General features: G+C 36.6%; 1 pseudogene; it reads right to left on the minus strand.

Moving 5' to 3' along the window:
* Positions 1-25,332: 25,332 nt before the first annotated feature.
* Positions 25,333-26,549, minus strand: LOC122918108 (annotated as a pseudogene).
* Between the last annotated feature and the right edge of the window lie 45,540 nt (positions 26,550-72,089).

The raw sequence follows: 72,089 nt of genomic DNA on the forward strand, positions 1-72,089 counted from the left end.
GGTCTGAAATCACTAAATGCCCTCTTTTCTCTATACAGTTAATGTCTTTCAAACACTATAAACTTGTGTTCTATTTAGGATGATTATTACTGTTTCAATGGAAACTCATAAAAACAGTATATTTGGAAAATAAATATACTCCAATAAAAAAAAAAAACACTATTAAAACATGTTAAGAGACGTGCTCGCTTCGGCAGCACATATACTAAAATATGTTAAGAGTAACAAATTCTGATCCTAAATTGACAGTATCATATTGAGAAAGCATATTAATTCACTGTCTTAAAAGACACTTTTATGGAAATTTCTAATGAAAAGCAAAACAACTATATTTCATCTTGACTGTGGGAGCTCCATAAATGATAGTTACTTTGTATTTCAATGAACTGGTGTTAAAGGTTAACAACAACAAAGAAATTGTTTGGAAGAAAAAAAATAATAATTTGGTCTGTGGAATAATGTAAGAATCTATTTCTGATATGAAAAGGAAGACCACTCTTATTCAAAAATACATTAAGCTTAATTTTGCACATTTTCTAAGTCAAGACATACTTAACTTTTGCATAATGAAGACACATTTTGTTTGCAGTTATAGTAAACTGTCTTTCTGCCAATGTCACTAATTTTTGAATAAAATATGATTATTTTTCTAATGTCCCATATTTTATAAACACATAATAAATCATTGTTCAAAGTAAAATGCAACTGACAGATTTACTTTATATTCAAAAGGATATATAGTGTTGACTTTTAAAATGTGCAAAAATATGTATATAAATATTCTTTTCTACATATGTTTATTTAATGATAAGAGAATATTTCTCCAGAATGGAATGAACATAACAAACAACTGAAATCTGCGGCAGGATTCCACACTAGCACAATTGGTATGAGGGTTTTGCTTAAAAGGAAAAAAAAATAGTATATTTTAATTTATTTTCTTGAAATGGCATTTGTGGCGTTATAGTAAGAAATATATTTAGTATCCCTCCCATTTCTGGTACAGAGCTAAAACCCCCAAATTTTCTGAAGTGTTGAGAGAAACAAAGGTATCCTTTGTTATGTTAATGACGTAAATTTTTGACCCCACCTAAGGGAGGGGCTGATGGCCAGGAGAACCAATGGGGTGCTTAGAATGTTAGAACTTTTAGTCCCATCCTGCGATTGCCCTGGAGGGGAGAGGGGCTGGAATTTGAATGAATCACCAGTGACCAGCGGTTTCATCAGTTATGCCTACGCAATGAAGTCTCCAGAAAACCCCAAAAAGAGAGGTTTGGAGAGCTTCTGGGCTGGTGACCTTGTGGTAGTTCTGGAGAGTGGTGTACCTGGGAGGGCATGGAAGCGCCTCACCCTATCCCTATACTTTGCTCTATACATCTCTTCTGTCTGGGTGTTCCTGAATTACATCCGTTTATAATAAATTGGTGATCTAGTAAGTGAAATGCTAGTCTCTAAATTCTGTGAACTTCTTTAGCAAATTAATCAAACCTGAGGATAAGGTCATAGAAATTGTAGGGAAGGACAAATTCTTCCTCTGCCCTTCAAAATCTTCTAGCTGGACTAAGAATTAAATTTACATGAGATGGATTAACAGGAGAAAAAACCCAAAATTTTATTACTTACACACGGAGGCCCAATAAAGAAATGGAGACTTACAGAAATGACCAAGGTATCAGTTTCTATACTTTTTAGATGAAGAGGCAATACTGAGGAATTGACAGAATAAAGAAAACAGGTTATTTGGTAAGGAATTGTATGTAGAATTTGGGCAGAGGTAGTGAATTAGGGAAAAAAAGGAGCAAGGTTTGTTTCTATAGCTTTCTCACCTTTAAAATTCTTTATCTCTGGTGGTAAGGATGTCTTAATCCAGGGCGGGTACCTTTATTATGGGAGATTTATTTCCTGCTTTCAGAGGGACCTGTTATTTCTCAAGTAACTTTTATTTCAAATAATCAGTTTGCCAAAGTGGCACATTTTGAGGTGGCCTGCCCTTGGCCCCTGCTGAATCTCTGATTTATAGCCAGTTGGTCAAAAGTACAGGTAACAGTCTGGGCTTTTGACTGGCATCTGAAGTGGGGGGAGTCTCAGAGGACTGAACTCTTGCCCGGGGAATCTGATGCTATCTGTGGTAGGATGGTGACAAGACAACAAAAGCAGAGCTGAGGGCAGAAGGCAAACTGACACTCAACACACCCCACCCCCTCAGGCACTCCTGACTGCCCAAGTACAAAGGAAGGAAAAAGCCAGTGGTCAGCTGATAAAGATCACAGTCACTAAGGACTTGAAACTCCATCAGTTTGTCACTGTCTTAATTATTTACAGGAAAAACATGGTCTTAATAGCCAGACCTCCAGAAACTTACAGACTCCATTTCCTGGAGCCCTAATATCACCCTCCCTTCCATAGGATAGAAAACTTTACATAATCAATCACCCCTCCCACTTACAATGCAGCTTTTTCTGCCTGTGGGTCCTGTTCCTGTGCTTTAGTAAAATCACCTTTTTTTGCACTGAAAACATCTCAAGAATTCTTTCTTGACCTTTGGGATTGGTGATCCCACATTAGATAGTGTCAGAATTATTTGTCGATGTGGGGGGAAACCCTCTCTTCCATGTTGGACATTAGGTCCAAGAACCTAATTTAGCATTGTATTACAGAGTGACTAAATTTAAAAGACTCCTCCTCCTCCTCAAATGTTAGCAATTAAAAAAAAAAAACTGTATAAGAGTGTTGCAATTTTGTAAAGAAACAAAACTTTACTGCCTTAAAGCTCTAGTTCAATACAAAAGACATTTGTTTTCATCCTTTTTTAAAAATTTATTTTTATTTTGGTACTCTTGATACCATTATTACAGGGAATATCAAACTCCCCTTTTTATGGCAATTTTTAGACAGATTCTTCTGAACACCCTGTATGAAAGATCAAAAATTTTCTCAAAATATCTCACTTCCCTCTCAATACCAAACAATTCATGCAAAACCTTTTGCTGGTTGCCATTTAGACTTTAAATACCATATTAAGTCTGCATTTCTTGATAAATCAAATTTTAAGTGTCTTGACCATTCCAGGTAAAGGAAAGTAGTGCTGATGAAGGGTAGCTGGAAGGCAGGCAGGCAGGGGCCAAGCCCCCACCCCCTTCCCAAACTACTTTAAAAGCATTTTATTCTACTCTGGAAGGAGCCCTCCCCCTTTCCCATATTGTAAGGACCTACTCATCAAGAGGCTTTCATTAAAGTTAAACTGTCCCTGCTCCCCTTCCCCCGGGGATTCACTTAAAACAAGTCCCTGAAACCAGCTCCAGGTAACAAAGCCCAGATACAAGGGTGGGTCAGGCCAGGTGGAAACATCCCATCAGTGGGGGGATGCATACTGTCTCTCTGGTTACCAACCAGTAACCCTGGGCCCCTGGGAGCCTTTTGGGTGCCAATCCCAACCAAGGTGATAGGTTGGGTCAAATGTCTACTAGGGTAAATTGTAACTCAGTTGGTCACCTAGCATCACTGTGGAGTTTCCTGTGTGTTACAATCTCATTGGTCACCTGTGCCTGGCCAGGCCTGACCGCATGGCCTTTGCCCTTAAAAGCTAGACTGTGAAATACAGAAGGGTCGCTCTCTCTTGGAGGAGGTGTGTCCCTGAACGTTTGGTTAGATTCTTGATGCTTGGCATGAAATAAAGCTTTGCTTGACCTTCGCTTTATATCAGTCTCGCTCCTTTAATCACAGACCCATTAATTGGGGCATAACAATATGACAGTCGACAAAAACCTGATTGATTGGAGGACAGGTGCAGGGAGGATTAATCAGATTAAAACAGCTCACCAACAAGACCCTAAAAACCCCTAGACTGAGAAACTCTGGTGACAACCCTATTGGGTCCCTTCCCTCCTTGGGAGCTTTGTGCTATCCTTTTACTATCGCTCAGTAAGTATTGCTTTGCTGCCTACCACTCTGTGTGGTCTACCTCTCCATTTGAAGTGGTGTGACCAAGAACCAGGGCCACTGATGGAAAAAAATCCTGCAACAGTGCCTCTCTATAGGTTTTTCCCCACCCATTTCTTCCAGTCTCCTAGTTCTGTCATCTATATATTTTCACCTTAAATTCACAAAGTTTACATTTTTAAAATATTGTCTTCTGTACTATAGCTTATACTTCCGTAATATCTACAGTTTGATCCTATAAATTTAAAAATAAGTATTAATAATGTAACATATTTCTGACAGTAGATAGAGGTAGAATGATTGACCCATAGAGAAAACGTATTCTAATTCATATATTTCTGTGGAACAAAGAATTCTACAGAAAGAAGTGGTCTTTGAATACTGGACACATTTATGCATCATTACAACAAAAGGCAGTCAATCATCACATTGAAGTAGACATTAGACTCTGACCTCAGTCTATGTAACGCACCATTTAATACAACAGAAGATAAATAAAATAGAAACTGAACAAATATTTGTAAGCTAAAATTAAACACTCTGGAAGAAAAGTGTCACAATGATTTGAGAGCCTTTAGGGCATGAAATTTGTGATTCAAGGCAGGATTATTAAAAGAAAAAAAAATGTCCCTTCTATTTACTTTGCATTGCCGTGACTGAGTTACCAGGACAGCAGTCCCCGTTCTGTCACTGGGAGAGACCGTCAAGCTCAGCTACCCAGAGGAGCGGGGATTTCTGCTCATTTTCTAGGGTGGAGCTTCAGTTAGCCATGGACCTCGTGTTGCCAGGCATTGGGCAACTGGCTTTCTCAGACAATTACTGTGAACAGTTACTGACCAAATCCAGTGAGCAACCGGTGCATTCTTTTCAGTCTTAAAAGTTGTTCTTGTGCTGTAGAAAAATAGAGAGTGCTATGGTCTGAATGTTTGTGTCCCCCCAAAACTCACATTTCGGAATCCTAATGTGTTCACCCAAAGTAATGGTGTTAGGAGATGGAGACTTTGGGAGGTTGAAGGGTGGAGACCTCATAAATGGAATTAGGTTTTTGTTTGTTTGTTTGTTTTTTTGTAAGAGTTATTTATTTCTATTTATAGAAAGAATGTGAGCTGGGGGAGGAGCAGAGGGGAAGAATCTCCAATAAACTCCACACTGAGCACAGAGTCCAAAACCGGGCTTGATCTAACCACCCATGGTGAGATCATGACCTGAGCTGAAATCAAGAATCAGAGGCTTCAACAACAGACTGAGCCATGCAGGTGCCCAGGAATTAGTGTTCTTATGCAGGAGAACCCACGGGGCTTCCTGGCCCCTGGCAACCAGAAGAGGTCTCTCACCAGAACCCCATCCTCCTTAATGAGATGTTACCTTTTTGCACAAAGTGAATCATGTTGAAAGTAAGGAGCACTATCAGAGCTCCTCACCCACAGTATAAGGGCCTTACTTTCCTGGGGTACTTACAGACAAATACTTTAATTAATATATTTAATTGATTAAGAATCATTAGCAATGAGTCAGAGAAAGATGAATACTATATAATTTCACACATGTGGGATTTAAGAAACAAAACAACTGTCATGGGGGAAGAAAAAAGAGAATGGCAAACCAAGAAACAGATATTTAACTGTAGAGAACAAGCTGGTGGTTACCAGAGGGGAGGGGGAGGGGAGGGGCATGGGTGAAACAGGTGATAGGAATTAAGGAGGGCACTTGTTGTGATGAGCCCTGGGTGTTGTATGGTAGTGTTGACTTTCTGTATTGTATACCTGAAACTAAATTACACTGTATGCTAACCAGAATTTAAATAAAAACTTAAAAAAAAATAGCACATTCAACTAACCAGGATATATATCTCTCTATACTATACTAATGGGCTTGGTTTGGATACCTGCCATTGTCATTGTGAAATTCATGGTTGTCTTTCACTAACAATCTTAACTTTTAAAATTAGAATTTACTATTTTAATACTGAATATTTTGTATAATGCATAAATGATTAAGAATAAGAAGAAAATATCCACTTATTTACCATTCACCTTAAGAAATAATGCATGATAAAATTCACCTTTCTTCCTGAGAGATAACCCCCATCAAGACACTTGGTGCTTTATTATTATTGTGCATTTCTATGCACAGCAACTATATGAATTTTAACTAAACAATATATAGTATTTTGCATGCTTTGGTAAATAACAGTGCCTTTAACAATCAATAGTTTCCTTTATTTATTTACTTTATTTATTGATATTTTTTAGTCTCTGCCACAATTTGAGATAAGTTTGAAACATGCTATTTCTATTCTCCTTCAAATTTTGTCTATTTCTGTATAGTGCCTTTTCTATGTTCATAGAACTTTCATGACATTTTTCCCATTGGTGGCACCTTTTATTAATAGCCAAATTTATGGAAAATCTGGCAGTTCTTATTTATGATCATATGCTAGCTAGATGAGAAAATGAGGATTTCAGAAGTTCTGTAACTTGCCAAGTCTCACAACTAGTAAATGATGCAACTGGGACTTGTGCTTTGATGTCTCTGCTTAAAATATCTTACACTGCACCGGTGTTCTGCAGCTTCTTAGTATATTATAATTATTTATGTATCACTCTTTTTAGCTTTCTGTGTTTTTTGAGAGGGACTGGGATTTTAGACAACTTTATACAGGTCTGTTGGACGTTGCTTTTCCTTGAATAGAAACTTCATTATTGTTACTTCCTTTCACCTGTTAATCACTTAAATGAATGGCCTTTTCATGCTTTCTTGTTCAAAGGCTAAAGAGACTTAATAGTACTATTAATCAGAATAGGACATTCAAGTCACTCAAGAGTCCAACCTTGCTTGCCTGTGGACATAAATTTGTGTTGTCTGATTTGAGTTGACAGATCCTAAATATGAATCTCAGTATTTGGAATGAGAGAAAAACTGCACAAGTATTTTAAGATCCATTTATAAATTTCAGGTATAAAACGTAAGAATCAGTCTTTAAAAATAATAAGAAAAATTTTATCAACAAGAAAAAAGTAATGAAAATCCATATACAAATAGGTCATACACTGAGTCTTTGTGATTAAAACAGTTCAGAATGTAGGAACACCACATCTAGAATCTGGAGTGAAATTATTCAACCAAAAGTCAGCAAGGAGTAATTTAAAACTCTGTCTTCCAGAGCAGGGCTGATTAAAGAAGGAGGGCATACAAGGAAAGCATTTAGTGTCTTTATGCAGAAAGATAACAGTATAGAAAGAAGTCCAAGTGTCTGAGATGAAAAGATGAAAGAAGCCCAGCCATCTGAGATGAAAAGAAGATGAAAAGGAAAGAATCATGTAAAGCAGATGGGTAGCTAACAGAATACTTATATAAGCAATCCTAACTAATACATAATGTTAAAATATTTATTTTAAGTAGATATAAAATATAATTTCTTTTCTATACTGTATTGAAAAAATAGAAGGGCATCATAAAAATCACTTTAAAGAAATACTCTTTTAAAATAATTGTACTTGGAAAAAGGTTAGAGATTATATAAATTATCCAACTTGACCAACTCTTAAATGGTGGATCTAGGATTTGAACCCTGAGGTTGGACTCATACTCACTAAACAGATTCTTCCTGTGTAGCCATTTCTTTCATGAGGTCAAATACCTAATTTTGCCCTTCTCTAGATAATCACAGTGTACCTAGAGGTGGCTAACTGTCGATATTTTATCAGGCAGTGATTAACTCACCTCACTTGAATCATGTATCCTCAATCTTAATTCAGTGGCAGAAGCCATCACAAGGATGACTGCCTACTGAATTTCCTGTGATATAGTTATGGTACCCAGTAAACCTGCAGTGTATATGGGGGAGTAATCCACTAAACTGGACCCTAACTGAAACTAACAGGTGCAAGCTGCATTTATGAGAGAATCTATGCATCGCTCTTCCTCATGTCTGGTTTGTCAGCAGCAACCGTCATAGCAGTGTAACCATCAAGATGTCTTTACGTGGGTGATAAATTGACTAAACAAGGAAGCCATTGGATAGAGGTGATTCTAATACCTTAGCAGTCTATGTAAGCAAACAAAAAACCTAAGCCTGTAAGCCCTTCAAGGTTAAGAAATCAAAACCTAAGGACAATGAATCAGTCAACTAGGTCTTCTCAAATAAAGCAAATGTTTTAAGCTATGGCCCAGTCATTTCCTTGTTTTGCTTCTGCCTTTTTTCTATAGAAGTCTTTTCCCTAGCTCTGCTTGGTGGAGGGCTAGTAACCACATCCAGTTTGGCTCTGCCCAATTTGAATAGATTTTTGGCCAAAAAACTTTTGAGAATGTAATATGCTTCATATCAGGGAGATCATATGATAATTGTCTTTTGAGAGGCAAGGTGGGGAGTCCTGGCTGGTAGGGAGGGAAAAAATGAGAACAGAAGTGACCTGGGGGCAGGGGGAGGGGGGTGCCCGGGTGGTTCGGTGGGTTAAGGCCTCTGCCTTCAGCTCAGGTCATGATCCCAGGGTTCTGGGATCAAGCCCCACATTGGGCTCTCTGCTCAGCATTGAGCCTGCTTCCCCCTCTCTTTCTCTCTGCCTGCCTCTCTGCCTACTTGCCTACCTCTGTCAAATAAACAAGTAAAATCTTAAAAAAAAAAAATGTTAAAAAAAAAAAAAAAAAGTGACCAGGGAGGGAGACAAACCATAAGAGAATCTTAATTTCAGGAAACAAATTGAGGGTTGCTGGAGGGAAGGAGGATGGGAGGAATAGGGGGGCTGCATGATGGACACTGGGGAGGGGATGTGCTATAGCGAGTGCTGTGAATTGTGTGAGACTAATGATTCACAGACCTGTACCCCTGAAACAGATAATACATTGTATGTTAATTTAAAAAAATAGAAAATGTCAATAACTGATATCAGTTAACACTTAGTACTTTTCAGGCCCTGTTCGTTATCTCAATTAGTCTTTCCAGAAACATATGAAGCAGGTATTTGTATTATCATCGTTTTACAAACTAAGAAACTGGGACTTAATGAAGGAACGGAATTTAATTACAAAGGTGGGGTTCTGACTCAGAGATCTGTATTTCTCAGGATTTACTTATTATTAAATGTATTATCAATAAACTTAAAAAATGTAGTATCTTCAGTTTATCTTTTAACGGGTGTTTTCTGGCCTCTGTAATTAACATGAAATTAGATTGTGGCCAGTACTATAGTGAAAGTACTAGAATCTGGGTGACATACAAGCAGCCATGATTTTAATGACTCTAGATCTTTCCTATTTCCTATAACCAAGAAAACAAGTTATTCTTGGCTCTACTAGATTTTTTCATACTGAGTAAATGTTGCTTTGAGGACGTAAAATCAGAAAGAGGAGTAATCTAAGAGCAAGCACTTCTGACCCTGAGGTGGAACCATGATATTGATACTGACATTCATCCTAACTAAATTTATAAATAAATCCACAGAGAAAACTTTAAACCAAATCCTAAACAAACCTCTAGTATAATTCTATCCCTAAATGCAAAGCTATAAAGGCTTTAGTGTCTGATAGTCCATCTGTCAGATGGCCCTCAACAGTGTTGTAGGATTAGCAATCAAAATAGGTCAGGGGACACTGAAAGACCAATGATTTTAAGATGTGCCTATCAATAACAAAATTTTTATCATGATAAAAAGTAACAACTTTGTGGAATTGTTGAAACACACATACAGTGTTTCACTGAATTAATATTAAACTAATGATTACTACTGAAGGTATCAAAATCACAAATATATGAATTAATGCATGTTGGAATTTTAATAAGTAATTATAGCAATATTATTTAATCTTCTGAGTAATTGGGAAAAAATATCATAGGTCCTTGAGCTGAATTCATTTTGTGAAGTATCTTGACTCTGTGAAGGGAAGGGCATCAATATCTCTGTTAAGAGATAAATAAAGTAAAACAGAAATCCAGTTCATTGACTTGGAGAACAATGGAGGCTATCAAGGTATATTTGCTAGAGAAACAGCATGTGCTATTACATGAAAACCAACATGAACAGTGTGGTTCCCATTCTTTAAGGTGGTCTGTATCAGTGATTCTCAAATCTTAGCATGCATCAGAATCATTCGGAAGGCTTATGAAAACAAAGGAGTCCAGACTGTAATCCCCGAGTTTTTGATTCAGTAGTTTAAGGATGGGAACCTAGAATTTGATGGTTCTAACTTCCCAGAGGATGCTAATGTTTCTCACCCAGGGATTACAATCTTAGTATTACTGGTTTTATTTTTTCTTTTCAAATTGTGGTGAGTGTAAGAATCCTTGTAGATCTTGTTTAACATCCTAACTCTGTGGCATGGTTTCTCCCCTATTCATCCTCATTCATTTGGTTTGCATGTCTCCAGCAACGTGTGTGTGCGCGCGCACGCACACATGAGCATGTGTCTTTTCAAATACCCTAAGTGATTTTTATGATGAAGTAAGATTGTGAAAACACATCCAAATACCAGGGGTGGAGGGGAGGAGAATAAGAGAAAGATTGGTTCTGTTTGCTTTAACTATATATGTGTAGAGCCACCTAAGTGCAGATGGTAACACGTTTATGAGGCTGACTCCTGAATAAACTGAACCCTCCTCGTGTCCCCATAGGACTGCATTTCTGTTGTTATGCCTGAGGTTTCGCATCCGAGAGACCTCCAAGGAGCCAAGCACCGATGCAATCACACGAGGGTTTATTTGACAAGCTTAAGCTTGGGCCCAAGTATACCCGACACAGCAGAGTAGGGACTTGGACCCCAAACCAGATTATAGTCAGAGTTTTTAAAGGCAGACTAGAGGTGGACTCGGCAGTGGGTGAGGACAAAGGGGGTTATGGATGATGTAAGTCTCTAAGGAATTTTGGAAGCAAGTTCTCCAGGACCTTGAAGGGCTAGCTGTTTTCTGAGGAAAAGGTTATTCATTACCAATAATAAAAATCTTCTTATGAGACCCTTTAGATGTGTATCAGTGGGTCATATACTTGGGAATGGTTCTTGACACTGTCTTGGAGGTTTAGAAATAAAGTTTCCTAAAGGAATTGTTAAAGTAGACTTACAGGATTCTGGTCCGACTTGTCGGGGTAAGGGGTCGGTCAGGCTAGGATTGTCCTTAGCAAAATCTCAAGGTGAGGGCAGTTAAGTCCCCAGGGGAGAGCCACTCTGTCTGTTTCAAGGGCTTGTCAATAGGTGAGGAATTTTAATGATTTTCTTCTCCCTCTGTTTCCCACATCAGCTAAACTTGAGGTGGGATGGCTTTACTTTTCTTGGCCTCCACATTACCCCCTGAACAATTTTGACCCTTAAATCTTTAAGATTGTTGAAGGTGGAAGGTCTCATCTTCTGTAACTTCTTCGCGCTGAGTAGGGGCATAGAGTTGTCCCTACCTACTTGGGTCAACATTGATCATTTAATGAATGTGTAGGGGAGATATGAAAGACTGAGGCAGCTGAATCCAGGGGTTAAAATCACTCAATAAAGGAGAGAGAGACTGTTTAAAGTGCTAACCTGAGTAGGTCAGAACCCAAGAAATATTTTGTGATAATCTGGAACATCAAGATGGCTGCACTTATGTCAGGGCTAGACTCGGGGTGGGTACAGCCTTGTTTTTCTTGGCCTCCACACTGTCATGGTAGAACTGTGGCTTATTATTGAAACTGCTTAAATAAAAATGACTTAATTCAGTCCTTGGACACTCAGCAATCAAAACAACGGCTGTAACTCTTACTCATTTTCAAGACAGAAGGTTCCTGTTTAGAAGAGAATGATGGAGTTTGATGTTTTTTAATTAGAAATCTTCAGTTAATAAAGCGGAATTTTTATCAAGAGGAAGCACATATTTTTTTAGAACAATTTCAATTTCAGGAGACTCTTTAGACAACCATGAGCTGCAATTGTTGCCCTTGTTTTCATGATTTACACATCTTTCTTTGATACCAATAAAGTACCTTTGAAAAACATTGTAATACAATTCAGATGCATAGTGTCAGCCTTAAATAATAAGGTTCTTACATGCTTTTCCCTTCTGATTTGGACTGAAATAAGTTTATGGTGAATAAGGGTCATTTTAGAAATAATTCAAAGTTTCAAAATGGAATATGGTACTTACATATTATGTAACGTGAAGGTATATTTTACTTCTTGATTTCTGAGAACTGAATGCCAATTGAGGAAGATATTACTGCCCACCCCCCAAACCCTCAAAAAATATTGCTAGAGGATTTTAAATTTATTTTGGAAGGTGTATGGATGACAAACTGAGAAGAATTATGTTAGTGTCGTTAAATATTTCCTCTATCAAAAAATCTGGAAATACTATATGTTATGTCCACTTCTTAGAGAAAATGCTGAAACCTAATGTTTCCAACAACTAGTATGTAACTCATATTTCTAGTCCTTCCCATACTTCACAACCCACAGTTCCTGAGGCAATATCAAAGTGGACAAATGGTCAGCCTAATACAATAGGACTGTAATACAATGTTGCACAAGGTAAGCTAAGTGTGTTTTCTGTGTAAATGCAATATTCCCATAACTCCTATCGGAATAAGTATCTCTGATATAATACCATTTTCTGTGAAAAAAGTGTTAGTTTCTAAAGGAAATCTTTCATAATTCTCAGAAATGTCATTAAAGGTAGTAAACAACTTCATGTAAGGGTGAATATCTATTTGAAGTATAGCGGACTATAGCAAACTAGGGGGAAAATCTGAACAGCCCATCAATTCAACCGTGTAACCTAGAGCTTTTTAAGTACAAAGAATTTCATAGACATGCATGTCTCAAGTAGTAGAGGTTTATTTACTGATATTTTTAAACTGATAGGAACATGGCTAAATAGCTTATATGTCAAATTAATTAATCTGAGCATGAAAACTCTAATTCCTTAAGAACAAATTAATGCACAAAAGTAAGGGTCTTAAATAGATGCATAAATGTTACTACGCTACTTAGAGATAACCCTTCATTTACTGAATATTTTTATATACATTTATTGGAAAATATAATTTTTAATCACTTAAAACAGTGTAGAGTCAATACTGTTCATACTTTCAAGAATGTTTTATTGTAATTATTGTGTAGAAATGTTGACAACACTTTTAGATATAGTATATAAGACTAGTTCTTGTATAATCTTGGATTAAGTGAAAAATGATTTCAAAGAGTAATTGAATTGACATCTAACAGTGGAGTTACTGGTACCAGAAACTGGAGAAAATACAGTTTTTATTCAAGCACCACAGGACTGCAATTCCTCAGAGAAGAGAAACCCAGAAACTGAGGTTCATCTCATTTAGCTATTGAATCTTAAGGATTGAAGTATAGGAAGTGAAAAATAAAATACACTAATAGATATTTTTAAAGGAATTCAGAAGGCTGATGAATTTCAGAGTGCTTTATGATTATGTAGTTATTACAGCTGGTGTCGAGATAGAGAAGCCAAAAATCAGTAGAGCAACTGTTGTTTAGTCTGAACCACTTATGAGAAAAGTACAAGGGATCTCTAACTCAAAGAAATCAGTTGCATACAATCTGGCACAAATTAGGACCAATATTCCTTTAAAACTGCTTTGTCCACATCTTTTTCTCTTTGAAGCAGGACTCTTACCATGAAAGTTCAAAATATCACATTCTATAAAAGAAATCCCCCTTTGGGAGTTTTTCTCTGAATTTCCATCAAATTTCTCTTATATCTATACTCATTTCCCTCCTGATTTCCTTACTCAAACACATAAAGCTATAAAATTTTAGTGGCAAGAGTAAAATTACTTGGATCTTCTTTGTATTTTGGTCAGTATTACTGGCTTTGTGTATTAAAGATATAGGATGTAGTTTGGGACACATGGAATTGGAACATGAAGAAATAACATAAATTATTAAATAGAATATGTTTAGGCAGACACAGAGCTTGAAATTTGGTGATCAGGCCACCGTGATCCATAATTTGGACTCTGTAGGATTATTGAATATGACTCTGATTCATCCAGTGGGGTAGTCTTTGAAAAGGAAAATACAAAAAGGAGTGCCAACAAACAGTGGGTCAAAAACCTGAACACTGCTGTCAAGTAATTCTAATGAGATGACCTCAGAAGGAAGAATCAAAAGGGAATACCAGAAGAAAAAAAAGAAAAAGGAAAGAGGTGTGATTCCTCCCACATTCTCTGCCTCTTTATGCGGCCCCTTTACAATCTTTTGTCTAGAAAGAGGAGGATTTATTTTGCACTTTTGGCTTTGTCCACTCACGGTTCAGTCCAGGACCTAGTTCCACCATCATGTCAGAAGGGAGGAAAAAGTTGAGAAAAACAGCTGTGAAGTTGGACCGCTTGAGGATCATAATGTTTGGATGGTGGTTTCCTCTGTGACCCACCTGCTGCTGTTAGCTTTTCATCATTCTCTGGTAGTTGTTATTTGGGTTATTACGCTCTGAGCTTTGAGATTGTAATGAACAAGGGAGACGGATTATAAGGATCTCACTCCATCTTGCTTGGAGATGGATTATAAGGATCTCACTCCATCTTGCTTGGCAAGGTTGCCAGCCACAAGAGTAATATACCAACCACAACAGAATTTGCATAGACCAGCAATATAATATAACTAGAATATAAGCACTTCTGGGTTGGATGGCATTTGAGAGACAAAATGGAGAAAAATAAGACCAAATTTCTAGTAAGTGCCTTGCACAAGGGTGAATTCAGATGGAATAAGATGATCTGTAAAACCACAAGTAGTTGGACACTGGGATATCACTGCAGCAGAGGGCTGGAAAACATTTCTATATACATGAAAACCAAAAGGCATAAACTAAAAACCAAAAAATGAATTTGAATACATCAAAATTAAAAATTTCTGTTCACTAAAACAAAGCACATTCAAGTAACACTTTGAGAAAATATTCTTATTGTCTAAAATGAGAAAGGATTAAAATATACAAGAGACCCTTGAAAATCAATTAGGAAAAGACTAGACCCCTGATAGACAGTTTTTAAAGTGGAATCCCAGGAAGCTGAAGGTCATATCAATACCAAAATTCATTTATAACCAGAGGAATATAGAAAAAACTAATGATGGATATTACTTTATGTTGATAAGATTTGAAATATAGAGAAGGAAGTAGCTATATAAGAACCTTCATGCACTACTCCTGAGAATGTATTTTGGAGCAGTCATCATGGAAAGCAATTTAGCAGTATTTACTCAAGTCAAGAATGTGCATGATTTATTCAATTCTTCAATATATATTTCAAATAAATTCTAACACTGGCCCATAAAAGGACACATTAGGGGATATTCAATATCGCATTATGTGTGGCATTTTTGTGACATTGGAAAGTTGAAATCAATCTGTCCATGAGTAGAAGAGTGTATATCAGTTATTTATAGATTTGTGAAAAATGGAGTGATTAGAAAAAGCAGATTCAATGTGCTCAAACAACACAAATGAAGCATAGGAATATATTTGAGTTAAAATATGATATGTGGGGTACCTGGGTGGCTCAGTGGGCTAAAGCCTCTGGCTCTCTGCTCCGCAAGGAGTCTGCTTCCTCCTCTCTCTCTGCCTGCCTCTCTGCCGACTTGTGATCTCTGTCTGTCAAATAAATAAAAATCTTAAAAAAAAAATATGATATGTATATTTAAAAATATATATAAATTTAAAATTTAATATGTCCCAGAAAAAACACATATAAAAAGCAGAATGTTAAAATCATTAGAATTATTACCTTTGGGAACATGGAGGAAACAGGAAAGGTGAATGGAAATGAAGCAGAATAAATGCATAAGATGTTTTATTTTATTTATGTTATTTATTTATTTGAGAGAGAGTGAGAGAGAGCATGAGAGAGGGGAGGGTAGGAGAGAGAAGCAGACTCCTTGCTGAGCGGGGAGCCCAGTACAGGACTCAATCTTGGGACTCTAGGATCATAACCTGAACAAAGGCAGTCACTTAACCAACTGAGCCACCCAGGGTCCCAAGACATATTTTAATAGATAAGAAATTATATAATACTTTTTATAATTTTTCTTGAATTCTGAAGGACAGTTAGCTCAACCCCTAATACTTTGTTTTGTTTGTTTTTAATGAACAAAAAAATAATAAAATGCTCTTGTCATAAGGTTTCAAAATATTTTAGATGAGGCAGTATAACAGCAAGAGATTAAATTTCCTTAGGGAACTCCTGCTAATGTTTCCTGAAGAACTTTTTTTTTTTTTTTTTAAGATTTTATTTATTTATTTGACAGACAGAGATCACAAGTATGCAGAGAAGCAGGTGGAGAGAGAAAGAGAGGAGGAAGCAGGCCCCCTGCTAAGCAGAGAGCCTGATATGGGGCTCTATCCCAGGACCCTGGGATCATGACCTGAGCCAAAGGCAGAGGCTTTAACCCACTGAGCCACCCAGGCACCCCTCCTGAAGAACTTTTGATATGCATCTTGAAAAATAAACAGAAGCTGGCCATCAATGTGAGACAAAACATTCCAGAAATAAGTGTTGGTACTGTACCCTAGCCTTCATCCTATTTTGTAATCTTTCTTTCAGTATAAATGTAATACGACCTGAGTTTTTATAAACACAAGTTTGACCATCTGATTCTTCTACTGCTTTAAAACTCCACAGCTGTCTGATTTCTGCAAATAGATTACAACCCTCCAATTACCATTGGTCCATTTAATTCATGTCTCAGAATTGTAGACTGAAATGTTGGGCTGGGATTGGTATTGGGTCCCATCTCTTAGGGTGTCCCCTGTTAAAGTGAGGTCATTGATTGGGAATGAACAAGATCCTGAAAATTGTAATGAGGGCGTATGTGCTGATAAAGCTGCGGACATTGAACCTCTAAATTTTGCTGGGTCTTTTCTGCCAATAGAAGCAGCCCTTTCACTCCTATCTGAGAAAGTGAACGTTGTTTTGCCTGAAGTATTTGTAATGGTTTCCCCTGAAGTAGTTGTCCCAGAGGACAGATGAGTTTCCTTAGGATCTATTCCCACCACTCTTCTTTGCTTCAAGGCCTGTAACTAGACTCCAGTCCCAGAAGGATCTAAAGGGAGAGGTACAAAGTATAACCCATGAGGAGTTATACTGCAGTCTAAAATAATTGCATGAGGTTTTCTAACTTATATGGACAGAATGCTGGGTAATAAAGTGGGAATGGATACTAATGATATGGGGCAATGATGGGGGAAAAAAAGTTATATCAAGACAAATTTATTGATACACGTCACTAAGTAGAGATTCTCAATTCATTGTAGTCAAGAGATTAGTAACTCTGTTTGTTTTATTAGCTCAAAAAGTGGCCTACACTAAATGAAGCCAAAATCCAGAACTGATCTGTAAGGAAGGTATCCAGATGTTTAGAGAGATTGGAGCTTTGGAAGGGATTTATCATTTAAGACCAGTTTACCCACTCCTCTCACCGTGACTCTAAGAAACACATTTGTGACAGGAGCTCTGGCATTCCCGAAGAGCTCTGTAGTTGCTCTTCTGTACAGGTCATACATTACAGTAGAAACTGTTGCCCTGGATTATGAACAGCCACACTGAGGATAACTGGATATCAGGAGGGGGAGGCTAACAGGCAACCTAATTTGCCAAACATAAGGTCATTACGGTGACTGTAGTGAACAGCAGAGTGAAAACACTACACAGGAGAGTATGACTCACAGAGATTTATGTTGTTGACTAGCTGATCATGGAGTCCCATGAAGGGAATCCCAAATAAAAGGGAATCTCTGAAATTATTGTTTGACTTTACAAGGGGAAGAGTTTTACATCAAGTGAGCAGAAGTCCAACTTGAGTCATGAAAACAGAGTTACAGTCCTTCAGTTCCTAGACTTAAGTCATTCTACTGACACACACTCTGTGAAGGAAGTTGAAACAGATTTCCTTGAGGAAAGACCCCCAACACTACCAAAAATTTCTGCTTTTAACCTTTCTTCCAACCTTCCCCAGCAGAACTGATGGCCTATGCACAGTGAATGTGCATTTAGGGAAAAGGAAATAATCAGATTTTATAGGAGGTAATAGATAATTCCAGGAGATCCAGAAAGTCCCTGTGATATTCGTTGGGATAGGAGCTTATGGAGATCAAATGGTTAATGGGATTTTAGCTCAGGTCCATCTCACAGTGGGTCCAGTGGGGTCTCCAGACCCATCCTTTGGTCATTTCCCTGATTTCAGAATGCATAATTGGAATAGACATACTTGGCAGTTTGCAGAATCGTCATATTGATTCCCTAATTTTGGTTAAAAATAGCAACAACAAAAAGCCAAGTGGGAGCTACTGCCTAGGAAGAGTAAAGGAAGAGCAACACCCTAGTCCTGGAGGGATTGCAGAGACTAGTGCCACCATGCGGCACTTGAATGGTGCAGGGGCAGTGATTCCCATGGAATCCTCATTTAACTTACCTATTTGTCCTGGGCAGAAAATATACAGATTTTGGAGAATAGCAGTGGATTATCACAAATTTAACCAATTAATCCAATTGTAGCTACTCTAGTGGGTGTGTCTTTATTGTTCAGTGCATCCCTGATATTTGGTAAGCAGCCATTAATCTGGCAAATGCTTTTTTCTTTTCTTCCTTTTTTTCCCCCCCTCAGTATCTCTTAATAAAAACCACCAGAAGTGGTTTGTTTTCACCTGTCAAGGCTGAAACATGCTCACTCTCCTATCTCTGTGGCATATCACCTTTCTAGTTCTGTGTCATAATTTAGTAAACTGAGAACTTGATTGCATTTTTCTTCTGTAGGACATCATACTTGTCCATTGCACTAAGATTATGCTAATTGGATCTGGTGAGCAAGATCTAAAAACTAGATTTAACTAGATTAACAACTAGATCTAACAATTCTAGATTTATGGGTATGATATTTGCATGTAAAATAGTGAAAAATATTCTGACAAAAACTCAGAGGCCTTCCACCTTTAGAAAAATGTCTAGTGATACAGTGGTATGGGGCATGTGGAGATACATACTTTTTAGGATGAAGGATAAAATGTTTCTGGCCCCTCTTGTTTTCATTTTTCTCCTTTCTCTTCTTGCTTTTTTGTGAGTTATTTGAACCTTTTGGGGAGTCCATCTGAATTTATTTATTTATCTCTTTGTATACTTTTTTCATGATTGCTTTGTATATTCCATAATATGTATGTATAGTATAATATGTACTTGAAAGAAACAATTGGTAACAACATTTACCCCTTCAAGCAAAATGTGGAAATAGTCCATTTAAGTACCTTTCACACTTTTTCTCTCTCTCTTTTTTTTTTGAGAGAGAGAGGGAGAGAGCATGCACACAAGTTGGGGAAGGGCAGAGGGAGAGAGAATCCCAAGCAGACTCCAGACTTAGCACAGACACCCATGTGGGGCATGTCTCACAACCCCGAGATCATGAACTGAGCCAAAACCAAGAATCCCATGCTCACTGGGCTGAGCCACACAGCCTTTTCCTTTTCCCACTTTTATAGATCATTATCTTAAGTATCTGGTGGTGTTGGCACATTTTTGTTTTAATCATCTAATATTATAAAACTCAAGAGGAAAGGATAGTCTGTTGTATGTACTCATCTTACTATTCTTTCATGATCTCTTTTTCCTTTTTGATGATCTAAGTTAACTTCTTTGTCATATTCCTTTTGTACTTCCTTTAGCCAGTCTTTCCTAGTGACAGATTCTTTTAGTTTTTTCCTTCACCTGAGAATGTGTTTACTCCCCCCTTCATTACTGAAATATAGCTTCATGGTTGCAGAATTTGCCAGTCACCAGTCACATCTTTTTTTTTTTTTTCCTCCTCCAACACTTGAAAAATACTGTGCCATTTTTCTAGCCTCTATGGTCACAGATGAGAAATTTGCTGCCATTTTAATTGGTGCTTTTTAAATAGATAATGTGGTCTTTCAGCTGTTTTAAAATTATTTTGTCTCCAGTATTTAAAAAAAGTATAATTGTAATGTGTCTTGATGTGAATTTCTTTGGTTGATTATGTTCGCAGTTTGCCTATCTTCTTGGGACTATACATTCGTGCCTTTTGCTAAATTTGGGGAGTTTTCTGCTATTCTTCAAATATTCTTTTAGCTCCAGTCTTTTTTTTTTTTTTTTTTTTTCCTTTCCTTTTGGGACACCAGTGTACAAATGTTGGATCTTTTGTTATTTTCCCACTGCACTGGACCTTGAGGCTGTGTTCAGTTTTTTTCCTTTTCAGTCAATTTTCTCTGTTCTTTTTTGTTTGTTTTAAGATGGAATGAAATCTATTTCTCTGTCCTCAGTTCACTGAATTTTATCCTGTTTTATCTTGCTCTAATAAAAATCCCATGAGATTTTAATTTTTGCTTTATATTTTTGTATCTATAATTTCTATTCCTTTTTTTTAATAACTTCTGTGTCTTTGCTGAGTATTTCTATTTTTTTTTTTTCATTTGATTCAAGAGAAAGTGCAAATGAATGTTGAAACACTTTTATGAGGATTGCCTTGAAATTGTGGTCAGGTAATTCCATCTGATTGAACTTTGTATTACTGTTCATTGATTTCCTTTTCTTATTCAAGTTGTGATATTACTGATTATTGGTTTGATGGTTAGTTGTTTATCGTATCCTAGAGTTTTTTGTCTGTTAGGAGGCTCCAGGTCTTATCTAAATCTTCTATTTTAGCTGGCAATCAATGTTTAGAGTTGGTATGTGAGTATTGGCCTACTTTGGTGTGATGTGTTTTTAATGACAGCTTTATTTTTGGAGACTTTTCAGCTATTTGGTTTATCTAGTGCTGCTTTTGTTCCTTTTGGATCCTACAGAGCAGAAACCGGTTGCTTGGCTTCTCTAGGTAGAGGAGGGGCATGGAGGGATCCTGCAGATGTAAATACTCTTGGGCCTTCGAGGACAAAGAGGCTGCCTGGATCATGCTGTTTAAATTATGGTTGAGTCCCCTCTGTCCTTCCTGCTCACTTGTCAGGCATATCTGGGCAGGCCAGGAAATACTTGCGCACATAAGACAAATAGGCTTCTAGGATAAGGCCACTTTGACTGGACCCTTTTTTCTTGTTTCACAGTCTCTCTCCAATATCCTTGAGTGAGGAGGAGAACCTTTGCCTGGAAGGACACAGTTATTGACTGATAGGCTTCCTGTGTGTTGGTACTACCCACATACTCTAGAATCTCTTGGCTGGAAAGTGGAGGCTCAGACCTGGCGGCAAAAAAGAACGCTTCCTCGGCCACTTATTTTTGGGTTCTCAGCAGATTTTCCTTTCCTAGTAGTGTTCAATTCTTCTGAGGTTTTCAGAAGGATTCCCATCTAACCTGACAATGGAATAAGTTTTCCTAGTTGCCTTCTGTTGCTAGGTCAGGAATTGGGATAAGGGAGGTCTGACTGCTCTTTATCTCTTTGTTGAAGGGGTGACAAGTAGCCCTGATGCCATGATGTTTCTTCAGTCCTGAGGTTGCAAACCAGTTGGCCGCCTTCTTGCCACCTTTAGGACTTTCATTTTACTTTTATTTAGTGTCATTTCTGGAGTTTGAAGCCATGATTTAGCAGGATAGAGCAGGGGGAAAACATCATCTTTTTCAGTGTAGACATCTTTGATAATAATTATCATTAAAAACATGTTTATTATTTCTAGTTAATTCTTGAAGGATTTCAGTTGATCTCTGCCCATCATTAAAATTATATATTTGAAAAAAAATTATATATTTGCTTAACATCTTCAGAAATGAATTGTGTTTAGTGACTAGTTTATCTTATTGTCTTATTATTATTTATCTTTTATAATTTATTCCATTTTCATTTTACAGTTGAGGAAAATTTGGATTCAGAAATGTAAATTTTGCCACCAAACAGAAGAGCAAGGATTGAAAGACTAATTAGACTCAGTACTGATACCATTCTCTTTTCTTGGCTTTACATAGCCTTTTTTTTTTTTTTTTTGGTGAGAAAAGCACATATAATTGGGTGTTTCTTTTCTTAACATAGAAGTAATTAAATGTCGTTTATGTGTATGTTTAATAAAGTCTTGGATGACATGACTGGTGTCCATTCCTCACAGATAATGTTAAGCATGACATAAAGTTTGTAGGGCTAGTGTTTTTAGTATTATTAGTATTTTTCCTTATGCCAGCGGTATGCCCATTGTTTTTAGCATGACTGAGCTAGTTCCTGGAGAGACTCTCATGCATATTTTCCAGTGTGTACTTAACAGTACAACCTATCCATAGCCGTTTATATATCTCAATGGATATGTGTTATAAAAATAGGGGATTATTTGCTAATCTAAGAGAATTATACATAATGGTTATATTTTTATGATCTTTCTATTTTAGAGTCATGCTTTTTATTGTTCAAGGAAGCAACATAAAAAGTTATTATTTATTATATATTTTTTTGCTATACCTAAAAAAAAAAATAATGTAGGGCTTATTGTGAACTGTAAAATAAACTTCCAATACTATTAATAAGAAGCATTCTGAGGACTTCTGCTTCCAGCCGAGATAGGGAAATAGGGACCAGATTTATCCTTCTGAATGAAATAATTAAAAAAAAAATAAAAATATATGCCATAATGGTTTTAAAGCCATTGAACATTAGCTAATATAGAAGAGTGATCCTTAACCACAGGAAACACATAAGGTGAGGGGGAAGACTCTCTAGCTTACACCTTGAGATATCTTCCAGGCTGTGGGCAGGGAACAGGGACCAGTGGCAGAGTCTGGCTGCCTCTCTGAGTTGAAGGGATGTAGCTGAGAAGTTAGGGAAGTTGTTGCAGATGAAGTTCACAGGGCAGGAAATGCAAAGGAGAGGGATCCATAGAGACCTCCACATATATACATAAATGCTGAGAATTGAGAAGAATACCAGCGAGCTCACAAATGAAGTAGTGAAGACACAACTTGAGAATGGTAAAAGAGCCACATGAAAGGGTCAAAGGAAATACTACTCAGTATTCCCAGAAGCCACCAAACTGACCTCTTTTCACCATAAATTATGGAGTTGTGGGTATAGAACATAAAAAGCTCTTACCTTAGCAGTGAGAGATACTGAGACTTAGACTAAATCCTGCCCTAGACCTTCCTAACATATCTTATATATTTTAAAAACAAGATACAACTATGGAACAACAGGTCATTGTTCAATGTGTATGATGTTCCAGTTATGCTAGATGAATAGGTTCTAGAGATCTGCTCTACAGCATGATACCTATAGTTAACAATACAGTGGTGTGTACTTCAAAATTCATTAAGAAGGCAGATCTTGTGTTAAGTGTTCTAACACTGAAACACACTAACAAATCCTACCAATGAAAACAACAAAATCAAAGAGATGGAAGGAAATTCTGGTAAGGTTCCTTCTTTTCTGTACTTTTCCCTCTTTTTCTTTTTAAAGATTTATTTATTTGACAGAGAGAGAGAGAGAGAAAGCACAAGCAGGGAGAGCAGCAGGCAGAGGGAAAGGGAGAAGCAGGCTCCCGGCAGAGCAGGGAACACTTTGTGGGGCTTGACCCCAGTACCCTGGGATCATGACCTGCACCAAAGGCAGACGTTTAATAAACTGAGCCACCCAGGTGCTCCTGGTAAGGCTCTTTAACATGGCATTGGTAAAGTGGCATAATATCATTTAGAGATAGCTGGAAAGTAGCTAATGATGTGTACTATAAACTCTAATAAAATAACCACTGAAATAAAATTTGTTAAAAAGTGTTGTTGCTAATAAGCCAACAGAAGAAATAAAACAGAATAATATTTGATTGCTCCAAGGTGAGAGAGAGAGAGGTGTAAATGGAAGAAGACCAGATGGGGCACAGGTAAACAAATAGCAAGATGAGAGATTTATACACAGACATAAGAAAATTGTTAATTATAAATGGCATGGTATGGACATCCAAATTAAAAGCCCAAGATGGTCAATTGCATAAAAAGCCTAGAAACAACTGTATGCTGCCTTTAAGATATCCATTGTAAATACAAAGATGCAGATAGTTCAAGTTCAAAGGGTGGTGGAAACATATATAACTTCCTAGCATTAATCAAAAGAAATGTGAGCTGACTCTTTTTTTAATATCAGATAAGGTAGATTTCACAGCAATGAATAAACCAGTTACTAAAAATATTTTATCACAAACAACGCAATTCATGAAGAGGTCATAACAATACTAACCCTAATATTATTGTACACTTAATAACAGAGATTCAAAATACAAGGAGCAAACAATGATAGATCTCCAGGGAGAAAAAGACAAATCCATAATTATAGTTAAATATTTTTATACCACTCTCAGTATTTGATAGACTAATAGACTAATAGACAGACTAAAAATCACTAAGGGATATAGAAGACTTAACTGCATTTTAATGAATTGAAATTTGTTCCACATTCCACGAACAAGAGAAGACAATTTCTTCTTAAGACCATGCCAAACATTTAATAAGACTTTCCTTCCATATTCTGGACAATAGAACATGTTTAATACAATTTTTAGAGAGTTACGTTGTACAAAGTATATTCTCTGAATATAATAGAATGCAATTTAAAATTGATCTTAAAAAATTCCCAAATATTTGAATTTGAAATAAAACAATTTAAAATAATCCAGACATTGAGGAAGCAATAAAATTAAATTTGGTTTTTAACTGTATAAAAATTAAAACATTTTTTATCTAAATTTGTGAGATTCCACTAAAACAATACTTAGGAAATTATTTATAACACTAAACACCTATATAAGAAATGAAAAAAAGGTTTTAAATGAAGAACCATAGTTTTCATTTAAAACAAACAGGGGCACCCAGAGTGGCTCTGTCCCTTAAGAGTCAACCTTCAGCTCAGATCGTGATCTCAGGTTCCTGGGATTAAGCCCAAATAGAGCCCCAAATTGGGCTCTCTACTCAGCAGGGAGTCTGCTTCCTCTCTCTCTCACTGCCCCTACTCCCTCTTTCTCTGTCAACTAAACAAATAAAATCTTTAAACAGAAATTAGAAATCTTTAAACAAAAACTAGAAAATGAAGAACAGGTGAAACCCAAAGAAGGGAGGAGAAAGACAATAATAAAAATGAGAGGGGAAATCATTAAACAGAAAATAGAAAAGTAATAGGAAAAATCACAGTAACCAAAAGTTTTTTTCTTTTATATTCAATTATTAATTTATTTATTTCACAGAAGGAAATATTTATTTGAGGATTAGCATGAAATCATCTAGATAAGATTTGTATTAACACAAATCCACATAGAGTCATAGCACAGATAGCAAAAGCCAAAGTAAAAACAAAGAAAATTAAGTGGCAGCTATATACAGTTCATGGCAGTTGTGTCTTGTACGTTAGAAAACCTTTTGCAAAATAATCATCTTAGATCAACAGAACACCAGTCTTCAGTCTGGTCCCGGGGGGTTAACTTTAGCAGTCTCCTCCTGTCTTCTCCAGCATCCTCCTCTAGTATGGCTGCTAACTGTTTTGGTGATTGCTACCCCCTCCAGATACCTTCCGTAAGTGCTCTGTTGGCCACTGCAATCTGTATGTCCCTGTCCATATCCATAGTTCCCATAATTATGCCCAGTATAATCACAGCCTCCATAGCCAGACTGCCTACCACCATAGGCTCTATTATAATTTCCATATGCTTGATCAGAGTTAAGTCCTTGGTTCCAGTTTTGGCCCTGACCTCCTGCATAACTCCTAGTACCATCTCGTCTACTAGTTGCAGTATATTTTCCTCCTTGTTCTTGTTGCTATTGCTGCCTATATACCTCTTTGGGTTGTACAATTTTGATTTCACACTTACCAGAACCGATTTGATTATATCCATTTTGTTTTCTCTTTTCGTTTCATTTTTCTTTTGTTTTGTTTTGTTTACTTTTCTTTTCTCTTCTCCTCTTTCTTTCTTTCTTTCTTTTTTTTTTAAGATTTTATATATATATATATATATATATATATATATATATATATATATATTTGAGAGAGAGTGAGCTGGAATAAGCATGAGCAGCGGAGGGGGAAAACAGAGGAAGAGGGAGAAGCAGACTCCCTGCTGAGCAGGGAGACCAATGTGGGGCCCCTGGGGATGCCAGGCCCCTGGGATCAGGACCTGAGCTGAAGGCAGATGCTTAACCAACTGAGCCTCCCAGGAGCCCCAATGATATCTGCTTTCTAACAATTTCCTTATTGGTTCTTCGTCTATATATGTGATAAAACAAAATCCTCTTCTTCATTTGTTTTTGTATCCATGGAGTTCGATATTTTTTAATCTCTTCAAAGTCTCCAAAATATCCTTTAATTTGTTCGTCAGAACTATCTGGGCTAAATCCACCTGCAGAAACCTTTTTGAGGGTTCTTTCCTTTAAAAGCTTTGGCCCTTTTGGGGCTTATCAGTTTGCCATCCAGTCTGTGTTCTTTCAGTTCCACAACTTTATCAACACTAGCATCGTCCTTGAAAAGCTCAAATCCAAATCCTCTAGATCTTCCAGTCACTGGATCTGTTTTAACTGTATAGTCTACAACTTCCCAAATCGAGACAAATATTCAGTTGGAACTTTCTTGCTTGTATCCCATCTCAAGCCTCTAATAAACATTTTACTGTCGTCCTGCTGATTCCTGCTCTCATTGATCTTGGACCCCTCTGCGAATACCTGTTTGCTGTACTCCTTCATATACTCCACAGGGGTGGGGCTGTCCCCTGGGGTGCAGGTATACACTGGGGGCCACAGCATTAGGAGGTAGCAGAGCCTTGTATGGAGCAGGATTGAAAATTGAGGTGGAAGAGAAAAGTTGGTTCTTTCGGAAGATCAAGAACATTGACAGATCTCTAGCAAGACTGATAAGGAGAAAAAGAAAGAACACCCACATGACAAATACCAGAAATGAGATGGTTACATCACTACAGATTTTATAGAGATTAAGATATTAATAAGGGGAAATGTAATAAGAAGAATATAATAAGCCGTTTTATGATAGTAAATTCAGCAACATAGAAAACTGGCAAATTTAGGGGCACCTGGGGGCTCAGTCAGTTGGGTGTCTGATTCTTCGTTTTGGCTGAGGTCATGATCTCAGGGATGTGGGATTGAACCCAGAGTCAGGCTCAGCCCTGCTGGGGAGGCTGCTTGAGATTCTCTCTGTCCTTCTCCCTCTGCCCCTCACCTTGGTTGCAGGCTCGCTCTCTCTCAATAAATAAATCAGTCTTTGGAATAGATAAATCTAAAAGCCATTCCTGATGAAAACTGTCAACAAATGGAAATACCAGGGAACTCCCTCAACTTGACAAAGGGCCTCTGTGAAAAACTTAATGCTAGTATCATGTGAAATGATTAAGACTAAATACTCAGAAAAAAGGAAGAATGTCTGCTTTTATTGCTTCTATTCAATATTGAATTGGAAGGGCTAGCAAATGCAATAAGAAAAAATAAAAATGAAAGCATTCTGGCTAAAAAGGAAGAAGTAAAATAGTCTTTACAGAATACATTTTTGTCCAAGTAGAAAATTCAATAGAATCTAACAAAAAATCTGCAAGAATTTATAGTTGAGAAGAATATGGTTTTTAGATATAAGAACAATAACTTTAGGTTAATATATAGAATATTGTATAGAATATATAGAGAGAGTATATATAAATAAAATTTAAAAGATAACCACATAAAATAGAGGAAAAGTATGGTAAGCTGATTTTAAATTTTATTTAGGAATTTACAGGTTCTAATACAGACAAAATTACTTTGAGAACAAAAATTTTGAAGGGTCACAGTGTCTAATTTTAAGATTTATTATAAAAGTCTATATTTCATGTCAGTGTGAAACTAACAAAGATGGGTATAAAAAGGATTAACATGAATTAAAGAGAATAGACAGTTTAGAGATGTGTGTGGATATAGGTATATACACAAAAAGAGAGACTGAACATAGAGAAATGATGGATAGGGAGAATACATTTTAAAACACAGGATTCAAATTAAAACCACATTGAGATATCACCTTACACCAGTTAGAATGGCCAAAATTAACAAAACAGGAAACAACATGTGTTGGAGAGGATGTGGAGAAAGGGGAACCCTCTTACACTATTGGTGGGAATGTAAGTTGGTGCAGCCACTTTGGAGAACAGTGTGGAGATTCCTCAAGAAATTAAAAATAGAACTTCCCTATGACCCTGCAATTGCACTCCTGGGTATTTACCCCAAAGATACAGATGGCGTGAAAAGAAGGGCCATTTGTACCCCAATGTTTATAGCAGCAATGGCCACGGTCGCCAAACTATGGAAAGAACCAAGATGCCCTTCAATGGATGAATGGATAAGGAAGATGTGGTCCATATACACTATGGAGTATTATTCCCCCATCAGAAAGGATGAATACCCAATTTTTGTAGCAACATGGACGGGACTGGAAGAGATTATGCTGAGTGAAATAAGTCAAGCAGAGAGAGTCAATTATCATATGGTTTCACTTAATTGTGGAGCATAACAAATATCATGGAGGACAAGGGGTGTTAGAGAGAAGAAGGGAGTTGGGGTAAATTGGAAGGGGAGGTGAATCATGAGAGACTAGGGATTCTGAAAAACAGTCTGAGGGGTTTGAAGTGGCGGGGGGGTGGGAGGTTGGGGTACCAGGTGGTGGGTATTATAGAGGACACGGATTGCATGGAGCACTGGGTGTGGTGAAAAAATAATGAATACTGTTTTTACTGAAAATAAATAAATTAATTAAAAAAAAACTTAGATTTTGGGACATTTGTACATCAAAATGCAGAAAAAAAGAAAAAATCTTTAATGTATACATCTTAAATAAAAATTCAAAAAATATCATCAGCATGAAAATAAGCTACACATTTTTAAATTTCTAAAAATAAAAAAAGAGAAAAATCTTTGTGTCCTTTGTGTATGCCAAAGTATGATTTATTTAAAAATATATATTAATTGAGCTTATTAAAAAATAAGAATGTCCCTCAAAAATGTCCCTCAAAAGATATTATTAAGAGAATTAAAAGAAAGACTGGAAAAGAATATTTGAAAATCACATATCTGATGAAAGACTTCTATCCAAAATATATAGAGAATTCTCAAAACTTGATAATGAGAAAGACATATCAATAAAAATTAAGCAACATTTCAGCAGATAACTCTCCAAAGAAAAGGCACAGATGGCAAACAAGTCCATGAAAAGTGTTCAAAATCATTAGTCATTAGGGAAATGTAAATTAAAAGTACAATATGATACTATTACATACACATTAAAGTAGTAAAAATAGACAAAAAACCTGTTCAAACCAAGCATATGTAATGATATGTGGGAACTGAAACTTATATCCTATGAGTAGGAATATAAAATGGTACAAGTTTTTCCATTTAGGAAAAAGTTTAGAAGTTTGAAACAAAATAATGTAAAATATAAGCCTACTATTATCTGTGTATTTCTAGGATTTATCCAAGTTGAATAATAGCATATATCCCAATACAAAGACTTGTGCATGGGTATTCATAGCATCTTTGTAACTGCTAAAACCTGAAAACAACCCAAATTTCCAAAAGGATGAATGGATTAACAAAGTATGGTATAACTATATAATGGAGTACTACTTAGCAGTGAAAATGAATAAATCACTAATACATAACACCACATGGTTGAATCTCAAAATAATTATTATGAAAGAATCATGACAAAAATCTTAGTCTGTGATTGTATTCCTATAAAATTCAGTCAAATATATAACAAGAAATAAAAACAGATTAGTGGTTGCCTGGAAAAGGGTTTGGATGGGGAAAGGCTGGAAGGAGGAATTAAACAGGTAGGAGAAAACTTTCAGGATTGATGGATATGTTTAGTAATGGGTAATGGTTTCATGGGCATACATGCCATAAGTCATAAAGTTGAACACTTTAAATAAGTGCAGTTTAACTTTGCAGGTCATAAAAAAGTATACTGGTTCACTTTCAGAAAAATAGAGAGCCATGCTGTCCCGTATTACATGAACCAACTCAAGGAAGTTAAATATTATTTGTAAAACAATCTCAGTCACATACTTAATCTTACAAAGCTTCACAAATTCTTAATCACAAGCATCTGTGTACAGGTATTTAGGTAGATAATGTAGCTGATGTAATACGTTTATTAAGCCCTATGAGCAATGTTAACAACAATTATACTCCTCAAGCTAATAGAACATTCATGTTTGATGTTTAAATAATTTCATTATCAAGATGAATAATAGGATTGACTTTGACAACTTTCTTAATTACTGATTTTGACAGGAAGCCAACGCTAATTAGAATTTCATTTTTATAAAATGAATACACTGTTTGTAATCAGCCAAACATCCCTCAATTAAATCAGAGCTCTAATAGTGCCCAAGTTGTCATTTTAATTACTACATAATATATGTAGAAAAATAAGTATTTATGTTAATTTTAAAATATTACTTTATAAACAGACTAATTCATATGTGAATTTTTGGTAATCTGCAATTTTTACAACATGTAAAAGAGACATAAAATATGTTTGGCACTTCAGTTAATATTTAAAAACTACAAGTCTCTAAAGATTAACCTTTTTAAATTATTTTGGACATAAAAATATTTTACTCTCCTATGGAAATGGGGACATTACAATAACCAAAACTACATCCAGAAGTTTTCTTTGAAGTTCCTCAAGTTTGATCTGTGGGGCCCAGGTTGATAGTGTGGCCAAAGTGCACCCAGACAACTGGTAGACCATATGGTTCCTAGATCATTGGGAATTATTGATTCTTACCTGTTTTTGGAGAAACTGCCTGAAGGAAGTTATTCCAGTATGGCCTTTTTGTTCACACCAATAGCACGGTGACATTTCCACTCCATGAAATGGCTGGGACTGGATGCAGTTCCACTTGGGGGCCCTAATAATGGTAAATAACCCTTTCTTTCCAGGAGTACTTGTGTGTCATTGGTATTTACTTCTTGTATGGGGAACCAGGTATAATTTCCATCCCTCTGAAAAAATAGTGACTTGCACCTTTGGGTTATTCATGAGTCTTTTAAGTGTTTGAAGGTTGCTGGAGTGGAGGCAAGTGGGAGGGATGGAGTGGCTGGATGATGGACGCTGGGGAGGGCATGTGCTGTGGTGAGCACTGCAAGTTGTATAGGACGGATGAGTCACAGACCTGTACCCCTGAAACAAATAATACCTTCTATGTTGATAAAAAAATTAAATAAAAATAAGGTCATGGAAGGCGTCTAGGTAGGTCAGGCTCAACTGGTTGAAGGGCCTTACTTATAGTCCAAGGTGGAGTTGGGGAATCTTTCATACATCCTGCTCTTTCTGAATTGATGTTTTGGACCGAGTAGAAGGGTGTTACGTGGCTTTCTAAGCTAAATGTTAATGGTTTGTAGGGTTTATTCAGCCGGAGTGTGGGGTATATAGTTGAAGTCAACAGTGCAAGTTGTTATCATTTTGCACTGCGGGTCCTGTTGATAGGAGCTTGGTTAAATACCACAGAAGACATTTCAAACTGAATGGTTCCAGCCCTGTCAGTCAAATCAGAATCAGAGTGGCAGAGAGCATACATATATAGGAAAATTCTGACAGTAGTGATTTGGTATAGAAATGAGAATTAGGGGGCACCTGGGTGTCTCAGTAGGTTAAGCCTCTGCCTTCAGCTCAAGTCATGATCTCAGGGTCCTGGGACTGAGCCCCACATAGGGCTCTCTCTTTGGCAGGGAGCCTGCTTCCTCCCCCGCCCCCCCCCCCCCGCCTGCCTCTCCACCTACTTGGGATCTCTCTCTGTCAAATAAATAAATAAATCTTAAAAAAAAAAAAAAAGAAAGAAAGAAAAGAAATGAGGATTAGGTATTCAAACAAAGATTTTTTTTTTAAAGATTTTATTCATCCATTCGACAGAGAGAGATCACAAGTAGGCAGAGAGGCAGGCAGAGAGAGAGAGGAGGAAGCAGGCTCCCTGCCGAGCAGAGAGCCCAATGTGGGATTCGATCCCAGGACTCTGAGATCATGACCTGAGCCAAAGGCAGTGGCTTAACCCACTGAGCCACCCAGGTGCCCAAGGATTAGGTGTTGTGGGGAGATAGTTCTCCATGAGTCTCTTTCATTTTTGAATGGCTTATATTAAGTTGTATTGTTTGAACTATCTTTTCAAGGATGATTATACAACAAAGTGCTCTGTGAGTAAAAGAAGCCTGGGATTACAAAGTTTTCAAGTGTATGTATACCCCAGTTTCTCAATCCCATGTTTTAGGGTCCTAGTCCTTTTAGATCAGTACCCTTACATTTTCATAGTGGTCTTGCTGGGTTTGAGAATTCAGACTCAGTATTCAGCTCCATTGTTGTCAAGGTGGCTTTGTGATAGAGTGTGCTCGTCTCATGTTAGCCTGGAAGTAGAGAAATGCAGCCTGAAGTGGGGTTAAGGGATGGGAGTGGGAGTTCCATCCATACAGCAGGAACTGGAGGAGGCAGAGTTTGAGTTCACAGCCCCGAGAGAGTTGGCTCTGTAATCAGAGGCTAAGCTCAAATAGAGTTGGTTTTAGCAAATAAACTTGGTTCATCTCCAGAATTTGTAGAAATCAAATTTAGGGAGGTGGGAGGGGAGGTTATTCTATCTAGCCAGTAACTGGAGGAAGAAGGAGAAACTTTGATGTTACTGAGGAGAGCCAGTCAGTCTGTCCAACCCTAAGCAACACATTCTAGTAATTTGTTCTAAAGTGAAGAAAAAGAGCAAGGTAAAACTAGAGCACAGGCCAATTGCCAAATATTGGACTAAGAAGAACAAAGCAGACCCTCTCTTTTCTTTCTGGCTCCATTCTTCTCTTTTTCCTCTATAACCTGCATGTATGGCTTCACTCTTTTCTTCTCTTGTAGCTTTCTGGTCTTGCAGTGCCTTTTGAGGGATAAAACATTTAGCTCACAGGGTACACGAGAATAAAGGAAGGGATAGAGGTATTACGCAGAAACTGTGGCTGAAGCAATATATTGGGCAAGTAAGGGATTACAAACCACTACCTCCGATCCCTACTTTTTTTTTTTTTTAAGATTTTATTTATTTATTTGACACAGAGAGAGAGATTACAAGTAGGCAGGCAGAGAAAGGGGGAAGCAGGCTCCCTGCTGAGCAAAGAGCCTGATGTGGGGCTCGATCCCAGAATCCTGAGATCATGGCCTGAGCTGAAAGCAGGGGCTTTAACCCACTGAGCCATCCACGCACCTCCTATGCTTTTGTAGATGCAAAACTCTTATATCCAGATGACACCTCATTGATCAGGGAAAGAGAGATTGGGCAGCTGGTAATTATTTCTGTACTTAGGAACAGCTGAGTTGGAGGTAAGTGGAGGCAGGCATACTATTAAAACTCTCAGTAGAAGGCAGTGGATACATACCACAGAAGAAAATATATGTGAGAGAAGGCAAGAAACTCTGAAGTGGCAATAACTTAATTTATTGTACATTTGTTAGCCTATTTAAGAAAATTAAATGGAATGAATCCATTATTTCATCAACAATAGGATATTGATAACCATGCTTTAAGATAAAAGAAATATATGTTTAAACAATATTAACAATTAAATAAACAAATGTTCATATAAAGCCAATATAGTTAAAAGTATATTTCCTTTATTCCTTTACTGACTCCCCTCAGGATACAACTAAGAACCATAAAGTCAGTAATTGTACAAACATTTCCTTTTAATGTCATGAGGTCTGTTGAATTCTTAATAGGATTACTTCTCTGAAACATAGGGTATAATATAGTTATAAATGTGATTGTTTTCTTCCTTTCTGAATGTGCATAAACTAACCCCATATCCCTAATTTAGGTGACTGTTCTCACCCAGAGAGTGAATTTCTTATAGAATCCCTACGTATGTATGTATGCTTACATACAGAAACCTTTCTTAATGAAGCAAATACAAATATACAAATCTCTAAAAGGAATTGTTGTTAAGAAGTAATATGATCTTAGTTCAAGAGCAAGGTGCCCATGTGGCTGGAATATGGTCATCTGGGGGAGAACAGTAGAAAAAGATGCCTGAAAACGATGCCCATGGCCAGATCATACAGGGCATTTTGGAACATCGTAAAGATTTCTGATTTTATGTGAAGTGTGAGGCTTGGAGAATTGTAATTAATAAAGAAACACCATCAGATCTGTGTTTTGAAATGATGACTAAGATTGATGAGTGAAGAATAAATTATAAGGGGAATGTGATTTAGATTATAAATAAGAATACCAATATGGAGGCTATTGCAAAGTCGGATAAGTGACAGTGGTGGCTTGGATTAAGATGACAGTGGATTGTTTTTTTTTTTAAAGATTTTATTTATTCATTTGACAGAGAGAGATTACAAGTAGGCAGAGAGCCAGGCAGAGAGAGAAGGAGGAGGAAGCAGGCTCCCCGCTGAGCAGAGAGCCCGATACGGGACTCGATCCCAGGACCCTGAGATCATGACCTGAGCCAAAGGCAGCGGCTTAACCCACTGAACCACCCAGGTGCCCCGACAGTGGATTGTTGATAAATGATTAGACGTGGGATATATTCTGAAAGTAGATGACAAGATATTCTTCTGTTTTTATCTGGAGTATGAGAAAGAGCAGTCAGGATGCTTCTAGGGGTTTTGGCTTGAGCAACTGCATGAGTAGAATTGACATAAAATGAAATAAAGATTTTGGGGATGGATCATTTTGGGTATGAGGCATCAAGATTTCTGTTTTGGACATGTAAACTTAGTGGTAAATCTCTGCCTTGCTTTTCAATCTCTTACCATTTACTGTTTGAAAATTCAGCAACAATTTTGGTAGAACAGCTGCTACAATTTTGAGCTCAGTTCTCCATTTCTATTTCACTAGAATCTTCAGCATTTAGGTCTCTAATTTTTTTTTCTGTTCAGCTCTGTAAAGCTGTCTGCGCTGTGCTCAGCCCACAGGTAGAACCTCAGACTTGCCTGGAATCAGCAGATGTCCTGTAGGACAATATTGGTGTAGTATGATGGCCTTTTTTTAAGAGATTTCTCATGTCTGTATTTTTTTTCCTGCTAAAGTTCTATTGCCTAAACAGTTTGCCAGTATCTTCAGTGTTTCTGCTATATTTTATTTTGTATTTTATGTAGATTTTCTAGTTGAGCTTGGTAGAAGGGTCCATCTCTCAAAAGAGACTCGTTCTCACTATGTGATATGTTCTTAAATATCAAAAACAAGAGAGTAAACTCTATAGATCTTGGTCTGAAGACATGCATGCACACACAAGCATAATTATTAAAATGAGTACTGTTCATCACATATAGTCAATGATACTGTAATAGTGTTGGTGACAGACGGTGGCTACAGTTGTGGTGAACACGGCATACTGTATAGACTTGTCAAATCACTATGTTTTATGCCTAAAACTAATGTAACATTGTGTATTAACTACAATTTAAAAACAATGGGTGCTCTTCAATTTTAATCCATAGTCTCATTTTTAATTTTAATTTTGTTTGTTATTATGTTCCTGTAGTTTCCAAAATTTCTAACAATGAAAATGGAAAACTATCCTTTGCAGAAGTAAACTTAGAGAAGGACTATGTTTTATTAATGAGATATGGATGGGTACTATGGAAATTAGATGGTATAATGTATTTTTTTGGCATTTTTAGATAATTCTTCAATAATGCAATAACAAAAATGTATTTAATGATGCAAAACATTTTGTTTGATCAACTAAAAATGACTTTAAATATTATTATAACAGTTTGGGATAGTGAGAAGTGTCATTTATTCATTTTTCATAAATATAGTTTTTATTATTAACTAGAGGAAGCGTGGCTTTCTAAAGACCATTCTGGTTATCTTTGGTTTTCCTTGGAGGGGAAAAGTACTCTGTGCCTGTGGTATTGTTATCTAATAACTTTTTTAGCTCTGAACAGTTGAATTACTTACAAGATTGCTTTTTAAATAATACATGAGCTTGAACTTTGTGATAACATTTTCAGAAGATAATTATTTGGTAGAGGAGTGTATTAGAGAGCATGTAAGAATCTTGTGAATCCTTGTGTTCTCAATCACTGTAAGTGCCTATCTAAAGGCTTCCAAATTAAATATACATTGCTAGTTTATGTTCACTGGTTCGTGGTTATTTTAACTCACACTGACATTTATATACTGTCTCTGTGTATATATTGTTTATACATGTGCATATATGCATTGTATATATAGAAGTATATACATTGTTTCAGTTTCAGGGATGCAAAGATCAACATCAAGCAATATATATTCAGAATATTTAGTTTATATAAAAGGTAGCGGCAGAAATATGTTGATCATTTTAAAGCTGTTTTGTTTATTTGAGAGAAATTTAAACTGTATTCTGCATTACGGCGTCTTTAGAAGTTTTCAACATTTGATGGAAGAACATATAATTAAATAATATGACTTAGCTTGTTTTAAAGTATTGCATTTATAAATATTGTTACCGAGATGATTTCATTTAAGGAAAACATCCTTTGACTGAGTCAGATTTGGGACATTAAAATTTCAGTTAATAATAATTTATGTGTTTGAAAAACAGAAGTAACCTTTGCTTATTAGGAGGTGCTGATTTATTTATTTACTTACTTATTCAGATGAGAGAGTAGCTTTAATGGATTCCCCAACTGCATAATAGCTAGAGAAGCAAATTGGGTCATGATAAATAAATGAGGAGTCTGGCACACTTCATTTTTAAAAGGTACAAGTAGTTCCTTACCCAGGGAAAAGGTAACCGGGAATGGGTATTTAAGGAAGATGTTACTGCATTATTATCACAAAGACTGAACAGTCTAATGGGTAAGAACCTAATATCAGGGGTGAGATTGCCTTGGCTCATATCTCAGCTGTATGCTTAACTAGCTGCATGGTTTTGAAAAAGTTACCACATCCCCCTTTCTTCATCTTTACAGTTGAGGAAATAAATAATATTCACCAGTAGGGTTAGTGTTGGGATTAAATTACTGCACATGAGATGCTTTGAAAAAGACAATGTAAGCTTTAATATTATCATTGAGATCAAATATTGGAACAGTCTCTGAGAAAAACATAATATATTCACATTCACATTTTATTTGAAAGACATAACAAACTTTCTTCAATGTATTGTTCTTATGACCAAAAATACATTCTGTACTGAAAATGTACTGAAAACAAACATTAGTAATAGTCCACATTATCAGTGTTTGCATTCACTGACTGGTTTGAGGACCAGTCATATGGTTGAGACATTTTCTTTTCCTAATTAATATTTTATATGAGGCAATAAAATATATTTCTTAATATATATTCTTAATATATATTCTATAATAATAATATTATATATAATAATATATATTTCTATCATGGGAGTTAAAGTTTTTAGTGTAGGGTATGGATAGAATAGCTATTTGCTATTTTTACAATGAGAAATTCAAGCAGTTTTCTGTAACCTTTAGTTCTGTTTGCATTAATCTTTGCCATTTTTTTATGTCTTTCATAGGAAGATATTTCAGGATAATTTTACACTTTCACTGCTCCACCCCTGGAATCATCAATTTTCCCAAGAAGCCTTGTTTCCTATAATATTAGAAAACATCTGGGTATTGGTATTTTTGTTGCTGCTGGACTCATTGCTTCTTATAGACATGTGTTTATATCTGTGTTATCTATCTATCCACCCACACACTTACCTACCTGTATATAGGTATTAAAAACCATATATACATATTAAAATCTTCCAATTCCAATCTAATTAGCAGAGGGTCCTTCTAGCATCTCCATATGTGTGTGTGTGTGTGTGTGTGTGTGTGTATGACAAGGAATTGGAAATATATACAATATATATTATATAGGACAAGGAAATCAAGAAGAAAATACATATATATTTACTTTTTATTTTTAACTTCCTTGTCTTTATACATATATCATAAAATACATATATATTTATGTATTTTTATTTTTAACTTCCTTGTCTTTATACATATATCATAAAATACATACATATTTATATATTTTTATTTTTAACTTCCTTGTCTAATAAAAATATGTCTCCCATTTCATATATATAAGGATATATATATCCATATATATATATATATATAATTTGCTTAATGCTCAGATAGAAATGATAATTCAGATTCACTAATCCACATTGCTATGGAACATGAACTTACTGTCAGGAGTTCAGTGTGAGTTTACAGTCCTTTGGTTTTTTTAGATGGAAGCGCAAACACTTTCTAAGTGTCTGTTTGTGTGACACTTGCTGGTGTGTTGGTGAAACCAAGACTTTTCCATGTAAATGGAAAGGGAACCTCCTACAGAGGACCCAGAGGAGAGTGATGGCTGGGGTCACAGTCCATCACAGTGTGTCACTGGACCCAGTGATTCATAACCCTTCACATCCAATGGTTCACTTCTAAGATCTCGAAAGTCTTATCTAATCATGGGATCAGGCTTATAATCCCTAATTTTGTGACCATATCAAGTCTGGATGGAGACGGAGCTCTTCTGATGGACCTCCTCTTCATTCAGCATGCTCTAAAGCAAAAAGACAAAGTTATCCAGCCTGCTTACAGTCTCGAAATGGTTACTCTCTGTGGTCCACAGAATTCTCAGATGCCCGCAAGAGTCCCTCCTCCTGGTAAATTTGCCCTGAATAATTCCCTCTCTTTGAGAAGGGATGGGACCTGTGAATGTGATGGTCTATCTCTCATATGATTAGATTACTAATCACCTCGCTTTCAGTTAATCCAAATGGTAATTACCCTGAATGGAGCTGACCTAAACAGGTGATTTTTTTTTTTTTTTTAAAGAAGGGGAAGCATCAGAAACATGCTTGCTCCTTTTGAGTTAGAAGGAAGCAAACTACCAGTTTGTAAAGAGAACCATGTGGCAGAGAATGAGAAGTATTTTCCAGTAGCTGCTTCAACCTGCAACCACAGAAACTGAATTCTCCCAACAGTGATCTTGAAAGAGTTATTTGAGCCTCAAAAGAAATCATGGGGTCTGGCCTTGCACTGAGCCTGGTGAGACTCTGAGCAGGGAACTAAGTTGCTAGTACCCCGACTTAATCCATACACATTTATTATGAGATAATAAATTTATATTCTGGGCAGTAGTTTATGGTAATTTATTTGACAGATATGGTAATTTATAATGCAGCAGTAGAAAACTAATGTGTGCTCCCATTTAAAACAATAGAGAGGGAGAGCTTTTTCAGAGAAATTGTCAAATACAGGCCCATGTTTCTGGTGTTCCTGTTCCAGAAGCAGGGAATGGTCTCTGATTAGGTCCCAGTTTTCCACTCAGGAGATTCATAGCCCAGCTTGCTCTGCACTCCTTGGCTCTACCCCTGAGATTGCCCTTCCCTTTTCAGAAGAAATTGTCTATGTTCGCAGCAAAGCAACCCTCCTGTAGTTTCTGTTTCAAAAATGGGGCCAAGAGACCTCGTTTAATTTCAAATTTTCCCAGTCCCTGCTTCTCAGTCCAAGCTGGCAGGGTTTTTAATAGTACACTTTTTTAAATAACTTTGTGAGTTTCCTATGACATTTTGGAAGGCTTATTCCTTGTCCCAGAAGTCACATTAATTTCATGACAGACTTATATCTTCCTTAGGGGTGTCAGGCTATTATGTAACAATATTCATATGATTTTTTGAATTCCATATTTTGTCAAGCTGATAAGATCTATTAGGCATAGCTTAAATCTTTCTGAGATCTTTAGAATAAAGACCTACTACAACCTTGCTTTGATCTTTTACCTTGAGGCCACTTACTGCTTCAGAATCTTTGCCAGATCCAGACACTTGAGATGTGAAAGCTTTATTTTCCAAACCAGCTACTCATGACGCCTCCATTTTTTCCTCCAAATTGACCTTGCAACATGAATGATTCATTTTTCTCTCTTCTCTTTGTTCCCATGCCTTATCATACCCAGCTAAAACAAGCCAGAAGATACTTTGCAAATTCTGCTAGAACCCATCCTTAGCCGTCATTAGGCACAGTTACTGTCTTTCCAGGTATTTTCATGTTGGTCAGTTGTTTTGTCCCTCACACGTGTATCATTGATACCCCACCCTGCCCGCAGTTTCATCACCAGGTTTATAGGTAAAGTAGCAATTTGTTTGCAGTTCCTCTAGGCTTGACATGAGGCTTCTCCGTGCTTTTCCTCCCTCCCTGCTGATCACCTGCTGATACTCACAGACACAAAGCAGCATTTTAGGTTTTTGTTGGGGCAGCACTCCATTTCAAGGCACTATTTCTATTTCAGATATAGATCTACAATTGTATACACACACACACACACACACACACACGTGCTCGTGCACCTCTAAAAACGGAGGCTTAAAACCCCAACAATATTTTTTCTCACAATTCTGCAGATCAGCAGTTTGGGCTAGAGTCAACTGGATGTTTCTCGTGTTGTTTTCTACTGGAGGGACTCATGTGGCTGGCCATTCAGTTGAGGCTGGATGGACTCATAGCACATTAGTTGGTTAATGTGAGTTGTCTTCTGGGCTGCATGTCCACACCTATCAGCCCAGGCTTCTTCCCATACTAGAAATATTACAAGAAGCCCCAGTGCAAGAGAGGGTGTGTGTGTGTGTGTGTGTGTGTATGTGTCTACCTGTGTTACCTTCGTTTTTGTCTTATTAGGCTAATCAAGTCATATGACCACACCCAGAATCATTGTGGAGGTGACTACAGAAGACTTATATGCAATAGATACAGAAAGGTTTATTGGGTAGTCATCACTCTGACACCTTTCAATTTGTTAATAGGAATGTTCTGTAATGCAAACGATGAGTTAGAAATTCTGTGACTTCCCCAACCTACAATGACACAATTACTTAAAATTTTTGGTACCATGCCTGGGTTTGCCATGTGTCTTTTTCAACAAGCATTGGACCATCTGGTTACCTTTATGGAGGTCATCTCTGTTAACAAAATTGTTTTTCCTAAGTCTCACCAGGTATGGTCTGAATTTTTTTCCCGTTTTCTTACTAGTCATTGTTGAGGGCCAGCATTTATCTCTCTTGGTTCCATATGAGTTTCCAGAGACACTCTTTGTAGAACATAGACCTCCAGGTCTGCTGTGATAACTTTATTCTGTTCCCCTCAGGTGGAAAGTGCTTTTTTCTCTAAAGAAGAGATACTGTCCTCTTTAAGTTACAGTGATGCCTAGGAATGAGCTCTTTCCTCAAATAAGTCATATTCTAATTAAAAGGGAAGATTTCTGAACAACTTGATCTTACAGTAACCCTAATTTAGCTTACATGGGTATTACTTGGAAGAAGTGAGTTTGAAGGAATCTTCTTTTTCTGCCATAATTTCCTAATAAAAAATTATGAGCCCATAGCATAATTATAAGTTTTTCTTTATATCTGTTCTATCAGTTCATGGCTTCAGTGTATTTTTAACTGACTCAGAATAAAGAAGTCATTTTTTTCTTTGATAGTGTAGACATTAGAGTATGATCCCCAAAATTCCAGTAGCCATCCTCTTCCACACTAAGTGAGGAGGACAATTTGAACAGTGAGGGAATGAAAGGAGAAAAAAAAAAAAAGAAAATTCTAATGCCTTTTGAGTCATTTTTTCTGGTCAGTTCTAAGCATTACTACAGTTTCTTTCTTTACTTTCCTGGATATATTTACTTCTAATTACCTTCCTTTTATAAGTATTTAGGAATATTTTTTCTCTGTCACTGCAACTAACACTGCACTTGATTGATTAATATAAAACCCTAATTAAAACACTGATTTCAGGGGTGCCTGGATGGCTCTGTTAGTTCAGCATCTGCCTTTGGCTTAGGTCATGATCCCGGGGTCCTGAGATTGAACCCCACAAGAGGCTTTCTGCTCTGTTTGGAGTCTGCTTGTCCCTCCCTCCCACTCATGCTCTTTGAAATAAATAAATACAATCTTAAAGAAAAAAAAAATCTTAAAATCTTAAAGAAAAAAAAATTCCAGGGTATAAATAGTTATTCTAGATTATACACAGTAACCTAGATTATTGTGAGGAAAGTTCAATTATAACCACACATTACCAAAAATTAATGACTTTTCTTGTGGATGTAAAAGGTGTATGTTTACATATAGTATGTTCAATCTCAATTTATATTTTTTCTATAAAAGTCAACTACGCTGTCCTCTTTCATACATCTCTGCTTTGTTTGGACTCCCTCACACTAGCCATTCATCCTGCAGATAGACATTTATCATTTACTTTGATCTAGATATGGTGTTTTGTGCTGGGGACCAATCACCAACCAACAAGGTATATTCCATTCACTCAAAGAGTTTTTTTGTCTACTTTAAGAAAAGAGACAGTGAATTGAAGTTCAATATGATGAAAGTTGAAGGAGCTTTCTGGCATGATGGAAATCTATTTTAATTGGGTAATGCAGATGTATGCATTTGTCAGAACTCAGAAATGTACAAACATAATCGATGTTCCAGTTTTATCTTATTTTCATGTTAAATACACCCTATTCTAGTGTGTTTTGCAATTACATTTTTCTTTCTCTGTTTTCCTTTCTCTAGGTGTATTATTGTGGCCCTAATCAAATTCTAGCTATGGGCTTAAATTTGATCACATATTCTCCTAGTGGGTCATGAACATGTTGAAGGTGACATACAATTTTTCTCTGCTAATTACACAATATGCCTCACTATAAGAAAAATTACTGAAAAGCAAAGCTTGAAAAAAATGTAAAATAAGGGAATCACTTTGGAAAATATTGCAGGAGTAGATGGATAAGAGTGCAAAGTTAAATGAGACTGAGGGAATAAGAGCTAGGGAAAAAATTGTGGTTTATAAAACACACACAACTCATTTGTGAATGTTTTGATCTCAGCTTGGGCTTTCTGCAGTTTTGTTTTTATCTGTTTAACTTTAGTTGATCTTTCTTTTAATAAAGGAAACATATAACTCAGAATAAAATAAAATAACTCCAAGTTAGAACTAGAGCAATGTGGCTACCATCTGGAAGAGTGACCTAGTTGATGATCTTCACAGTTCCATTTTTCTGTCCTCCATGCTCTTTGATGTAGAGCTAGAATCTCTCACCAGGAAGTAATTTATATGCAGAAAAATGATATCAACACAGCTCTGGGGGACCATCTTCCTTTATTTAGTCACTGTGCATGTTTCTTTAATGGAAATTTCAATAAAATAGTACCCAGTATTTAAATATTTAGTTTCTAAGTAATTTTTTAGATGCAGATTTCAACTTTTACATTCTTAGCAGGATTTTTTTTTAAGATTGCCAGAACTTAGCTTGTAATTTTAGTTATTAAAACTTTATTGAGATCTTTAACATTATTTAAGGTACTTTATAATGTATTTTGAACATATATTCATTTCTCAGAATATTATTATAAAAAATGCCATTTGTGGGGGATTGTTAGACTTTTTTATATAAGTTTTATGTGAATAGATGTATTTTTTATTTTTTACTGTTTGTTTTTGTTTTGTTTGTTTGTTTTTATGAAAGGCTGCATTGAAGTGGCAAACCCAGATCTTTTTGTTCTAATTTGTCAGTATCATCCTTAGATTTAAGCAGCTGCATGTGCAAGGCTGTCAAAATTTAGAAGAATGAGAAAGATAATTAGTTTGGGTTTTCATTTCACCCTTGATAGCAACTGACTTTGGAAACTTTTATAGATTTAGGTTTATAAGGATAGACTTTGAAAAATGTTTTTCTTTCTCATAAACAATGATTCTGAAATTGAAATTGTCCCAAAGAACTATGTACTTTTAGTATTCCCTTTAGCAGAACATATTTGAATAGTATATAATGCCAATAAAGTTTCAATTCTATATTGATTCTAATAATTCAGAATTTTTTTAAGAGAAATTACAAACATAGGTATGGTGATCTCTTAAGTGTCAACCATTGTTTTTTATATCTTTTAAAATTCAGAATAAAAGAAATATCTTACAGAGAAAGTTGCCATATTTCACAGAAAATAATTTTTTGTTTTTGTTTTTGTTTTTGTTTTGAGCCAGTATATTGCAGAAAAGAACAGTGACCACTATTATGTTCTGAGGTCACTGCCTTGATTTGTTCTAAGGCACCAACAGCACTTCAGAACACTGCATGGTAACATCAGGAGCAATGTTAACAGAATTGTTCTAGGATAAATCAGGAAATTTTTAAAAATGTACTTAAGGTCCTATGATGTCAGTACTTTAGCGTTATTGCTCAGTATACACACACGGAGGCATGTGCGCACGCACACACACACACACACACACACACGCACACCCCTTTAGCAATAATTTGGACCTGAACCTGGAAGGAAGCAAGAAAAATAACAAGTTCCGTCACACTGGGAAATGCATCCACTGATCAGATACTAACTTACTTTTTGCAGTTAAATCTATAATTTAACAAAATCTTTTTTTGGGAGCCCAGTAATTTTTAAGTGTGTAAAGAATCCTAAGAAGTTTGAGAAACACTAATTTAAGACATTTATCAAGGGGCGCCTGGGTGGCTCAGTGGGTTAAAGCCTCTGCCCTCAGCTCAGGTCTTGATCCCAATGTCCTGGGATTGAACCCCACATCGGGCTCTCTGCTCAGCAGGGAGCCTGCTTCACCCCCCTCTCTGCCCTCTTTCTCTCTGCCTGCCTCTCTGCCCACTTGTGATCTCTGTCTGTCAAATAAATAAATAAAATCTTAAAAAAAAAAGACATTTATCAAAAATATAGGAATAGAGTTATCATTATTTCCCTTTTATACACAAGGAAATTAATTCTCGGGTAAGTCAAGAAATTTGTCCATTCCACTCACCTAGAATATGACTTAGATTGATTAGATTAGAGCTTAGATTAGATTAGAGTTTAGATTCTGACCCAGGCTTTGATTTAAGAATGTCTGTGGAAGGTAAAGAAAAATAGGAAGAATAAGGAAAAAGGAAAAAGTGATTAAAAAAAAAACAAAACAGTGCATGGAAGTCTGATCCTGAGGGATAAGAGGGGGTTATGAATTCATGTTATTAGACCCTGTTTTTTGCAGTCTAATATGCTTTCAGTAATTATTTGTACTTTCTCGTACTAATTCTGCTGAAATTGCTACAACATTTTATTGTTTTGGTTTTGAATTTTGGATTTAGAATTCTTTGTTATTTTATGTTATTTTTTGCTTTTGCCTTCAAAGTGTCATTGAGAGAAGTTAGGCTGAGATAAAATAATCATTTGCTTGAAAACTAGTGATACCTTCAGGAAACTGTAAAGGATCTTTTTATTTACTGTTATTCTGTTACTTCTTTATCATCAATTTCTCTTTCCTTTAAGCACTCTTCTTCTTGTCATTCAGGGTTCTAATTTTTTTTTTTTTTGAGGGCTTACTAGAGCAGATGTTTGAGAAATTTCAAATTTCTTCTCCTAACTCCCATTTAACATTATTCTTTTCCTGATGACTTTAAAAATGTGTTTCATTATCTCCATCTTTTTCTCTCTTAGTTTCGTGATTCATAGCTTGCTATTAATGATTTCTAAAGAAAAGCAATGAAATAATGATTTCTGTCTCCCATAGGCATATGCATTTTATTGCATATTTTAGGTGATAAGCACTTCCAAAATGGATATGAATTTTGGGTGACTTTATAATTACAATGAATGGCATCATTTATTCATGGAGGATTCTTTCAATTATACTTTTTTAAAGTTTTTATTAAAGGCTATCTTACTAGAACATGTAGAGACTTCTTATTAATACTGATTAATACTTACTGGTAATACTTATAGAAGTAAAATGGCAGATACGATCTCTATTTTTAAAAAAAATTTTAAAAGATATTCTTTATTTATTTGACACAGAGACAGAGATCACAAGTAGGCAGAAAGGCAGGCAGAAAGGCAGGAGTAGGCTCCCTGCTGAGCAGAGCGCCCGATGCGGGACTATATCCCAGGACCTGGAGATATGACTACATCCCAGGACCCTGAGATCATGATCCAGATCATGACCCAGGCCGAAGGCAAAGGCTTAACCCACTGAGCCATCCAGGCGCCCCTGGTCTCTATTTTCCAAGAGCTTACACTCTGGGAAGCATAGACAAATACAATTAAATTAATTAAAAATTCATTTAAAAAATAGAGTCATTGAGTAGTAATAAGTGTTATTTTGAAAGTAAAACTGGGAAGGAATGTGGGCCAAATGATAGTAAATTGTTCTTTTATAGGCAGGAAAGGAAAGACCTCTAAGGGACTTTAACTGAAAAGTAAACATTAAAGGACAAGTTGAAAGGTAGGAAAATTTTTAGGTAAGAGTGAACCACAATGCAAAGGTCTATGTGTGGAACTAACTTAGGTGCTAACCGGCAGGAAAAAGCGGAGTTTGCCAGATCACAGTGGGAAGAGTGAGGGTTCATCAATAAGCTAGAGGATCACAAGATCATATGGGACTTTGCAAATCAAAATAAGAAATTAGGATTGTATTCTAAGTGCAATAGGAAAACATGGAGGGTTTAAAGAAAGATGGCATGATTTAAAGTGATATAGATTACTCAAGCTACTTTGTGGCTGATAGACTGAGAGGGGAAGGGCAGAAGCAGGAAAATCATTTAGAAGACTATTCCCTTACTCCAGGCAACATCCAATGTTGCGCTGCATGAGGGAGGGTGGTGGACATAGTGAGCACAGTGGTGAAAACCAGGATATTCTTTGGCAGAAGCCACTCACTAAGGTGTGATTCAGGCTGCCACTCAGTGCTTCGGCTCTACTGATTGGGGGTGGGGTGGGGCTGGGAATGGTAGTACCAGAAAGCGAGATTGAAAACTAGAGTTGGAGGCATCAGAAGTGGTATTTGTTGTGGAAACCGTGAAGTCAGACTTGTCTAGAGCAAGTGCATTCAGACTTATCCCCTAGAAACTAATTCACGCTAGTGGGAAAGAAGTAGTTTGATTTCATATATGCTTTACTTGTTTTCATGGGTATGTTTATACAACTTGGAATTGATGATGATCGCTCCCCATCTTGGACATAATCTTTTCTGTTAATTTCTAGTAAAGATATCCAATATTAGCATAATTGAACTCTTTTTTTTTTCTACTATTGTAACAACACTTTTCAAAACTTGTCCTTTAAAGAAATTCTTTCCCTTAAGAAAGAGGAGAATATTTAGAGTTTATAACTGATGATCTCATAACACATATCTTGCAGGATTAAGCTTCAAGATATATTGGATTCTTCAGTAAGCATTTTAAGTGTATTTATCACTTGAAAAAGTTCCACATTTTCTTTTTATTTTTAATGTGGTTACCATGGTAATCATTGCTGTTTCTTGGTGTTTGCCTCAAGAAAGGAGTCATGTCATTTTAGGCAGAAATGATGAGGAATGTAGTTTCCCAACCTACTCTGTATCTTTTTTTCTTTATTGTTAGGATAACATGATGATAATTTTATTTTTTTGTGATGATAATTTTAAAGTTCAGAATATATAAATGTCACTTGCTCAAGGACTTGTGGCATGTGTTAGATCTTTTTGCTTCACGTTGTTAAAATGTAAACACTACACGACTACCTGATTTTACCACTTAAGCAACAGTTGTTCTACTATGATAGTTCTGTGGCATGAAAATTGATTCCCTGTGTGAGTTAGAGACCTTGAATCATGCTGCATAATGAGTGGTTATATGAATTATTGGCAAAGCTTCTAGTAAAGGGGAAGCTGCTGCTAAAATACTCATGTATAAGATTTGAGCTGTGTGATGTGCTGTGTCTGCAAGTCTCAACTTTAAAATCGGGTTCCTCATTGAGATTTTAATTTTATCTGAGTCAACTACCCATCTGAGCTAACTTTATGCTCATCTTTAACCCCTTTTTTAAGAAAACCTGGTATAGGAGAGAGCTGCTATTTGACTGTTTAACATCAATTTTCACCTTGAACTAGTGAAACTTGGTTTTATTTAGGGTGGCAGTGTCCCCGCTTCTTTAGCAGGTAAAGATTCCCATAGAGCTCGATACAAAAAGTATGCTAGTCTGTAGGGTTTCTGTGAAAGCTTTGTAAAGGATTCTCACCTGTGCCATTTGCTGTTGTCCCTTTTTTCTTACATATTTTCTAGAGGATATGGCATATTGCTTCAGGGGCCATATTGGGCCATAATGTACTTTGGGCATAGGAGTTTTGAGTTAACGATGGCCAGGGAGAAAGAGTTAAAATAAGAAATAAGGGAAAGAAGAGAAGAGGAGAGATGAGGGGAGGAGGGGAGAAAAAGAGAGGGGAGGGAAAGAAGAGAAGAGGAAAAAAAAAAAGAGAGAAGAGACAAGACGAGATGAGATGAGACAAGACAAGGCACGACAAGACAACCCCGAGATTCTTACGTTATTCTGGAGCTTCCTGCACTGCCTACTTCTAGATTTCATGTTATATAGAACAAAATGAAACTTTTTACACTGGGTAAGTCACAAAGTTTTCTGTTGTGTGGTACCAGATGTACTACCCTACTCATTAGCCTATGTGACGAAGTCTGTCGTTTCTTGTACATATTTTGGTGTGCAGTACCTGCTACTAATATTGGTAATTCTTTCTGAGGTTTACTGTGTTCCTTCTGTATCAGCTGCTTTGAATCACTCACTCAGCCTTTATAACAGCTCTGTGGGGTAGATTGTTATGTTGTTTGGTGAAAATACTAGGATGGGTAAAGTCTTTTACTGTGGTCACACGGCTTCAGAGAGCTGCTGACTTTTGAATTCACCCCCCCTGACCCAGAGGCACATTCCTCCCTAAGGCCTTTAGTGGCCTTCTAGACTGCTTTAGCTGTGGTTGAAACAGGGCCCCAAAATGGAGTTTGTAGAGGAATAGTTTGCTGCTGAAGGGAGCTTGCTATAAACCTGGTAGTAAGGTGAAAATCCTATGCAGTTTTACACAGAAGCTTATTATTTATCTGGCTAACCAAATATTTCTCCTCATTTGTTTTAAACTTTGTGCTTCAAGGAAAAAAGTTAATAATAAATAAGTAGAAGAATGTTCTTTCTTCTAATAGACTTACCCTGGATAATCTGTGTATTGAAATAGGAAAGTGAAACTGAGTCTCAAGACTATAAATAAAGGAAACAATGATGATACAATACAGAGTCAAAATTCTAGAAAATGCTCTATGGGAATTAATGATATGGGTCCTGTAATTGTGGAGAGATGTCGATTAATTTATTGAGTCAACTGTATCTGCTGGGGTGTGTATGAATCTCAGTACAGAAATTATATTTAATTCAAGCAACAACGTTATACCTAGGATGCAATACATTCCTCATTTCACAGAGAGGTAGAGAACTAAAGAAATACTAGGTAATTTGGCACATTTAAAACACAGAATCCACGAGAATTAGAACAATCTCTTACTTCATGTTGTATTACTTCTATGAAAACAGTACCTGTCCTACAGTAGATACACAATGATACTATCCGAGAATAAAAATAGCACATCTGGGAAAGGACGAAGGTAGTTCTAAGAAACTTTGCCTTGTTTAACTCCACAATGCAACTTTATTTTTTTTAGGATTTTTTTTAAAAGATTTTATTTATTTATTTGACATAGAGAGAAATCACAAGTAAAGAGAAAGGAGGCAGGCAGAGAGAAAGGGGGAAGCAGGCTCCCTGCTGAACAGAGAGCCCGATGCGGGGCTTGATCCCAGGACCCTGAGATCATGACCTGAGCTGAAGGCAGACGCTTAACCCACTGCGCCACCCAGGCACCCTTTTTTTAAAGATTTTATTTATTTGACAGACAGAGATCACAAGTAAGCAGAGAGGCAGGCGAAGAGAGAGGGGGAAGCAGGCTCCCCGCCGAGCAGAAAGCCTGATGTGGGGCTTGATCCCGGAACCCTGGGATCATGACCTGAGGCTATAACCCACTCAGCCCCCCAGAAGCCCCCACAATGCAACTCTAAACCACTATTCAGTATTCTTTAATTTGGAGAAATTGACAATTCTATTCTGAGAACAGAAATCAGAAGAGAGAGTTAAAGGATAAATGGACTCTAGTAAAATAATTATTATGCTTAGATATTATTTCTTGAGGAAAAACCCTTGATAATTAGAAGAAAACCAGGTATTTTAATGCCAAGTTAATATAAAGGAAATTATATTATATATAATTCTAATTATATATTATAAATATATATATGTATATATATTTATTGTTCTTAACTCATTGAACGTGTAAGGATAAAGATTAACTTTTAAACTTGTGTTTCTCCCTTGACTCTAGTTCTTTGCCAGTAGCATCGGCTAATATAAGATCCATTCAGGGATCTCTCATAGCTGTATCTCATTAAGCCTAAACCTCTTACTGAAATAATGATTTAACATAAAGCTTATTGATTTTATTTAAGTATAAAAGCAATAGTAATAATAATAGTTCCTCATTAGTGCACTTACTCTGTGCCTTTTCTAGTTCTCCACACTGACCCCGATGATCTTTTGTGATAGTACCTAAGGAAGCATTGAATCTGACTTGTCCCCTAAATACCATTTTAACTATGTGTATGCATTTGTGTGTGTGAGCTGATGTGGTATTTATCTGTGATTTTATCTGTGATATTTATCTGTCGGTTGAATTAGCCAGAAAATCAGGTAATTGAGTCTTAAGATACTCATCCATGTACTCATGTATTTAATAACTACTGAGCAGTTGTCTGACATTTATAGAAAAAGATTTAATATTTAGAAAAATTAAATACTTATTCTGACTATCTTGCTAAAATTGAAATAAAAGAAATCAGTTCTGCTCAATATTTTTTCCCCTACTGTAGACTATTGTCTACCCTAAGGAGCTTTTTTAGATATTATTTTCGTAATCTCCCTTCCATGAAATTTTAATACGCATATATACTGTATATTTGCTTGCGTACTTGTGTATCTGTGCTTTTAAATACATACATACATATATACTTTTTGCTCCTCCTACAGAGATTAGATTTAGTGGCCTCAGGAGTGAAACTTCTCATGAGAATGCGTGAGATAAATGATCGTTTGTATAGTATCATTAGAAGGACTTCATGACAATAAAAATAAAGGAGCTGATGCACACTCACTGAGACTTACTTCATTATTTGATAGTGTAACTGAACTTTGAAGTGCTTATAAAATGTATGCGCAAAGTTTTTATGGGGTATCTGGATGGCTCAATCAATTAAGCATCAGACGTGTGATTTTGGCTCAGGTCATGGATTTCAGGGTCATGAGACTGAGCCTCGGGTTGGGCTCTGTGCTCAGCGGGGAGTTTGCTTGAGGTTCTTTCTCTCCCTCTTCTTCTGCCCTTCCCTACCTCCCTGTGCTTGCTCTCTCTCTCTCTCTCTCAAAGAAAGAAAGAAAGAAACGAAGAAAGAAATCTTAAAAAAAAAAAAAAAAAAAAAGTTTTGCTATTACTCCCTTCAGGAAGTGGAGCTTAATACTTTTCTCAAGTGTGGGCTGGATTTAGTGACTTATTTCTAACAAATAGAATATGACAGAAGTGACAGTGTGTAACTTATGAGAGTCTGCCATGGAGATTATTGCAGCTTCCTCCTTGTTCTCTGGGATCATTGGCTTTGGGGAAAAATCTGTCATGTTGTAAAAACACTCAAGTTCTATTTTATTTATTCACTTCGATGAGGAATGGATGGTTTTTAATTTTGTTTTTGTTTTTAAGTATAGTATAGTTTCAGGTCTATAATATAGTGATTTGGAAATTCTTTATGGTACAGAATGCTCACCATGACAAGTATAGTTACCATCTATCATCATACAAAATTATTTTGTATACAGTATTATTGACTATATTTGCTATGCTGTACTTTTCACTTCTGTGACTTATTTTATAACTGGAAGTTTATACCTTTTAATCTTTACCTATTTTGCCTATCCTTCTACTCACCTCCCCTCTGGTAACTACCAGTTTTTTCTCTGTATGAGTCTTTTTCTGTTTTTTATTTTTCATTTATGTTGGTATTTTTGGGAGGATCTATATATAAATGATTTCATATAGTATTTATTTTTTTCTGTCTGACTTATTTTATTTAGCATAGTACCCTTTAGGTCATATTTTAAAAATATATATTAAATATATATATTATATTTTGCAATATGTATACATATATATATGTGTGCATGTGTGTGTATACTACATCTTCTTTATCCATTCATCTTTCAATGGACACAGGTTGATTCCATATCTTGGGTATTGTAAATAATGCCACAATAAACATAGGGCTGAATATATCTTTACAAATTAGAATTTGTTTTCTTCAGGTAAGCACCCAGAGCTAGAATCACTGGGTCATATGGTATTTTTATTTTTAACTTTTTTAGGAAACTTCCTACTGTAGTGATCTCACTAATTCACACTCATCAACAGTGCATGAGAATTCCTTTTCCTTCACATCTTTGCCAATGTTTATTATTTCTTACCTTTTTTATTAAATTATTTTTTAAAACTTTAATTCCAGTATACTTAACATACAGTGGTCTGTTAATTTCAGGTTATTTCTTGTCTTTTTGATACTAGCTATTTGGACAGGTATGAGGTGATATGTTATTGTGGTTTTATTTGCATTTCCCTGATGATTAGTGATGTTGAGCATCTTTTCATGTGTCTGTTGGCCATCTGTATGACTTCTTTGAAAAAATGCTTATTTAGGCCCCTTGTTTTTTTTTTTTTTTTTTTTAAACAGATTTTTCTTTTGTGTGTGTGTGTGTGTTCTGCTGTCTAAGTTCTTTATATATTTGGATATTACCCCATATTGGGTATGTCATTTGCAAATACCTTCCACCATTCAGTGGGTAAAATGTCCTTTTCATTTTGTTGCTGGTTTCCTTAACAGTGCAAAAGCGTTTTAGTTTGAGTAGTCCCAATTGCTAACTTTTGTTTTAATTCCCCTTGCCTAAAATGGCAAATCCAGAAAAATACTGCTAAGGCTGATGTCTAAGAGAGTACTATTTTTTTTCTTTGAGGAGTTTTATGGCTTAATCTTAAATTTAGGTCTCTAATCCACATTGAGTTTATTTTTGTGTGTAAGAAAGTGGTCCAATTTTGGAAAGGCTCACGTGGCAAGAGGCTGAGGTCATCGGCAAACAGCCACATGAGTGAACTATTTGGCAGCGGATCCTCAAGTGCCTCTCAAACCTTCAAACTGCTGCAGCCACTGCCAACATCTTGACTGTGCCCTAGTAAGAATCCCATGTCACAAACCCCCAGCTCACGTGGCCACAGCACCACTCAGAATTCTGGCCCACAGAAAATATGAGATTAAAAATTTGTTTTGTGCTGCTAATTTCTGTGGCAATTTTTCATACAGCAATTGATAACTAATACACTGTTTAATGATTTTTTTGTATATTTGCTTTGTTTTGATAAAAGTATTCTCACTGGGAGTAGAATCTGTGGGATTATTCTCATGGGAGTAGAGTCTGTGGGATTATGTTATTGTATTTAAATAGTATCGCCAATTACCTCTTCTCATATCCTAAACTTTTTCTTTGTTCAAGGATCTACAAATACCTTAGATTTTAAAGCTGTGTAATAATAAAATTTAATTTTGTATTTGTCTATTATTTAGAGTTTACAGTCACTTTATCATTACAGTACCATGTTTAAGCCTTAAGTAATGCTGAAAAATACGTTAATCATATGTTCCTACTTTTTTAAGAAAAAGAAAAGGCTCAGAGCTTTTAAATATTATGTTTCCAGAGTCACACAGCAGGTGACTCAGTACCAGACGTTTGATTCAAGAATAGTGCTGTTTCCAAGGCCTCATTTTGCCTATTAATGGTTTCTAATATCTGACATGTGAAGATGAAAGAAATGGATGTAGGCTGACTGGTTTGCCACTAATAAAAAATATCTCTCTGAGACAAATTATATTGGAATGTTAAAATATGTATTTATGGTGTAATCATTTTAGGCAAATTATCAAATAAATAAGTGCATTAAATGAAACATTCTAAAATATAAATGATTAACTTCTTAGAAGTACATTTTTATTTTTAACTAAGGGTTTCATTGTAAGAACAAATGGAGAAGGAATCACAATGTTAGGCTATTGTTATTGATTAGGAATAAGTATTAGTACAGACATAATATGATGAAAAGACACTCTTAAATCTTTATCCATCTGGTCCTTTGAATTTTAGATGCTCTCTTTTCCTTATATATTATTTTTGCATTTTTGTGACATGTTTAGAAACTGGCAAAAGAATCTTACCAATTACCAATATTTTCTTCCCAAGAAAATATTGGTAGTACTTACTGCCTGATAATTAAAAATGTAATTACATAGATTCCCAAAGCTGATTTTTTTGAGCACTACTATTTCTTTGAAAATAACAATACTGAATTTTCTATTGCTCAGTATAATGAATTAATTTTAATCACATCAAAAAGGCACTGCCATGATAGAATTCTTTGGAAACAGAAACAGCATCATATTAGCTTCAAAACAAGTGTATCAAAGTTTTGTAAGAGAATTTTGCATGTATTAAATTTACCATTTGCATATTTTAGGATCATCAGCCTTAAAAATAACATAAGTCATATTAAATGTTATTGACTGATATTTTTCAAGGAGAATCTAGCAGGGTACAATATATAAATGTAACATATTTCCCTAAGATACTAAGACTATCTATATTAAGTAGAAATATAGTGTGGTATCTGAGTGCATGAGTTTAGCTAGCAGACTTAGTGGGCTTGAAACCTAACTGCCATTTACTATATTTGGAATACTGGACAAGTTACTTCAATTCTGTCTTAATTTCCACATGTTCCTGTATCTTTCTTAAGCCACTAAATTTTCTCTTACATATGAACAGTAACAATTTCTAACTGATGAACTTGCTGATATCACGTTTTCTTTGCTTATTTTGTTATTCATTATTTTCTGTTGCTCTTAATAATGTTAAATTAAGTATTCAATAGTATTACACATTCTTATAAACAGCATGAACTATCTATATCGATCTCATACTAATGGTATAATCCATCCATAGTACAATTTCTCCTGAGAATCCTGTTAATGACTTAGTATTTTATTTTTCCAAAGGCTACTCTGGGAATTGTCCTCTTCCTTTAGGACATACGGGCTCAAAATAAAATTATTTTTTCATCTTTCTAATTAGTTAATTTTAAAATACAGTTCTTTTGGGGTGCCTAGGTGGCTTAGTCAGTTGAGCATCCAACTCCTGATTTCAGCTCAATCACGATCTCATGGTTATGAGATCAAGCCCTGCATTTAGGCTGTGCACTCAGCACAGAATCTGCTGGAGATCTCTCTCTTTCCCTCTGCCCCTCCTGCTTATGCTCTCTCTCTCTCTCTCTCTCTAAAAGAAACAAATAAATCCTTAAAAAACAATAAAATACAATTCCTTTTATTGTCAAAAAGAAAGATTTTTTTTCCTGATGTTACATTGTAATGAGGACATTAATTTGTGGTCTTTTTTTTTTTTAATAATCATTTATATATGAGCTTTAGGAAAAAAAAAACAACAGTAATCTTTACATAATGTATTTCTTTAGTCTTCTTATAATGCAAGATGCTTCTTTCCAAATTCTGTTTTCTATTTGTTCCATGAAGGAAAAAGAAAAAAAAAAAATCCTTGGGGAACATACCTTGTGTAAATGGTGTATTATATAAACATCTTAGGTTAGTGGGAAGTGAATCTTCCAACTTGCTACATGTTTTATATTTGCTATGCCTTTCTGCCTTTGAAATCACTCACACATTTGGAGATTGGGAAAATCCTGTATTTATTGGGGAATATAGGGATTTTCATATGGATTTTTTGTTGTTTCAGAACAGAATCCACCTTGTTTTAATAACCATTATCATCTGCGTCAAATCATCTAACATTTCTAAATACCTCTCATGTTTCTGTTTTTCTTTATAGGTTATAAAACATGTGTACCCTTAGATCATAGCACACATGAAACTTTTAAAAATAGTTATTATTTTCATGTCATGGATGACAAATATTATCCTATGTCACCTGTTAGAACCTTGTGGAATCAGTACTTAAAATTGGGTTTTGTTACTGTACACCAGTGATGCTGAGGCTGTATTATATACAGTAAATAAAACTGTTGGTTACAGGCATTCACTCTCCTTTTGCCCACACACATCTGCCACGACTCCCAGATGGATGGAGTGTGCTTCCTTGATACTATAAACCAAGTGACTTGCTTTAATGAATAGGAAGTGAGCAGATGTGATGGCAACAGGAGCTTGAATACACCTGTGTAGTCGTGATGCTTCTCTTGCACTTCCGACACCACCAGAAGCTGCCCATCAGTCAAAGGAGACAGAGAGACAAAGGAAGCAGACCAAGCTCCGTATGACCCAGTCTGACTCAACACCTTTCAACTGTCTGACCCACAGGCACATGAGCAAGTTTTCTGTTGTTTTGTTATGTGGCATTATTGTGGCAGTACCGGATTAATACGTGGTGTTCTACGGATGAATCAATTATGTAAAAAACAGACAATGGAGATATGAGGAATATATGATCTTAATACTTGAGTTGTTTAAAATACTTTGAATAAAAACATGCTAAAGTAAATATTTTTTTCCATTATAACAGCAGAATGATGTTGGTGCTGTGTATGTAATCACGGGGTCAAAGTTTAGCTTCCACTATCACATCAGCTCTACCATTCCCAATAGACAATTTTTTCTCAGAATGCAACTTAGAAACTTAGCTACAAAAAAGAGGTCCGCTTGTATGATGGTCTCAGCCTCCTGCTAGTGGTGCTTTCACCTAGGAATGCCTGCAGTGCTCACCTGGTACTTCTTGGGCTGAGTCCCTACAGACATTGCCCCAATCAGAGACAAAGCCTTTTTCCAGACGGGCCCTTATCTTTTTTTTTTTTTTTTCCCTAAGATTTTATTTATTTATTTGACAGACAGAGATCACAAGTAGGTAGAGAGAAGAAGGGAAGCAGGCTCCCTGCTGAGCAAAAAGCCCAATGCAGGACTCATTCCCAGGACCCTGGGATCATGACCTGAGCCAAAGGCAGAGGCTTTAACCCACTGAGCCACCCAGGCGCCCCACCCTTATCATTCATATTATGAAGGCAAGTTGTACCTCAGCAGCCACCATCAGATGACTTTGGAAAAAACAACAAACAATGTTTATTACTCACAGTTCCTGGAGGCTACGTGATAGGCCTGATGACACAGGGAGGCTGCAGAGGAGCAGGGAGAGTGCGGACCTGGGGTTAAGTCTTCACTGGGTGTCAAGAGTGGGGTTCCTAGGGCTTGGTGGGTTCATATTGGTGAATTAAAAACATGAACATAAGTTAGTGTGAGGCAAGGGAAGAGTGGGGTCATTGAAGCCATGGGTTATTTAGGCCCCCCGGGCTTTCTAAAGAGGGAATGTTATAGGTAAAAGGCCTGATTCCTTATCTGGTTGTTTTGCTGGTAGCCTGTCCTAATGTGGCAGTATGTTTATTCAGCTTGGATGTCTTTGAAATGGAAGCCTCAGCACTCAAAAGCTTAATGTTGGGCACTTTAAATCAAAAAGACTTAACTGTCAGGCACTTATACCACATATTCATATATGAAAAATATAAGAGGTATTCTCCTATAAACTCCTTTTTTATTTACTTTTCCAAAAATGATGTATCTCTTAAAATGCCTTGGTCATAAAATGCAATGGAAAACAGGAATATTCTGAACCTTCTCCCAGTAAATATATAGATCTATGTGCATATGTATATGTGTATATGTGTGTATATATTTATATGCACATATAGTCATACATGTATTTCATATTTACCAGAGAAATGTTTAAAAGAATAGATTTCCAGTCCTTACAACTTTTTCATTGAATTTGTATATTTTAAATTCTCATAAAGATTTTGATGAATCCCCTTTAGAAAAAAAATATTTGAATCCAGTACTATTGTTTGAGCATTTGTGTTTTGGGTTATCTTCTAGTTTTTCAACTGATGATGATGATTAGAATATGAGAATAGCATATTCTCTGTCTTTTTCTATCATGAACGAATCTCCTAAATCTTTGAAAACACTGCTTTTGTTTAGGGAATATCTCATTGCATTTGGGGAGAGATTTTGGAGATGAGAACTTCTGATATATAATATCATTTATTTTCAATGAATATCATTTTAATTAAATGTGAAATCACACTAACATTTTAATTTTTAATTAAAGAAACACAAGATTTAAAAAAAATTTTTTAAGATTTTATTTATTTATTTGACAGATCACAAGTAGGCAGAGAGGCAGGCAGAGAGAGAGGAAGAGAAGAGGAAGCAGGCTCCCTGTTGAGCAGAGAACCCGATACGGGGCTCAATCCCAGGACCCTGGGATCATGACCTGAGCCGAAGGCAAAGGCTTTAACCCACTGAGCCACCCAGGTGCCCCAAGAAGCACAAGTTTTTATACCTAGATAAATAATCTCCTTCATGTATGTAAACCAGATTATTTTTCAGAAGTAATTTTTTGCTTTTGATCAAAAATTAATAAGTATTTTCCATGGTAAATATATTTTTGGAGGGGAAGAAAATTTTCAGCTCTACAGATCTGAGGATAAAATAATTATATTTGAGGAGAGGGGACAAGATGGCGGGGTACTAGGAAGAGGCGTCTTTTCAGCTGGTACCCCAAAGTGAGCTGATTACCTACCAAAGAACTCTGATCACCCATGAAATCAGCCTGAGATCAGAATTATACACGTCTGGATCTCTACAGGGGCAGAAGACGCCAGTGAGCAGGTAAAGCGGAATGGAACAGCGGACTGATATCGGAAGATAAACAAAAGGGGGAGGGAGCCACCAGAGGCGACCGGTGCAAAAGTAATACCCCGATACGAGCGAGAGTGCCCTGCGTCTGGGGACCAGCAGTAACTCGGAGACTGGTTGAAAGCACTCCAAAAGAGCAAAGGATCGCGGGGGGAAACTGTGGGAATCGGGGCGGCTAGGGACAGGGGCTTAAGTCCCCGGTCCCAGACGGCCTCCCCGGCGCGGAGGCAGAGAGAGTGCGGCGGGGAAACCGCTCCTGGTCCCTAAGCCGCCAGCGCACCCCAGAGTGCGGGGGTTCCGGCTCCTGTGAGGGGACGGGAGCTGCGCCGGTCTGCAGAACGCGCGCTAGCCCTACCACAAAGCTTGAGATGCACGCGCACGTCGCTCCAGCTCTCCTGGGTTTCTAAGGCCCGGGGGCGCTTCTTGATCCGGGCCATTGTTTCAAAGTCTAAGCCGCGTGCGCGCGAAACTCTTCCCGGGACAGAGGCGCGCAAAAGCCCAGCCTGCGGCTTACGGACCAGCGCCCCGTTCTCAGTGCCCCAGACGCGCGCCCGACCCACAGCTGCCTCTGAAAAGAGGTGCGCGCAAGCCGGGCACTCCCAGCCCCCGCCGGCGGCAAAATCTCAGTGTGTGATCGCTGCTTGGAACCTCTCTGGCGGTCAGGAGCTCCCAGACAGCCGCCACTGCCTTGGCTTTGGGGACGAGCAAAAGATCCTGCGCCCCCAGGGTCTTTAACTTGGAACCTGCACTGCCAGCGTCCAAGGGGGAATTTATTCAGCTTCTGCACCCAGACTGAGGTTTCTCTCTGAGACGGAGATCAGGAAGTGTTCCAGGGTGCACCTTGACTGCACCAGAGTTGATACATCCAGCTACATCTGTTCAGTCTTCTCCCACCAAAATGAATAGGAGGAGGAATGCCCAACAGAAGAAAAATACAGAGGATGGACCTTCCGCAATAGAGCTAACGGCTATCAACATAGACAATATGTCGGAAAGAGAATTCAGGCTAACAATTATCCAGGCAATAGCTAGGTTGGAGAAAGCCATGGATGACCAAACAGAATTGATTAGGGCCGAACTGAAAGCGACCAGACAGGATGTTCACAATGTTAGGGCGGAGCTTAAAGCTACCAGGGAGGAGGTCCACAATGCTCTCAATGAGTTCCAATCCAATCTAAACTCTCTCAAAGCTAGGGTAACTGAGACAGAAGATAGAATTAGTGATCTGGAAGACAAACAGATAGAGAGAAAGGATCAGGAGGAAGCCTGGAACAAACAGCTTAGATCCCACGAAAGCAGAATTAGGGAAATAAGTGATGCCATGAAGCGTTCCAACGTCAGAATTATTGGAATTCCTGAAGGGGAGGAGAAAGAAAGAAGTCTAGAAGATGTCGTGGAACAAGTCCTTCATGAAAACTTTCCAAATCTCGCGAATGAAACCAGCGTTCATGTACTAGAGGCTGAACGGTCTCCACCCAAGATTATACACTCCAAAAAAACATCACGACACCTGATAGTCAAATTGAGAAATTATAATTGTAGGTATAATCTCTTGAAAGCTGCCAGGGCAAAGAGGCTCCTTACTTACAGAGGGAAGCCCATCAGAATAACGTCAGACCTGTCCACAGAGACCTGGCAAGCCAGAAGAGGCTGGCAAGATATATTCAGGGCACTAAATGAGAAGAACATGCAGCCAAGAATACTTTATCCAGCAAGACTGACATTCAAAATGGATGGAGAGATAAAGAGTTTCCAAGACCGGCAAGGCTTAAAAGACTATGCAACCACCAAGCCGATACTGCAGGAAATATTAAGGGGGGTGCTATAAAAGAGGAAAAATCCAAAGAATAGCATTGAACAGAAATATAGAGACAGTCTACAGAAAGAAAGACTTCAAAGGTAACTCGATGTCAATAAAAACATATCTATCAATAATCACTCTCAATGTGAATGGCCTAAATGCACCCATAAAACGGCACAGGGTTGCAGATTGGATAAAACGACAGGACCCATCCATATGCTGTCTACAAGAGACCCATTTTGAACCTAAAGATACACGCAGACTGAAAGTGAAGGGGTGGAGAAGCATCTTTCATGCCAATGGGACTCAAAAGAAGGCTGGGGTAGCGATTCTCATATCAGATAAATTAGACTTCAAACTAAAGACTGTACTCAGAGATACAGAAGGACACTACATAATCCTTAAAGGGACTATCCACCAAGATGATCTAACAATTGTAAATATCTATGCTCCCAATATGGGAGCAGCCAATTACTTAAGAAAACTGTTAATCAAGATAAAGAGTCATATTGATATGAATACACTAATCGTAGGTGATCTTAACACGCCTCTTTCAGAATTAGACAGATCACCGAAGCAGAAAATCAATAAAGAAACAAGAGCATTGAATGACACATTGGACCAGATGGACCTCATAGATATATACAGAACATTCCACCCTAAAACAGCAGAATACTCATTCTTCTCAAGTGCACACGGAACCTTCTCCAGAATAGACCACATACTGGGTCACAAATCAGGACTCAGCCGATACCAAAAGACTGAGATTATTCCCTGCATATTCTCAGATCACAATGCTTTGAAACTGGAGCTCAATCACAAGGAAAAGTTCCGAAGGAACTCAAACACCTGGAAGCTAAAGACCACCTTGCTTAAGAATGCTTGGATCAACCAGGAGATCAAAGAAGAACTGAAACAATTCATGGAAACCAATGAGAATGAAGACACTTCGGTCCAAAACCTATGGGATACAGCAAAGGCGGTCCTAAGGGGAAAATATATAGCCATCCAAGCCTTGCTCAAAAAAATTGAAAAATCCAGAACACACCAGCTGTCTCTACACCTCAAAGAACTGGAGGATCAACAACAAATCAAACCAACTCCACACAGAAGAAGGGAAATCATCAAGATTAGAGCTGAGATCAATGAGGGAGAAACCAGAGATACAGTAGAACGTATCAATGAAACTAGAAGCTGGTTTTTTGAAAGAATCAATAAGATCGATAAGCCACTGGCTACACTAATCCAAAAGAAAAGAGAGAAAGGCCAAATTCATAAAATTATGAATGAAAAGGGAGAGATCACAACTAACACCAAGGAAGTAGAAACAATCATCAGAAGTTATTACGAACAGTTATATGCCAATAAGCTTAGCAACCTAGATGAAATGGATGCATTCCTGGAAAAATATAAACTACCAAAATTGAACCAGGAAGAAATCGACAACCTGAATAGACCGATATCTAATAACGAGATTGAAGCAGTGATCAAAAATCTCCCAAAAAACAAGAGCCCAGGACCTGACGGATTCCCTGGGGAATTCTACCAAACCTTCCAAGAAGAAATAACACCTATTCTCCTGAAGCTGTTTCAAAAAATTGAAGCAGAAGGAAAACTTCCAGACTCTTTCTATGAAGCCAGCATTACCCTGATCCCCAAACCAGGCAAGGACCATACCAAAAAGGAGAATTTCAGACCAATATCACTGATGAATATGGATGCTAAGATTCTCAACAAGATCCTAGCCAACAGGATCCAACAACACATTAAAAAGATTATCCACCATGATCAGGTGGGATTCATCCCTGGGCTACAAGGATGGTTCAACATTCGTAAATCAATCAATGTGATACAACAAATTAATAGGAGAAGAGAGAAGAACCACATGGTCCTCTCAATTGATGCAGAAAAAGCATTTGACAAAATCCAACATCCGTTCCTGATTAAAACGCTTCAAAGTATAGGGATAGAGGGAACATTCCTGAACCTCATCAAATCTATCTATGAAAGACCCACAGCAAATATCATCCTCAATGGGAAAAAGCTTGCAGCCTTCCCGTTGAGATCAGGAACAAGACAAGGACGCCCACTTTCACCACTCTTATTCAACATAGTATTAGAAGTCCTAGCAACAGCAATCAGACAACAGAGAGAAATAAAAGGTATCCAAATTGGTAATGAAGAAGTCAAACTCTCTCTCTTCGCAGATGACATGATTCTTTATATGGAAAACCCAAAAGACTCCACCCCCAAACTACTAGAACTCATACAGCAATTCAGCAGCGTGGCAGGATACAAAGTCAATGTGCAGAAATCAGTGGCTTTCTTATACACTAACAATGAAAATGCAGAAAGGGAAATTAGAGAATCGATTCCATTTACTATAGCACCAAGAACCATAAGATACCTGGGAATAAACCTAACTAAAGAGGTAAAGGATCTATACTTGAGGAACTATAGAACACTCATGAAAGAAATTGAAGAAGACACAAAAAGATGGAAGACCATTCCATGCTCTTGGATCGGAAGAATAAACATTGTTAAAATGTCTATACTGCCTAGAGCAATCTATACTTTTAATGCCATTCCGATCAAAATTCCACCGGCATTCTTCAAAGAGCTGGAGCAAATAATCCTAAAATTTGTATGGAATCAGAAGAGACCCCGAATCGCTAAGGAAATGTTGAAAAACAAAAATAAAGCTGGCGGCATCACCTTACCTGATTTCAAGCTTTATTATAAAGCTGTGATCACCAAGACAGCATGGTACTGGCATAAAAACAGACACATAGACCAGTGGAACAGAGTAGAGAGCCCAGATATGGACCCTCAACTCTATGGTCAATTAATCTTCGACAAAACAGGAAAAAATATACAGTGGAAAAAAGAGAGTCTCTTCAATAAATGGTGCTGGGAAAACTGGACAGCTATATGTAGAAGAATGAAACTCGACCATTCTCTTACACCGTACACAAAGATCAACTCAAAATGGATAAAAGACCTCAACGTGAGACAGGAATCTATCAGAATCTTAGAGGAGAACATAGGCAGTAATCTCTTCGATATCAGCCACAGCAACTTCTTTCAAGATACGTCTCCAAAGGCAAAGGAAACAAAAGCGAAAATAAACTTCTGGGACTTCATCAAAATCAAAAGCTTCTGCACAGCAAAGGAAACAGTAAAAAAAACAAAGAGGCAACCCACGGAATGGGAGAAGATATTTGCAAATGACAGTACAGACAAAAGGTTGATATCCAGGATCTATAATGAACTCCTCAAACTCAACCCACACGAAACAGACAAACACATCAAAAAATGGGCAGAAGATATGAACAGACACTTCTCCAATCAAGACATACAAATGGCTATCAGACACATGAAAAAATGCTCATCATCATTAGCCCTCAGGGAGATTCAAATTAAAACCACATTGAGATATCACCTTACACCAGTTAGAATGGCCAAAATTAACCAAACAGGAAACAACATGTGTTGGAGAGGATGTGGAGAAAGGGGAACCCTCTTACATTGTTGGTGGGAATGCAAGTTGGTGCAGCCTTTTTGGAGAACAGTGTGGAGATTCCTCAAGAAATTAAAAATAGAGCTTCCCTACGACCCTGCAATTGCACTCCTGGGTATTTACCCCAAAGATACAGATGTCGTGAAAAGAAGGGCCATCTGTACCCCAATGTTTATAGCAGCAATGGCCACAGTCGCCAAACTATGGAAAGAACCAAGATGCCCTTCAACGGATGAATGGATAAGGAAGATGTGGTCCATATACACTATGGAGTATTATGCCTCCATCAGAAAGGACGAATATCCAACTTTTGTAGCAACATGGACGGGACTGGAAGAGATTATGCTGAGTGAAATCAGTCAAGCAGAGAGAGTCAATTATCATATGGTTTCACTCATTTGTGGAGCATAACCAATAGCATGGAGGACAAGGGGCGTTAGAGAGGAGTAGGGAATTTGGGTAAATTGGAAGGGGAGGTGAACCATGAGAGACTCTGGACTCTGAAAAACAGTCTGAGGGGTTTGAAGTGGCGGGGGGGGGGTGGGAGGTTGGGGTACCAGGTGGTGGGTATTATAGAGGGCACAGCTTGCATGGAGCACTGGGTGTGGTGAAAAAATAATGAATACTGTTTTTCTGAAAATAAATAAATTCGGAGGAAAAAAAAAAATAATTATATTTGAAAAGAGTTGCTTAAACTGAGGTTGAACAGTTATTTTTATAGCTCACTGCTTAGAAGTATATATTAACATTGCCAAATTTTTTCCTTTCCTTTTTTTAAAAATACCTTTAGAGATGATTCTTAAAGGAGATACATGACCAGTATTTCCTCAGAAGGGTCATTTTCAGAATTTAAGGAGGTAATTTTTTTATTGTGTTGGTAACAGATCTGTGTTACTCTTATGGACTGTATGCTGGAGGTCATACCAAACAAAATCAATATTTTTAAACAAAAATATTTAGAGTCCCACCAAATCTTACAATGGTAACAAAATAATTTTGGCATTTGGGAGGCCAGTGTATCATTCTTGTACAGTAGTTATTATCACAGTGATTGTGTTTGCATTTCATTATTTATTCTATCACAATACCCAAGAACTACTTACATCATGAGACATGTATTCATTTATGGGATTTGGTTTCCTTTTTTCTCCTTCATATTAGAGTAACAAATAGAACAACAGAAATTGACTTTTAGTACTTCATTCCACTGAACATTTTGGTTTTAGTGTCATGGTAATACTGTTCTCATAATATAAATTCAGAGTATTTTCTTCTCTTGTATTTTCTGGGAGAGTTTGTGCAAAATTGGAGTGATTTCTTCTTTAAATGTCTGCCAGAATTTACCAGTGAACCCAACTGGACTGTTTTATGTTGTGAGATATTTCATAATGAAAGGAATTTCTTTAATAGAAGTAAAGACTACTCAGGCTATTTCTTCTTTACTGACTTAATGTATTTAGTTTTTATTACTCATTCATTTCTTTATTGTTAAAGAGTTGTTTATTTGTTTTGGGGAGGAGTGTAGAGGGAAAGAGAATCTCAAGTAGACTCTGCCTTGAGCACAGAACCCAACATGGGTTTCAAGCTTATGACCCTGAAATCATAACCTGATTAAAACCAAGAGTCAGATGCTCAACTGGCTGTGCCAACCAGGCATTCCTAATGTATTTAGTTTTTAAAGATATAAATTTTGTGGTAGTCCTTTAGGCACCTCCTTTAAATTTTGATATATAGATTTTTTATATTAATTCAAAATATTTTATAATATTCTCAGTGACTTATTTATTAATATATTGTTTCTTTTGAAGTTTTTTGGTGGAGTTTTTCTCTGGTTAATTTCCATTTTGATTCCATCATGACTATAAAATATGCTTCATATGATTTAAATTCTTTTAAATATTCCTAGGCTTATTTATGATCTAGAATATGCTGTACTTTGATGGACGTTCCCTATGCTCTCGAAAAAAACATATCTTCTGCTAATATTGAGTGGAGTGTTCTATAATTATCTATTCACTCTATAATTATCCATTAGTTCCAGTTGGCTAGTGTTCAAATATTTCATACTTTTATTGAATTTTTAAACTTTCTGTACTACTTAATAAAAGAAAGTTGAAGACCACAACTATAATTTTGGATTTTTTCACTCCTCTTTTTAGTTCTATCAATTTTTGTTTTATGTATTTTGAAATTTTAATGTTAACACACATAGACATTTAAGATTACTGTGGGTTTTTCTTGGTGTGTGGACAGTTGACCTATTTTTTTAATGATGCAGTTTTCCTTTTACTCCTGGTGCTATTCTTTGTTCTGAAGTTTCCTTTGTCTAATAGTCTGGTCACTCCAGAATTTGTTAAGTACTGTGTTCTCCTTTATTTATGCTTAACTTATCTATATCTTTATACTTCTCTCTAATCTGTCATTATCTTTATATTGGTGTATTCTAGAATGTTGGTGTTTAACATGAGTAGGATGTTAAACTTAAATCTGTTGTGTTGTTACTTGCTTCTCTTCGTTTTTTTTTTTCTCCTTTTTTCATGCTTTTTTATTTAATCAGTTCTAGCTTTTTTTTTAATCTTACCATTCCATATTATCTGCCCTGTTGGCCTGCTACTTTTATCTCTTTCCCAATAATTTAATAGATTCCTTAGGATTGAGGCACACCAGTAGGAGCAGGAGCTGAAGATGATTGAAAGGAATTGATCCAAAGCTAGTTATTTGAATTGAAGGAGCTCTGCAATGGGTATTACCCTTCAGGGCACTTGGGAGAATATTGGCATGCGGGCACTTTCTACAGCAAGGTCATCATTGTCATTCAGTGTGAGCAGAGAAAAATGATCATCAAATCAGAGCTTAAAAAAAAACCCTAAAATAGTCAATTATAAATGTGTTACATATTCACATATCCATACCTTTATCATTTCAGCATAACAGACGTGAGAGAGAAGATTAAAAAAAAAAAAAACTAATAGCAACAACAACAAAAATATTGATGGATTGAGAATCACATTTTTATGCTGCAGAAATACGAATATAATAATGAGGTAGAAAGAATTATTAGTGGTAGTAAATTCAGAATAGTACAAAATCTTACTAACCAAAGGAGGGAATATATTTTTTTAATGATGATGAAAATATAAATACCACAGAGAAATCACAAAAGACGGTCTCTGAATTTAGCATTTAGTAAGCCGTTGAAGACATTCAGAAGTAATGACTTCTGAGATCTTATTATCATGGTAATAGGGATTCATGGAACTTAACTAGGTATTGTAGAAATGTATTTGACAAAGATAATTTATTCAAGATATTTGTGAAAGTAATATGAGAAGAAAAAATGGCCTAATAAACAATGGTGAGTAAAAAAAGGTTAAAAAATGAAAGGAGATCTGTGCATATAAAAGGATAAGAAATGAAGTAAAGACTGAAGGTACAGGAGTGGAAAGTGGGAAAAGGAGAAATTTGTAATTAGTTCATAAATAAGACTTGCCTCTCTCCCCCCCTAGCCTAAGTCACTAGGGTAAGAAAAAGAATGTGGAATTCAACTCTTATCCATGTGTTGAGAATGGAATTGTAATGAATATGTTATTTTAGTAATATGGCAAAACCCTTGCTTTTGATAAAAATTTTTCTTTTTCTTTTCTTCTTTTTTTTTTTGAAAGGGACTTGCGGAGGGCAGTGGTCTTTTCAAGGTTAAAGGGTCTGAAGTAAAATGATAGTTATTCATTTTACCTGGAGTGAATGGAAATAGTTCAATTGCATTGGTCTATTCAAAGCAGTTTCTTAACAATTGCAGAACTCCTTAGAAGCACAGAGGATAAACTCATCAGCCAAACTTCTCTTTCTGATGTTATATTCAGATTGGGTTTTCAAATTTTGGCAAATTAAACTAATATCAATAGGAATCCCATGGGTCATATATTGTTATGTTTACTTTTTATGTGTTTGTGACAAAAATTAATCTCCCAAGGCACCATAGACAACTGTGTGTTTAAGCTGTAGCAAGTATTCCCTTATGATATTTGCATAAAGGGTGCAATTTGTTCTGTTAAAATAGCATAGTTTTGAAAAGCTATCACAATTCACAAAGGACATTCAGATTCATATGGTAAGGTTAAGTGACATTTAATTTGCATTTTTACTTTCAGGCTTCTTTTGTATGCTGGTGAAGCATTTTGAAACGCTTCTAGTATCTTTTAAAAATGGAAACCCTTGTTCAAGCCTTACACCAACTTCACTACTTTACCATTACAGTAAAGGTAAAATATACATGTTAGCTCAGTGTTTTCTGTAGGGAATAATTGGCAACAGATTGTTTTTCCCTTATTTTGCCCATCAAAACCTATAGTCATTCATTCTCCTATCCTTTTCTACCACGCATTCAAACATGCAATTATAGGGAATGTGTCTCAGTCACTGTGTTAAACGTTAAAAATACCCCAGAGAATATAACTGGCAGCAGCTCCTTCTTTCATTGAGTTTACAATCTAGCTGATAAATTTTAACAGTGATCTTTTAATTGAGATTGTGTACAGAATGTATTATGAAGCATATAATAGAGTGCTTAGTATAAATCTGAGTACTTGTCTGCAAAAACAGAGACATTTTAACTTAAGCAGCAAAAGAATCTTTTTGAAAGATATCTAGTAACTCAGAGAGTCAAAGGGAAAGATGTTGGGCCAGGCTCAAATAGGAACCAAGGGAGAGAAGGCATGGCCAACTTCCAGCCACAGGCTGTATCCTCTTAGGGTATTCACATTATCTTGACTCTGAAGGTACCATTTTATATTATCTACAGGATCCTAGAGCACTGAATCACTCCACTGGAATTCAAAGTCCTTCAGGACACATATTTTTATGTATTTGCCAAATAAGTGTTTACCATATGTTACTGGCTGTCTTAAGTTCTCTATGTATTTTAACTCGCTCAAAACTCATCATAACCCAAGGAGCTGGACAGTGTTTTTATGTCCATTTTATCTTTATTTTATATTTGGGGAAGCTGAGGCAGAAAGTCAAAGGAACTTTCCCAAGGTCACATAGCCAGAAAGTGGCATAGCCTCCCGTCATGTTAAATTGCCCCAACTGACTGAAGTGTGAGGTCTGGAACAGGCACAGGGAGAGGGAATTTTGGACCATCCTGCAGTCCTTAGTTGGAGGAAGCACTCTGCTTCCCACTTTTATTTGGATTCACCCTCAAGTTGGGAGTTTACGCACTTGTCAGCAAAAATGAAAAAAATCTTCCCTAGCTGGTTAGGGAGATAGCACGATTCACCTTTGCTATCTAGTTCTGACTCAGTTCTTAATCTGTGCCTTGTTATTTTACTTTCTCCTGCATGGACATTCTCTAGAGGACAGAAGCTCCTTTATATGAAACCATGTGTCTTCAACTTGAATAGCATTAAGACATCTCTTGTAATTACTTGGTTTTCACATTCAAAAAATACAAAAGGGATGGTTTTATTGATTGAGAAAAATCATATTCTTACATTCTTTGTGATTTGAAAAATGCAGGTTTTATGTTGTTTTTATCAGTGTAATAATTGCTGGTACAATTATGAAACAGGAGGCATTGCTTTTAAATCCATGGAAAATAACAAAGAACACACATCAGAAAATGAAGAGTTAAAATAAACCTAGGGGGCACCCGGGTGGCTCAGTCAGTTATGCATCAGACCTTTCGTTTTGGTCAGGTCCTGATCTCAGAGTCATGCGATTGAGCACCGCATTGAGCTCCACACTCAGTTTGGAGTCTGCTTGAGATTCCTTCCTTTTCTCTCTCTCCTTCTGCCCCCCTCCCTGCTCACCCACACACACTCTCTCTCTCAAATAAGAAAATAAATAAAATAAAACTAAAAGCATAAAACAAAATAATAGAAACAGAAATCATATAAATTATTAAATAAAACTTTTAAACTCACCACTCAGAAGAAAATTAATATTAGGTTGAATTAAAGTTTGTTTCTAGTGGAAACATCAAGAGTGAATAGTACCTGGTACATCCTAGGCTCTCAGTACATAGTTGCTGAGTGGGAAAACTATTTTCCATTTCAAACGATTAGGTATTAGGAGACAATAAATGCAAATAAGAGGATGATATAATATTGATTAGAAAAGTTCCAACACAGTATTTATGATTAAAATGTAAAATGGAAACTAGTATAACAATGTTAATTTCAGACAAAGTGAAGAAAAGCAAAAGAAATTATAAAATTCACAGTTAAAAGAAAATAATATTTGGAAATATTTAAGTGGCAAATTACATATCATTAAATATAAAGCTAGAACTGTTAGATAGGTTCTCTAGCAAATTAAAATATGAATATTTTAATAAAGCTCTCAAGCAAATTAAAATATGAATATTGCTTATCATAGTCTGGTAGATACAAAAAAAATACCATGATTACTGTCATTTTTTAAATCATTATTATTACAATTTAATGATCTTTTAGGATTCTAAAGATATGTAAGTTAGGAATATTAAGGATAAAATCAAATCAGTAAATGTTAAAGATTAAATACTAAGAAGTGACACAAAAATATCTGAAAAATTATTCATGGAAAAGCAGCTGATAGCCTACCCTGCCTCTCTCCCCTTTTTTTCTTACTAAGAGTGTGCCCATTAGAGCACAGTATATCTAAGTAAAAGACATTTCTCATCGATCACTGCAGGTAGATTTGGTTATTTGACTATTATCTGACACATGAGATATAAGATAAACCTATTGGATACTTTGTGGATGGCTCCATAAGATAGGGGTAAGGAGTAGGCAACTGGGATGATTACATTTACCCTCATTCAGATGCCTGGAATACAGATATGATGGATAGAGTTTCAGCAGCTTGGGGCATGAAGATGTAACCATGAAGCTGGAAGAGAAAGAAGTCCAGTTCTTGATAGAACCATTGAGCTACTATGTCAACCCTGAATTCCAGTCTCTACTAGACTTAATTAGCACGAGGAAGAAAACAACTTTGATTTAATTCACTATTATTTCTCTTATTATTACCTTTTAATAGCAGGTGACTATAATTCCTAAATAAAAAAACATTACATATTATAAATATATCAATAAAGTCACCAGATAAAACAAAAAGTTAGTAGTTGTTTTTCTTTAATGTAACATATCAGTTTGAATATGTAATGAACAAATGAGCCTATTCTGAAAAGCAACACAATTCTTAAAATAGATTTAAAGAAATTTAACAAGAATTGTGCAGGTTTTATCTGAGTATTATAAAATTTATTAAGGGTTTAAGAAATGGAAAATAATATTATATGGTAGTGGGAAGGACAACAGAACATCATAAATCAGTGTGAAGAAATAATGTGTTCTCCACTGGATTTCACTTAAAACTGGTAAAAAATGATTCTTAAATTTATCTTGACTGATAAATGAACAATCATAAAAAAGAAATATAAGCTTAAAAAGTTTTATGAGCATAACAGTGAAAGGACCTCTTCCCCCTTCCCCTTGCTTAAACAACCCTCCTTTGTTTTAACGGCCCTATGGCTAAAAAAGGCAACAGCATGTTGCAAAAGTGATAAGTAAACTTGCTTAAAGATATGCTGGGAGACCAGCCTCCTAGCCACGTTCGCCTAGTCACGTAGGCAGGATGCTTCTCTGCTGAGTAATGAAGACCTTGTATCCCCCTTCCCGCGCGCGCCAAGTATGCCTTTACATTCAAACCAGCCAATGAGAACCTTGTAACTATGCTTCTGCTTCTGTACGAACGCTTCTGCTTCCCGAAACCCCATAAAAAGGCCCTGAACAAAGGGCTGGCGCGCGAGTCCTAAGACTTGATCGCCCGCAGGTACCTGTGACTACTCAATAAACCTCGTGCTGTTTGCATCTGATCTGTGGCCTCGGCTCGGTTTTTGGGTCCTGGGGTCTCCTCCTGAGGAGAGGTCCATTCCGGGGTGCTTGAAACCCGGGGGGGGGAATCTTTCAACAGTATAGTCAAAAAATCTTAATGATTAGTAACTGATTAGTGTTTTATTAAAAATACTTATTTTAAATAATTTTAATATTTGCTATCATGTCAGTTATTCAAATAATTCACTGAGAAAATTCTTGAGAGCAATTATAGGTTTAAGAAGCTATGAGGAGTCTGTCAATAAAGTGTCACTATGAGAGACTCAGAACAATAAAAATGGTTAAAAATATTTTAAAGGATTGTG

This window comes from Neovison vison, chromosome 10 (genome assembly GCF_020171115.1).
Source record: "Neovison vison isolate M4711 chromosome 10, ASM_NN_V1, whole genome shotgun sequence".
Classification (NCBI taxonomy): domain Eukaryota; kingdom Metazoa; phylum Chordata; class Mammalia; order Carnivora; family Mustelidae; genus Neogale; species Neogale vison.